The sequence below is a fragment of the Prosopis cineraria genome, unplaced genomic scaffold (assembly GCF_029017545.1).
Source record: "Prosopis cineraria cultivar Desert tree isolate PC_DT_omini unplaced genomic scaffold, ASM2901754v1 PC237, whole genome shotgun sequence".
Taxonomy (NCBI): domain Eukaryota; kingdom Viridiplantae; phylum Streptophyta; class Magnoliopsida; order Fabales; family Fabaceae; genus Prosopis; species Prosopis cineraria.
Genome location: NW_026555564.1, coordinates 1 through 59,957, shown reverse-complemented (window position 1 = coordinate 59,957; position 59,957 = coordinate 1). Strand labels below are relative to the sequence as shown.

Here is a 59,957-nt window from a genome sequence, read left to right as displayed (position 1 = left end):
TCTTGGAAGCCGCCAAATATTATTTTGAATAGTAATCCCAATATCAAGTCTTTATTAGGGTGTGACTCAACTCTCAGCAGAAATAACTCCTAACAAGTTCTCTCCTCCAATTAATTTGATTAAGTTCAGGACAACAAAAGACTATTTGAATATGAGCGAGAAGAAAAAGAAGATATTATGAATAATAAAGATCTTAGATATAAGATCTCCACTATCAGAGCCCAAGAAGTACATATAATTTTTTAAGAGCTCAATAGGACAACTACAAAAGCAGAAGAAGACAATGAACATATTTTACTAGCCCAACAACATGTATTTTCTCAGCGGGAAAAAATAGCAAGAATTCAAGAAGCTTCAATAATTGGTACCAAAGACTAAGAAATAATTCAATGGATAATAATGAAGGAACAAAGAAAAAAATATGTCAAGTATTGTCAGAATATGCTATCCATAAATGCAAATATTGTGGTGAAAAAAGAAAAGCAGACAAAGACTATAAAGACCCTTCTATCAACATAAATATTCTGGATTAGCTTGCCGACAAGTAAAAGAAGATTGAAGAAGATGGAAGAAGATGGAACAAGAGAAAGTCAAAAAGACTAAGAGCTAAAAAGAAAGCCTAAGCCCATTTTGTCAAAAAGTCTATAAAGTCTAAATCTAGCTTTTTTATTTTGTCAAAAGTAGTTTTATTTTCTTGTAATTATTAGAGTTAAAATTAATCAAGGTTATGTAACCAGAGTTGGAATGCCAACTCTATATAAAGCTATGTAATCTTTGAGGCAACACAACAGCTGAGAATCTTATAGCTTTCTTGAGCACTTAAGTTCTCTGCCTCCTTGTAACCTTGCCTTCTCACTATCAATAAAAGTATCCTGTTCATTTATTTCCCCCTTTGCAAGTATTGAAGATTAACAGGTATGACTAAGTAATTTTTATTTAGGGGTTAAGGGGGGATTATTATTTGATGCTTAACAAAAGTTTTGGATTTTTGCAACGATCCTGTAAGGGAAATTACTGGTTATGTGTTGTTATGGCTACAACCAACTGGCTATGTGTTGCTACAGGGTTTGATCGACACTGATCTGGGTCATAGCAGAACATGAAAGGTTCTTAGTCCTCTTTCATACTAAGATTAACAAGCCGACAGTCTCAAAAGCCTGGCTATAGACCTTTTACAGAATCACTTCCTTCAGACCAGCATAGCACAGCCTTCCTTCGTGTCCTACTAGAGGCGTAGCCATAACAACACATAACTAGTAATTCCCCTCACAGGATCATTATAGAAATCCAAAACTTTTGTTAAGCATTAGATAATAATCCCCCCTTAATCCCTTTCTGGTTCTAATGAACATAATTGTATTTCATGTAGTATTTTTATTGCTTCTTTTTGTTTACTCATTTCATTTATATCCATACTTAGTCCTCCAAATTCATTTAATAATATTTTTATATATTTATCTATTAACATAGCATAATATTCTCTTTTACTATATAAACTTTTATCTAATCTTCTAAATTTTTCTCTATATCTTGAGATTTTTTATTTCACCAGTTTTTTACATTTCCTAAAAATGTTGCTTCTATTAACATATTTACAGTGTTTACATCTACATTTTTTCACATATGTAAAAAGATATATATATAGTATCTTATATATATACATATATGGATATATATATATATATATACACATATAGATATATTACATATACATATATATATATATATATACTAATATATATATACATATATATTTTGAAATATATATATATATATATATTATCTATATTTAATTTATATATCATATACATATATCATATATATATATATATATATATCTTATATATACACATATATAGGTATATATATATTTTTTTTTTTGGAATATATATACATATATATAAAATTATATTTAAATTTTATATTTTATATAAATATATATATATATATATAAATATTTATCAAATAAATATTCAAATATATATATATATATATATAATTCATTCACCCAATATTATATTCATTGAATTTGGACATATTCTAGATTCAACGAACTTGGATATTATAGCTAGAGTTAGACCATTCTTGTGTGTGACCCTGTAGGTCCATATGAAATTGGCAATTGGCTAATTACGTTATTAGCCCACAAGTTACAAGTGACCTCTAGCAAGACATTTCAACTACCCAATTTACATGGGGATTGATGATCCAATATAACCTATCATGCAACCATATCACATCCCTTTTATCACGTAATATTTCAGTCAAATATGAGACATAGAATTGTCATTCTCCTTTACCTGACCATTATTTTCTCGATCTCTAAGTAGACTGACAATAGCAATAGAAAAACTCTTTCCATTGTAGTATGGCCAAATATTTTCTCAGTTTTACTCATCGAGGGGCCCAATAATATCTCTCACTTAATGTGAGGGACAAATTTCATCTTGACCACTCGTATTCCTCTACATGAATATCACTAAACTCAATCATAGCCTTTATGATCACCCAGTTAAAGGTGACTTTTGACTAGGTCAAAGTTCAGTGGTCATCATGTAGGAATCCATAATGATCTTAAGTCAAAGGGCTTAGTAATATAGTTACATATAAGATAAGCTTATGACTTGTATCATGTAGCTTTCTCATAGCAGGTCAGTCCAGCACCTTGTACTCTTTCAAGTGCCTATGACTTTAATTTATATCTCTATAATTAATCAAAGTCATACTAGTCTTGTTTTATCTATGATCCCTCAAAGATAATTGACCAAGGACATTTAGAACAATCACTATAGTTTGTCTAGAGATACAATTATCATATTGAACATGCAATTGTTATGATAACAAAAGAAAAATTCATTAAATAACAATGTGTATAGTACAATTATTAGCCCTAAGGCACAATTTCCAACAACATGAGTAGGCTTAAATGCGAATCAAATAAGTATATGTTATTTTGTAACTTGTTCCAGTTATTTATATGTGTTGATTTTGAATTGAATATGACTTATGATGTGATTTAAGAATTTGACACAAATAATGAGAACTTGACACAAATAGTGAGATGGAGCCCTATTTAAAAGAGTCGAGTATATTTATGATTCCCAACCATATCGTGAGACAGAGCCCTATATGTAAGAGCCAAAAGGTTGGATATGGAACAAGTCTAGTTGTATATGTGAATATGCGTTGTATGTATATTTTCCTCATATAAGACCACAATTGTGTAATGTGGCTTTGAGAGGCCAAAATAGGATATTGATGTGATATTTAATATATGTAGTGTTAATCAGGTGTATGTGGTCCTTTTGGACTTGGTTTGAGGCCCGAAGGGTTCTAATGGGATAATGAATAAGAATTGAGCACTTCGAGTGTAAGTTTTTGAAAGAAAAAGTGACTTTTTACACCCGAGTGTCTAATTTTAGATTGGACTATCAGATCAAGTCTAAACTTATTCTATTAGCTAGTATATATGGTAAGCTTCGTGTCGACACTTGAATCACTTCAATCAGACATAGGTTATGAAAATGGCACATGCTGAAAGTTCATCATTTTTGCTAATAAATAACAGTGGAAATTTTAAATTACATACCACAATGCATGAGTGCCCGTCGTGGTGCATGACATAATCAAAAATAGAGCATGTGGCTCTATGCCACATGCCTTGGCGCACGTATTACACGTCGCAACGCATGGCCCCTTTTCAGGATTGAGAAGTTATGGCTTTTTGAGTCATTTGATTGTGTTTACGCTTCCGTTAGCCCCTTTTATTTAAATATATGTTTTAAGAAGTCGAGATCCCACGATTTAAAAACAAATAAAGGCTATTACTCTGATTTTAATTTATTGATTGTGTGATATGGAATGGTAAAGCCCGAATTGAGTCAAATATGATCAAAAAAGTCAATTTACAACCTAGAGAGAGAAAAACTCACTTTTGCTCTCCTAGATGCCACCCGATTTGATCCAACTTTTATCCTAACTCAATTTAGAACTAAATATAATCAAAAAACTTAATTTACAACCTGAAAGCATAATTAAATTAATTAATTATTTTTTTAATTAATGTATCCCTTAATTAACAATTTATTTCAAATTTAAACTTTTGGATGTTACATCTAACAATTATTTTTTATTCATTTCATGTATTGTCACAAATAAGGTGATGAAAATTAATATATGAGCAGCCTCTTTTGAAAGATGAAACTTTTTAATTTGATCCTTTTTATGTGTGTAACAACATAATTTATTGCTCCTTAAGTGTAGGTGAATATAAGTCCTAAACAGAATGCACTTTTACCATTCTACTTTCTATTATATATATATATATATATATATATATCTTTAATTAGTTCAAGAAACCAAAAAATAGCATAAGTATTGTCTATTCAAAGACTCAACAAATGAACCAAGGCTTTGGTTACACATGAAAAGCATTAGATGATATGTTTTTATTGTGATACTAAATATGAAACACTAATATGGTAATTGAATGAAATAGTTGATGGCTTAAATGATATGAAACTTGAATTTGTTTCTATAAAAGGATTGAAAACATGTGTGTAGCCTAATGAGCTATTGCAATATCTAAGAATAAGGCCATTGTTAAATGTCAAAATTCACCATGTCAACCCCTTCTATATGTGGGTTGAAGCAATTGCAAAAGTAGTTGAGGACTAAATACTTTTTGCTTCAAGTAGGTAGATAAAAGAAAGTAATAATAACTTTATCTATAATGGCATGGACTTAACCAAACAAGGTAAATAGCCATCTACTTTACAAACCTTAATTTAGAAAGGTTGAGTTTGACTTCATTTATACTTTTACTTTAAGGTTCTCACAAGAAGGGCAACAAAAGGCAAGGGTGATACCAAGTTAGTCTAAAAGTGTTGATTACTAAAATCTATCATATTGGTTTCCTGCTTATCATAAGTTGAAGAGCCTATGAATGGAAAAAAAAAAAGGCAGTCCATCACAAAAATTTCATGAAAACAAAAAAAAATGATTTCATTAAATAATTATTGCGGATAACTTTATTTAAGGTTTTATAATTAGTGTGCTTTAAAATTGAGTATTGTGGTATTCTGTTAACATTCATAAGAGTAGAAAAATAATGTACTTTAAATGTTGAATACACATATTATAAAGCTTGGAAAAAAATTTTTATCATATATTGGTATCTTAATTTTTGTGGAATGTTATACTATATCGCAACCATTCATTTTCTAGGAAACACTTCTAATTGTGTAATTGACAACTAATTAAAAATTAGTATATCTTACATCATCTTTTAATGCATGATAATTATGAAGCTTATAATATATATTGATAATTAATATTAATTCATCAGGATATAATACTATCCATTTACTTGTTTATAATCCAAAAGAACATTATACATTGATGCCACTTCTAGAGTTCATATGAAATGCAGAACAATGAAGACTTGTTTGCATTAATAGACAAAATATATAAAACATAGTTATACAATATGCTAGTACCAAGTTGTAGAGAAACTCCTCCTTCATCATTGTAACATCTTAATTTTCTAATCCTATAATTAGCTACTAATTAGGGATGAATTAGTAATTAATCAGTGATTAGAAATTTGGATGACCATGTGATAGTTTGAGTCTTTGAGGTGTTGAATGGATGATACAAGTGGAAGAATTGCGTTTCAGGACGAAGTGTGTGCACGCTATAAGGATTCTCCTCACTATGCCATGTGCTGCAGCACAAGCTACCTATGTTGTGGCACATGGCACAAAAAATGACCTGATTTATGCTTGTCTAGGTTATGAGTTTAAGGAGGGAAGAGAGAAAAGCATGAAAGGGAGAGAAGAAGAAGGCTTTGGCTGCTAGGGCAAAGATTCTTAGGAGCTTGGAAGAGGTTTTCAATCGATAACTTATTGGGTAAGTATCATACAGCCTTTACCTTCAATTCTACTATAATTTCTCTTAATATGAATTCTAGAGAAATTGGATCGAGAAAATTTACTAGGTTAGTTTCTTACTCTATAGTAATAAAAAGATTCTCAAGAGTTAAATTAAAGCTTTATGACTAGTTTAGAGTTGAATGATAGAGCTTTAAAGCTGTAGGCTCAGGTTAGAGGGAAAATATGGTGGAAATCATATAAAAGTGAAATAGGATCGTTAAAAGTGTTAAAAAGTGGCAATTGTGTGGTGACGAACCTAAATTGGATAAGTAAAAGTGAGTAAATGATTAGATGTAGTTTATATTAATAATTATGTAGTTTTAATCAATTAGACCAGTTGACTAATTATGTCATTTCCATGTAGATTGGCATATTTTGCATGTGAATTGAGAAAAGAAGCTGGTAGTGAATCGTTAATGGTTATTAAATCCACGAGTAACATTTCTTATGACAGAAGGGTTAAGATAACTGAATAACTTTATCTATTTGATTATCTATCATAACTATTTAAAAGTATGAATATTATTACATGAAAATGTCTTAGAATGAGCATGTTTGTTAAATGAATGTTTAATGTATGAAAATGATTTCTAAAGAATCGAGTTTATGGAATTGCATATTTTGTGATTATATATTTTCTAATATATATGAAGAGATGATTTATATGAAAGCATGATCATAGAGGTTGGAGTTCACCTATAGAGAGAAGTAGAGAAAGACCATATGGCATTATTCTCATTGGTGCTCGATAGGGTACAGTGTTGGATAATTACATCTCCTTAGTATCTTTTGAGGTGCGGTGTTGAAGATTATCTTCTTAGTACCTATTGAAGTGCGATGTTATCTCCTTAGTACATATTAAGATGTGGTGTTAGGGATTTGAACTCCTTAATATCGATGCGATGCGATGTTAGAGTCAACAATACTCCATTGTATGTATTAGGAGAATCCATAGTCCAGAAGTGAGTTAGAATGCCTTTAGTCAGATGATTCTATCACTAAAGGTGAGCTTAAGGCCAATAAGAGTGTATGTTAGGTTGAGATAAGCCTATAATTTTAAGTTGGGGTGATTTGAAGGTTTAGTTGGTAATGATCATGCTATTGCTATAATAAGTGGTGAATTATAGTGAATATAAGTTGTGAAAGTGATGAAATTATATATTGATGTGAATTAAAATGAAATGTGTATTTTATGTTATATTTACTCATATATTATGTCATATTTTCTTATGGTTGCATATGATAATCAGTAGTAGAAAGTTATTCTATTACTGAGATTATTATCTCATCCCCATGGTTACATTTTTACATGTTATAATGGTGACCCAGGCAAAGGGAAAGAGTCAAGATCAATATAGTGGTGTCATTGCTGTGAAATCTCTGAATTTTGTGTAATGAACACCCTACTTATGTATATTTGTATATAAAGTTGCCATAAGATATGCATGCATATTTAAAGTTGTGATAGTTGAGAATTGTTGTGAATTTTGGTAAATCTTAGCCTATATGTGTATATATGTGGTGAAATGAGAAACAGAAGCTATGATTTAGTTGACAACTCAATGTGAATGTGCTAGTGGTGAAATTTTGATGAATGGATTGGGTTTTAGCCCAAATACCATGTTATGATGATATTTTTAAGGAAATTTATATATGTCAAAATGGGCTATTGAAAAGCCAAATCTTAAGTTGTGCATATGTATGTTATAAATTATTGTTAATCAAGTGTATAAGGCCTTTTTGGATTGGGTTCAATGCCTAGAATGGTCTTATGGGACAATGTGATCAATTTAAGTACTTAGGTGTGCTAAATTTTTTAGAAAAAATAACTTTTTATACCTCGAGTGTCCAAAATTTGTTCGGACCGTTAGATCATGTCCAAACCTATGTCATTAATTAGCTTATAAAATAAGCTTCGTGTAGACGCTTGAACCACTCCAATCAAATATTGTATGTGGAAACGATACACGTCGAAAGTTTACTTTGCGAACTGTCATATGACAATTGTAGAAACCAACATATACGTTATAGCACATGGCGTGCTTATGCCACAGCACATGACACAAAGAAAAGCTACTCGTGACTCTGTGCCATAAGTTGTGGTGCATGTAGCACATTTTGGAGCGCATGGCTCATTTTTTGACTTTATTTCTTTGTTTTGATTGCATGCATAGGCTCTATGAATGCATATAATATCTTCTACTATGCTATACTCTTTTTTTCATTACGTTGGTTGAGAATTATGATAATTTTGAAAATCGAGTCTTGGATCCAAGCTTTTTAAATATAGTATTTGAATACAGGTTGGTCTTGTGATTATGTTGATTAAGTTAATCCTCTCCTTATATCTTGTGGGTATAAGGGGAGGGTTACAATCATTACCCAAGATCAATTCTCTAAACACCAAGAGCATCCTAAGTGCTTTTCTAACCTTAAAGGCAATGCTCTCCCAAGTAGTTGTATCTCATAAAATGTAATGTTCCAAGAAACTCTAGTTGTAGAAGCATAGTTGGTAACAGAAGACATTCTTGTATCTAATAAAGATACTTCAGTTGAAATGAAGGTATGGAGGAGTGAAAATGAATGTCAAAGCTAAGGTTCATTATAAGTACAATATAACCCCATTCCCTTTGTAAGTCCACTTAAGAGGGAGTGAATTGAGCTTAATAAAAATTTAACTAATAATACAAATTAAAAAAGGGGATAAAGTTAGAAAAAAATTGCCAAACATAAAGACTTAGAGAAACAAAGACTATACTAGAATAGGGAGATAATCAAAAACTTAGAGAAGGCTCCGAGGTATAAGCTACTATACCAGTAAAAAGATAGTTGTACTGGTATAACCAAAGTTATATAGGAATAAGAAAGCTATATCGATATAATGCAAAAGGTAAGAGAATAAGAGGTACTTATACCAGTATAAAGATGCTTGTACTAGTATAAAGGACCACTTTAGCTATAAATGCAAAGAAACTTCATAATTTAATTTTTATATGAAACAAGGATTAATTTCTTTTGGAAGACTTCTCAAAGGATGAATTTGGTCTAATAGAAAATTCAAGATAATTCAAATACTTAAACTTGAAAAGAATCTCAAGAGAATTTAACTTAGAGAGACTGTGAAACTCTTGGCTATTTCGGAATAAGGTACTTTACACAAATTTTAAAGCAAATAAAGCCAGTTACCCTTAAAAGCCATTAATCCTTATTAATTTTCCCTATTACACAGAAACTTATCTCATTTTTTGATCATCAAAACTAGAGTTCAACACCCTCTTGACAAAAGCGTTGGCATAAAATTCAATATATGGGGCCACACATGTAAATATTAAAAATGTGTGGCTGTTATTTAATTAAGCCTAAATAAAGTGATATGTTTAAAATAAAGTTTTAAGGCTTAAGGGTATAATTGTTATGGAATTAATATGTAGAGATAAGAATATTGATATTTATAATTTGTTAAGGGACCAAATCATAAATATCACAAACTTAAGTTTGTAAATGAGGATCATGGTCACTGGTTTGGTTGGTTATTTGGAACATTCTCCATTCTCCTTCTTGAAAACATTCAAAAATTCCCTCCAATAATAATCTAGATAACATGCATGCACAAACATGAACATCGAATCAAGCCTATGGATTCAAGTATGCTTCTATGTTTTATCTTTATTTTTAAGAATTGATAGAGGATTGAGCATATGGGATTATATAGATTTAATTATTAGGTTTATATATTCTACTATTTCATCAAACCTAGCAAATAGCATAGTGGATAACTAAGACAAGTGTATGCATCTTACAACATGGCTTACATAGTTGATACCCCTCAAATCTATATAAAGGGGCCAGGTATCATTGTATTAAGCTGGAAAGGCATATTATGTGAAACCTCACCTCACCCCATGTAGGGATTAGTTCTTATTACCCTTTAGTTAAGGACAGATTCTTTGTTGATATTGATTTCCTGTTGAGATCACTTTTAGGCTTATTGTTTTCATTGTTCACCCATATGGTTTTGTTCAAGTTAACACGGTATCATTAAGCCAAGCTAGTTTGGGCCTAGAGAGCAGTCTGTCCTTTTTGTTCATCACATTAGTTCAATCAACAAGTGAGAAATGGGCCAAAAATAAAGATATAGTCAAGATATAATAAGCCTGTTCGAAAATACAACACAGCTCTTCTTGTTTCAATGCTGCATTTTGATGGAGTTTCTTGATATGCCACCTCCTTTATTAAATCAAGCCTTATCACATTTAAACCACTCTAAATGACAGTGATCCACAATTGAGTCTGAAAAGGGAGGAGCCACATGAAATTAATGAATCGATCCTTGACTCTAGATTATGATAATCTAGATTGAGTCTTCTCAATGCATCTTTGTCCTTGCCGAATCTAGCCATGGAACAAGAGAAAGAAGCAAGGAAGCTGTGAGAGAAGGGTAGTGATATAAAGTGCAAGAAAGACAAGAAGGGTTTCACATCTCATATTCCATCTCAAGTTAATTCTTACTCTTTGCCTCTTTCTTTCATCTTCATTGCACCATTTTGATCTCCATCCTACAAGATTCCTTTACCACTGTATTTCTCTTACTTCTATCCAATTTGCCACAACCTTGTTCTTTAAAGCAGATTACCAATGTTTTAAGAATTATGTATTTGACTTGTGTCTAGAATTTTAACACCTCCCTCTATTATAGGTCACATCCCTATAAGGGGTAACACAAGCACTAGAGAGATGGATTAAGACAACACAAATTGTGAGACTCACACAAGCAATGCAAAGTACAAGAAGGTAAATATATTATTGAGTTCTTTCGGTGATGGCGAAGCACTTGGCATCGATTTTAGAATGAAAAAGTATAGGATGAACTACCCCTTCTGCTTCAAGATCAGAGCTTGAAAGCATGGTGATTGCTGCACTTGGCATTGATTTTTGGAATGAAGAATGTATAGATCTTTGTAGGCTAAATTACATGCAACTCCTCTAAACTTTAAACCATGTACAAATAACAACCTTAACCTTTAAAACTTAATAATAAACCACTTTGAACTTTCAAGTTTATACAAATAATGCTTAGTCATTAATTATATACCTCCCAAACTTTGATTGATATACAGATAACCCCACTAAATTTTAAGTTACGTGTAGATAATTAATGTATAAAATTAATTACATAGAGTTATCTACATAAATAAATAAGTTGAGGGGGTTCATTGCAAAATTTCAAAGGTTTAGGAGGTTATGTATACATGTTTTAAAGTTTAGGAAAGTAATGTATAATTTAACTATTTTTTATATATCCAAATGAAAGATTTTATTCAAATTTAAATTCTTATTAATCCAAACACGATAATGATCAATTTTTTAAAATAATTATCTACTAAAATTCTTATTAATCCACACTAAATTTTGTTCATTTTTAGTGCCAACATTTCAGGTAATTTACCATCTTTGCACCTCAATTAATAGTATGTGCATTTCCAACTCTAGTTAATTAAATAGGTGGTAATCCATCCATTTTTATATATGAAAGAAAAAAACTATATCACACAGTTTAATAAAGTTAGTTAATCATAATAATTATGTTTAAAAATAAAAAAATTAGACTAAAATACCCCATGTTAATCAACATAAGCATGCATTAATTATTTCTCGTTAATGTAAATTATGAGGGGCAATTTAAAAAATGTATAATAAATACTTATTGAAATAGGTGATTTTGCTTATATAAAAAATAAGTAAAAAATAATAGTTTCTCTTATAAATAAAATTGGAGAGAGTATTCATTATACATAAATATTTAATGGTGTTAAATAGAATGAAATTTTGTATCCTTGGAACATTTATTCTCTATATCCTTGTCAATTCTTAATGTTTTCTTTCCCATCTTCTTCTCAACTTTTCTTTTTCTAATAAGCAGATCAACTTATTAAATGAATGGTACAAATTTAATCATTTATATAATATTTCTTATTATATTTTTATTATAATTTTGAAAAATCTTTCACTCGTGCCCATTATTATTTACAAAAATGACGTGGCCTTTATTTCTCTAACTGGTTCCACAGCAACCGGTCTAAAAAGTGGGGTTTAGATAACATTTTTTTCTACTAGTATTTAGTTGTTTGAATTTGATTTTTTTTATAATTTAATATTTTAATAATAAATTTATAAAAAAATAAATGTGAACCATTTAAATTTTGGTCTAATAGTTGTTTTTTTAAATAAAAAAAAAAGAGGAGGGAAAAGTGGGTGGGATTTGGGAAGGAAAGAGGAGAACAATCCTCTCATTTCTGCTATTGCGTTTATCAGATGATTCCCAATAACTTTCTCGCCCCAGGTGCGATGAATTTCACCGCATGAATATATATGTGGATTAGTTTGGATCAACGTTATCAAAATCCAACAGTATATTGAATTCATCATGATACTGGTTCACTAAATTATGGCCATTGAATTGGTCTCAGTTAAAATAATAAAATTTTAAAAAATATGTATGAAAAAATAAAAATATTTCAAGTCAAGACTTATGTATTTAACATTATATATATACTTAATATATTTTTGTCTAATTAAATTAAGATATGTAAACTTTAATATATTAATAATATTAATAACAAAAAATTATTATAAAATAAGTAATCAATAAAAGATACACATATCGTAATTTAATAAAAAAACAAACATCTTAAATATACAAGATTAAATATATAAGTTTTTATCAATATTTTAAACAATACATATCCATATCATTAACATACATATGAAATTTATTGTCATACCATTATAAAAAAAAAAACTATTTACTACTCATTACAAATCACTAAAATTATCAAATATGCCACAAGATTTCATTATTAACTTAAATCACCAATAAATTATATATCACGAATCAAATCATAGGCTAATTTATTATTAGACTAGCTGGTTAGGTCGTATCCTAACAATCATGGTTTGAATTACAAGCCTCTTCCATCTAATAACGTCTGTAGACTTATTCTTTATGTATTTTTTATTGATAACCGTTGTAGATATTGATGCTAAATATTTTATTTCATCTGAGCTTTCTAATAAAAAATAGAAATAGAAATAAAATAAGAAAAATTTAATAATAATAATTCAGTTTTGTTTTCATTTTCATATTTTAGTTAACTAAAAAAAAGTTGGATATTTAATTAATTTAAATTGATTGGTGCCTTGCATTTTAATTCTGAAAATAAGTAATAATAAATGCTAATAACAATTCAATGACGGATCAACCCAAAAAAAAAAAAAAATTAAAGATGATTCTTACCACTTTCTCTTTTATATAATTTTCAAATTTCTCATGATTCTATGCCATATAAAAACCTGACGATTAAAGATTTGATTTGAGTGAAACGACAATAGAGATGCGCATATCATAAACTATAACGATATAAAGTGACATGAAAAGAAAAATAATAAATGATTCTGATTCAATGAACATTAAAATTTGATTGGGTCATTAATGGAGAGATTTCTCCTTGTGTGTATATATAAAGGAGACAATAGAATGAGCCAAAGACAAAAAAAAAAAAAAAAGAAAAGAAAAGGATTGAGACAAGAATTGAGAAAGAGGGACATTGATGGAGGAGAAATTGAAATGCGAGGGAGGTAAAGTGTGATGTAAATTTTTTTTTTTCCTTTCTTGTTTTTTTTTTTATATTGTAACATGTCTTGACTCTTGTTGATGCTGACAAAGTCCCCATCTTAAATTTGAGTCCTAAGAATGCATTATTGATAAATCATTTAGTTGAATTGAGATAGTTCAATATATTAGATGCTTTACACAAATACACACACACACATATGAGATAGTCACAATTCCATTTTTTTTGCGACTTGCCTATTTTTCTCTCTCATTCTCTTCAATTTTCCACTCAACTACTTGTCACAACTCATTATAAAATTAATAAGGGATTTTAGATACAGCTTTGTTAGTGATTTTGGATTTGCCTTGCATCAAGAAAAACTCGCTCTTGGTTATTTTATTTGTTCCCTCAAGTTTTATGAGTATTAATTAATAATTCATGTTATTTTGGCCAAAAAAAATTAATAATTCATGTTATTGTTTATTCTTATTTATTTATTGTAGGGACATTGTCACATGTAAGCTTGTGAAGGCAATTATCCGAATTCATCTTGGAGTGAGACCTTGCACTCTTTTTCGCTCTGTTTGGTATTTTGAGAATAAAAGCCTGTTTAGTTGAGTTTTCCATTTTAAAATAAATTTGCAATATAATTTTAAAATTGCTTTTCAAATCAAGACAAAAAGGAAATCTATTTAAATATGTTAACTACAAAAAAATTTAATTTTTTTTCAAATAAAAAACATAATGTGTTTAAATATGTTAATTTCAAAATAATTTAAAATTTTAAAAGTTGGCCAATAATAATAGGCACCGGCAGATGATAGTGGTGGTTTATGATAATAATTTATTACAATTATTTTAGTGTTCAATAATTGAATGTATTATATTTTAAAAATAAGAAAAATAAAATAGAAACATGTTTAAAATATTTTTATTTTGTTTTTAAATAATAAAAATGATAATAGTTTTGGAAATAATTGAATTCCAAACACTTATTTAAATGAATTTTTATTTGTTGTTTTTAAAAATAAAAAGGTTTTTTTGAAAATAAAAACCAAATAAACCCTAAATCTCTTGATTTGTTTATATATGTGGAATTTAATCAAAATTTTGAATATAAATCTTTTTCATATATCATGTCTATTACTATAAAAACTAGCTAATGCAATAATATTTTTGTACAAACTATTGATAGAATTTTGTAAAACTTTCGGAGATTATAATTTTATGGTACAAATGCATAGATTTATGAACAGAATTATAAATTATTTAATAAAAATTTTCTAATTATTAAAAATAATTTAATATATCGAATTTTCTAAACTAATTTCGAAACAGATATGAGTGTATATTAATAAGTAAATCAAACTGATACGATTGGATGAATTATAAATAATTTTTTTGGTCAAAAAATTATAAATAGAATTAATGTAAATATTACTTTCAAATTTTAGTCTGAAGCCATACTAATTAAGGTCATTTGTTCTTACTAAAAGATTAATTTATTTAGAAAAATTCTTAGAAAGACGTTGTTGATGTAATGACCCCCAAAAAAAATACAATAGACATATTGTATTTATAATGAAAAAGAATCAAAACATATAAATAAGAGTTAGGTCTTGTGAAAGGAATTATTGTGATAAGTTTAAATTTAAATTTAAATTTCTATTAGGAGGGGTGCCTACATTTAATACTCGATGATGCCTTAGATAAAATTATCTTCAATAAGATGATACTTAATGAACAATCAAAACTTTATTATTTTTTTCATCATAAAAGGCAATAAGTTCAACAATTGCTTAGAAAATTTTGTCTGTTATAATCTCACACTTATATATTTATTGTAAAATTTATTTTACAAATCGATCTTAAATTTTGTACAATAATTTTTTATCATGTCTATTCAACGGCTTTGCTTTTTTTTTTTCTTTTTTGACTTCATCCTACTGTTGTTTTTCTCTCATCACATAAAAAATTTAAAAAAAATCAGACCTCATTGTCCTTTTTCTAGTAATAACTTGTACAACCCAAACAAAGAGACAATACAAAATAAAGTCATTAATTATTGTATTACTCATACATTGTGTGAACTCACTTGTTTGCTGAAATCATTTGATTCTCATATATTTTGTGTTGATAAGAACATGAATTTATGAGGTATTTATATAATTGGCATTATGTGATTTATTAATATTAATCCTACACATTTATTATGCCCTATAAATCTTCATTTTTCTCCGAGTTTGGTTTACAATTTTCTTTTGATGTTTCATTTGGTTAAAATTGTCGGGAAGAATGACAATTAAGGACCTCAAAACAAAATTAATACCAAATCAAGATTTTATTATAATTTAGTTTCCAAATTAATCTGGTACTCATTCTTCTATGTCTCAATATTAAAAATATTTTTAAAAAATCTTAATTTGAATTCATAGAAGGTCATTAATTGCCATTCTCCCAGAGTTAATAAATGGCATTGAATGCATTTAGTATTGTAAACATTTTCAAAATTCACTGTATTCTATCTATTAGTACATACATGGTTAATCTATTGTATAATGTCATTATTGATAAATGATAGGCACTTCATGCGTTGTATAACTCCCACATGTATGTGTGATGATAAAATTATTTTAATTTTGTATTGAGTCTTTGTTTGAGTCGTATAAGTTGTCCCTGGATAAATAGACTAATATAAAAGAGGTCTATTTTTTTTTTAATGACTGGATAGAAAAAATAACAATAGATGATGTTAAGAGGGAAAAAAAAAAAAAGAAAAAGCAAAGTCATGAAATAAGTATGATAATAGATACACTTTACTAATCTAAGACATGTTTGTAAAATAAATCCATTGCATTAAATAACTGAAAGATAATAATGAATTGCTTTGTAAAGAAAATTTTTAAGTGATTATTAAATTCATATAGTGGCAAAAAAAAGAACCAAAAATGCTGTGGCTTTCATTATAAACTGATCAGAGGGAAATTTTCAGTGGCTTATTTACCAAGTCACCTAATTTAAGTTTTTATTTTTTTGGCTGAACAAATAGTTTAAATTTATTCCATACCTTGGTGACAAACTTTTAACTACGTGAGGGATAGGGAGAAAAGTAGGGGAGAGAGAAAAATACCAAGAAAAATATCCTTTTCTTTATTGAGATAAAAAAAAAAAAAGTTGAAAGGAAAGAAAACTAAAGACTCTAACTAAATTTTTTTTCCCCAAAAATTAGAGAAAACTCTCCTTCAAAAATTACCTATAAATGTTTTTGTTACTCTTGAGCTTTCCTTCATTGTGTGCTTCCCACTTCATTTTTTACCTTGATTCATGGGGTAACTTTCTATGCTCCCTTTGGCCTGAAATCATTTTTTGGCAATATAGATTTGAAACTCTGTCCAAAAAAAAAAAGGTAATATAGATTTGAAACACTTTTCAGATTCCTTGCTCCATTTTCACCTTATAAAAATAATTTTAAAAATAATGAAACCACTACAAATTATCCTTTATCTTTTTCTTATGCTAAAGTATACATTTAGTCATTTAACTTTACATAACATTTTATTTTAATCCCTTAACTTTATAAAGTGTCTTTTTGATCTTTTAATCCTAATATCATTAATTTTATCCCAATAAATTTTTACATTAAACTTTTAAATATTGATAAAATATTCACGAATGTTTATATATTAAGTTTAATTTTTTTAAAAAATAACAATGATCGACATAAAAAAATTATTTGAAACTAATGAAGTTAGGGTTAAATGACTAAAAAGATACTTTATAAAATTAAAGGATCAAATTAAAATCTTATATAAAGTTAGAGCACTAAAAATATACTTTAACACCTTTTCTTATTATGAAAGTCACAAACATTTCTATTTTTATTTTATTTTTTGCCACTAAATGAGTTCAACAATTGCTTGAAAAATTTAATTTGTCTGCTATAATCTCACACTTTTAGATTTATTGTAGCATTTATTTTACAAATCTACCTTAATTAAATTTTTAAAATAATTTTTATCATGTCTATTCAATGGCTTTGCTTTAAAAAAAATTCATCCTACTGTAGTTTTTCTCTTATCCCATGAAAAAAAAAAAATCTGACCTCATTGCCTTATTCTAATTTTTCTAGAATACCTAGTACAACTTAGACAAAGACACAATACAAACTGAAATCATCAATTATTATATTACTCATACATTGTGTGGAGCTATCCTATATATAGAGTGCCAACTCACTTGTTTGCTGAAATCATTTGATTCTCATATATTTTGTCTTGGTGAGAATATGAACTTATGATGTATTTATATAATTGGCATTATGTGATTTACTAATATTCCACACACACACATATATGCGCCCATACATCTTCATTTTTCTTTAACAATTTGCATTTGATGTCTGATTTGGTTAAAGTTATTGGGGAGAATGACAATTAAGGATCTCAGAAAAAATTAATACTAAATCAAGATGTTGTTATAACTTAGTTGCCAAAATAATTCAGTACTCATTCTTTTATGTTTGAGTATTAAAAATTAAAAATATTTTAAAAAATCCAAATTTGATATTAACCTCCTTAGAAGGTCCTTAATTGCCATTCTCCCAAGTTGGTTAATGGCTTTGAATGCATTTAGTATTGTAAACATGTTCAAAATTCAATATATTCTATTTATTATTTATTATTATTAAGTACACGGTTAATATATTCATTTAATAGTGTAAACATGTCATCTATTGTAGTTTTTTTGTTTTTAACAAACGAGTTAGTTGGCATTTCAAGCATTGTATAAATCCTCACATGTATGTGTGATGATAAAAATGATTTAAATTTTGTATTGAGTCTTTGTTTGAGTCGTATAAGTTGTCTCTAGATAAATAGAATAATACAAAAGAGATTTTTTTTTTATGACATGATAGCAAAAAATAACAATAGACGAAGTTAACCAAAAAAAAAAAAAAGCAAAGTCATGGAATTGACATGATAAAAAGTACATTTTACTAATCTAAGATATGTTTGTAAAATAAATCCATTGCATTAAATAAGTGTAGGATAATAATGAGTTGCTTTGAAAAGAAAATTTTTAAGTAATTATTAAACTCATATAGTGACCCAAAAAGAAAAAAAAAATTGCTGTGGCTTTCATGATAAAATTATCAAAGGCAAATTTGCAGCGACTTATTTATCAAGTCATATAATTTAAGTTTTCTTTTTTTGGCCGAACACATAACTTAAGTTCATTCCATGCCTTAATGACAAACTTTTAATTATACAAGGGGCAGGGAGAAAAGTAGTGGGGAGAGAGAAATACCAAGATAAATAAAAAAAATCCTTTTTATTACTAAGATAATGAAAGAAAAGTTGAGAAGAAAAAAAAACCAAAGGCTCTGAGGGCTTGTTTGTTTTCAATTTTTAAAAATTTTTTTCATTTTTAAAAATAAAAAAATTTAAAAACTTATTTGAATAAGTGTTTTTAATTTAATTATTTCCAGAAACAACCTCAAGTTCTTTTCATTTTATTTTTTATTTGCAAAATATATTACATTTGATTATTAAAAATTACATTTACTTTGATCAATATCTATCATAAATCACCACCATTAATAATCTATAGCCATTACTATCAATTTATTTTTTAATTTTAAAAATATTTTTAAATTAATATAATCAAATGGATTTTCATTTTGTTTTGTTTTGAAAAATAATTCTAAAAACTGTATTACAAAATAGTTTTTAAAAATAAAAAGTGCGAACAAAAATTAAACAAGTCCTAACTTTACTTTTTCTTCAAAAATAGAACAATTTTGGAAAGAAAACTCTCCTTCCAAAATTACCTATCAAAGTTTAATTTTTTTTTTTTTTTGGGTACTCTTTCGTCCTTCTTCCTTGTGTGCTTCTCACTCTATCTTTGACCTTGATTCATGGGATAACTTCCCTCGCTCCATTTGGCCTGAAAGCCTTTTTTTGGTAATATGGAATGAAGCATTTTGAGACTCCCTGCTCCTTTTTTACCTTATAAAAATAATTTTAATAATAATGAAACTGCTACAAGTTACTCTTTATCTTTCTTTATTATGAAAGTCACAATAATTTTTTTCATTTTTTCCTTTATTTTCTTTCACTAAATGAGTTCGACAAAAATTACTTAGATACACTAAGTGCATCACATCATTTGTATTCTGTCCAATAAAAACACGATATTTATATGTCATTAAATATAAATTAATTTTGATATTAATGGTAGTAGAGAGAAAAAAGATAAAAAAAACAAATATGTATTTTGTTATGAAAATAAAATTAATTTAAAAAATGCCATAAAAGATTTTATTTAGATTGCTTGAAACATTATAATTGGATAGACTACAAATGATGTGGTGTACCTGATCTACCTAAGTATTTCTCTTATTCAACAATTGCTCAGAAAAATTTGTTTGTTATAATCTCACACTTATATATATTTAACCTAACATTTATTTTGCAAATCTATCTTAAATTTTTAAAACAGTTTTTATCATGTCTATTCAATGGGCTTTGTTTTTTTTTTTTTGGGTAACTTCATCCTACTGTTGTTTTTCTCTTATCCCATTAAAAAAAAAAAAAAGAATCAGACATCGTAATCGCCCTATTGTATTTTTTTTTCTAGTAATAACTTGTACAAACCAAACAAGGACACAATATAAAATGAAATCATCAATTATTATATCACTCATACATGATGTGGAGTTATGCTATACATAGAGCGCCAACTCACTTGTTTGCTGAAATCATTTGATTCTCATACATTTTGTGTTGGTGAGAATATTAACTTATTTGGTATTTATTAATTGGAATTATGTGATTTACTTATTTTCTAGATATTTATTTTCATTTTTCTCTGAGTTTGGAGAAAAATAGATGAAGTTAACAAAAGAAGCAAAGTCAAGGAGAATTAATAAGAAATATATCGATCAATATATATAATAAAGTGCATATATGGTATTGTTCATCTATAGTTGAATGAACATTCTCCATGTTTTTTTTTTAAATTTAATTTTTGTATAATAAGAGTTTTTATGGAACCTACAATAAAAATTTTAAAAATAAGTGTGGGACCCATAATAAAAAATGCTTGTTTTACTAATCTAAGATAGGTTTGGAAAATAAATCTATTGCATTAATAAGTGTAGGGTAATAATGGATTGCTTTGTAAAGAAAATTTTTAAGTAATTATTAAACTCATACTGTTGGGGAAAAAAAGAAAAACAAATTGCCGTGGCTTTCTTGATAAAATGTTCAAAGGTAAATTTGCAGTGGCTTTTTAATCAGGCTAAGTCACATAATTTATTTATTTTTACTGAACACGTCATTTAAATCTATTTTATACCTTAGTGTAGGGGTGTTTATAGGACAAGATGAGACTAGGATGTCCCCATCTCATGTCCCATCTCAAAAAAATAAGTGTGGGACCCATAATAAAAAATTCTTGTTCTACTAATCTAAGATATGTTTGGAAAATAAATCCATTACATTAGTAAGTGTAGAATAATAATGGATTGCTTTGTAAAGAAAATTTTTAAGTAATTATTAAACTCATATTGTGAGGAAAAAAAGAAAAAAATTGCTTGTGGCTTTCATGATAAAATGTTCAAAGGTAAATTTGCAGTGGCTTTTAACCAAGTCACATAATTTAAGTTTTTTTTTTACTAAACATGTCATTGAAGTTTATTTTATACCTTAGTGTAGGGGTATTTATAGGACAAGATGAGACCAGGATATCTCTATCTCGTGTTTCATCCTGAAAAATGATTGGGATTAAATTTTTATCACGTATTCAGTTCTGTCCTAAAAGTATCTCATCCCGTTAGAAATTGGGACGAGATCAAGATGTGCCATTCCAATAAAATGGATAATATGAGAGAAAGATTTAGATAACAACATTCATTAAAATTTTAAATCATATATCTTGTTATTGAATTACATCAATCACACCTACAAGCACATAATTTAAAGTCAAGTATATATGAGACATAACATATTATGATATCAATTACAAGTGATTTTTAGGTTATAAAAGCAACAATAACAGATAAGCCAATCACAACATTAAACTATTATTCTTCTTTTTTAATTAAGATATGTTAAGTCAGTGACTCTTGCATAAATAAAACAAGAAATATGATATAAATAAAAGTTATTAAATATATAAATATAAGAATGAATTATATTAATATAATTAATATATTGTAAAAATAAATTACCCTATATTGCTTATTTTGTGTCATTAAAATTATTAACATAAAAAAACTTTTATTTTTAAATAGAAATTGTATGTATTGAAATTATAATTAATATAATCAATGTATTTAATATATATTTTTAAAATAAAAATTATATATATATATATATATATATGATATTTGAAACGGGATGAGACATCTCAGTCATGTCCTGTCCTAAATTCTTTTTCATCCCGTTCCATAAAATCTTGTCCTAATTTTTTTAGAATGAGTCTTACTAAGATATAACCAAGCCAATCAAGATATGTATAAGGTTGAACACCCAAACCTTAGTGACAAGCTTTTAATTATATGAGGGGTCAGGAGGGGAAAAGAAAGATACTGAGAAAAGTTGGAATTAAAAAAATAAAAAGAAATGTGGTAGACACGTGTCCCCCTACCACTTTAAGTTCCTGAGAAGAAATCTTTAACCTCGTCTAAAATTACTTAGAAGATCATAGATATTCTCTTTAGTCACTGGTATGGAAGAAACCTCAGCTCAATCAGTGCCAAAGAAATAGGTTGGCCAGTAAAACAAAGTTGATATCATGAGTTTGAGCTTCATCATCCCTAGAAGATTTGGCTACAATCCAAAGTAAAGCAAAACGGAGACAATATGCGTCAAAGGATTCAAAATTCAGACTTACATTTTGACCAAGTAAGTAGGACAAGTTGTCGCCATTCATAGAAGATCGAGATATCTAGAACACTGTAATTTTCTCTTTCTTCCGATGAACAAGACTCATCAATGTTGAAGAAAAAAAAATGATAAAGAGGTCCTCAATTCAAGTGAGATTTTAAATATTAAATTTTAAAAATTTACAAGTCCATCACTCAATTTTATAACTGAGTTATGTGAATTTGTAATTTATTTTTTTATGTTTTAACATGATTGAAAAATAAAAAAATTATTTTTTCTATTAAAATTTAACGTACAAATTACAAATTCATTACAAAAAAATTAAAAAAAACTGAGTTATAAGTTTATAAAATTTAGCTTTTAAAACTTAACTTGAATTAATTAATTTTTTTTAAAATCTCGTTATCATTCTCTCAAGAAAAAACTAGAGACTTCAGCTCTACTTTTTCTTTAAAAATAAAACAATTTTGGAGGGAAAACTTTCCTTCCAAAATTACCCATCAATATTTTTTTACTCTTTTGTCCTTCTTTTTGTGACTCCTGCTCCATTTTTGACCTTGATTCATGGGGTAACTTTCTCCGGTCCATTTGGTTTGAAAACTTTTTTTGTTTTGGGGTAATGTGGATTGAAGCCTTTTTAAAACATCCCACTCCCTTTTCACTTTATAAAAAATAATTTTAAAAAAATAAAAATTAAATTATATATTTAATCCTCTAATGTTATATACAGTTTTATTTTAATCCTTTCATTTTAAAAAGTATATTTTTAGTCATTTATCTGTAACATTATTAGTTTTACTGTAAAAATTTTTTACATTAAACTTTTAAATATTGAAGTTAACATAAAAAGTAATCATTTGAAATTAACAGTATTGAAGTTAAAAGGACTAAAAATTTACTTTGTAAAATTGAGAAATTAAATTGAAATATTATATAAAAATAGAGGATGAAAAATATACTTTAGCCAAAAATAAATTATAATTGAATAAAATAATTATAAATTATGATTAAACTTAAAATTATATTTTACTTCTATTTAGAAATATAGCATGCAAACTGTAATGCAACAATGAATTTTATTAGATATAAATATTTCCTTAAAAATATTAAGGTTATTATTATTCATGTAAAATTAACCACTTTTCTTTCCATATTGTTTTCTCGATTTTATTTGATGAGAATTGCATGCCTTTGTGAATATTCTGATTCCGCTCAATCCATTTAACTTCACATTCGACAAGTAAATCGTCAAGGAGTAAAACCAACCAATCCTATTTTACTGAATAAAGGATCTTTGATGAATGAGACATGCGATAAGTATTCTTATTCCTCTACTTTTTTTCTTCTCTTCATTTTCTTTCTTTTATTTTCTCTCCCCTCATTTCCTCTACTCAAGTAAGCACAAGATAATTATTGATTTTTTCATTCCAAAATTTGACATCTGAGTTTAGGTTACTACACTATGTGAATACCTCAACCTCCTAAAAACAAAGATATATGCTTGAAATTTCTCACCTAACAAATCACGCAAGCCTAAAAAGTATTATATACATTACTACAGTCAAAAGCTGTTTCAACCTTCAAGAGATGAAAGTTTGCAATTGACACGCACTCAAAGAGTTTGAGACACAATGAGTCAAAAGTTATTGTTCTAGCTAGGGTTGATATGCAGCTTGAAAGCTTAGTATGCCTAAGCAATTGGGGCTCATAAGGTCGAGCAAGGGTCAAGCTTTGCCTTGCTCAACCTGGCTCGGACGTAAAATCATTTTTTATTTTTTTTATTAAAAATATTTATTTTATGATATTATTTTTATTAAGAGTTACTTTGCATTATATTAATTTCAGTATCTTTTTGGATATCTCTTATAATTTTAATTTTTAATGTCTTTCACATTTTAAATTTATTTTTAACACAATATTATGAAAAATAAATTGACAGTTTTAATCACTTGTAATTTTAAAAATAATTACTTTTAATCATAATATTAATTTTATAAAGAATACTTTCTTTGTTCAAAAATATAAGACATTTTTAATCGAATCTCACCCTTAATAAAGTAGTTATCTACTTCTAACTAATTCTATCTCTTTTTATTTACCCATATTAAACATCTTATAATAAATATAAAGTCATTATCAATAGGGGTACTTTTAAAAAAAGTATTAATTACACCTTAAAAAATTAAAAATGCCTTATATTTTTGAATATTCAACTCTTTAAAAAAACGCCTCATATTTTTAAACAGAGAAAGTATATTTTAAGTTATAATAATTATATTTCTTTTGTTCAAAGATAAATTTTTAAAAATATTTTTTAAAGAATTCTTTTTCAAGGCAGGCCAAACCCAACCTTAATAGTTAGGCATTGGATTGACTTGAACTACACATTGAGTCAGACACCGGACAAGAGTGATGCCCTACCCGACCTAGCCCATTTGCACTGCTATTTCCAAACTCCAGAAAAATCAAAGCTTGTTGTTGCCATGCGCAGGTGAAGTCATAGGGATTAGTTGGAGTTCTTAGCTCATGTTTCTGAAGCTATCACCAATTTTACTTCTTTCGGAATTCTTTCAAGCGAGAGAGAAAATATGGAGTCAAGAAAAGGAATAGGAAGAATATTTGAGGCTTGAAATTTTTTTTGTTATCTTTACCTTATTTCAGTATTATTTTTTAATAAATGTAATTTTTTTCAGAGTTTTTTATAAATATTTTTTTAAGCTTTTAATTCGAGGAGTTAGAAAGGCTTAAAGCTTTGTAAATATGTTTTAACACGTCCTTATTCTTGTGCCTTGTTTTGAATGGATTTGCATATTAAATTTGCCGCCCTTTAATATTCTTCTGTTCTTTCCAATCCTCTCTCCGTAAGCTCTCCCTCTCTTCTATCATGTCTCTTTCCTATAATGCCGTTTGAAATAAAACAACTAATTAACAAAAATCACAAAAGAATCCAGCCAAAGTGCCAAACAACACATAGAGACACTACAATTAAACTAAATCTTACAGATAAAAGTAAGCAAGGCCCGAACTCAATATCTTGTCTCAACCTATCCATTGCAATTTAAACTTAGAAGTCAACCCATAATCTATCCTTATAGCATGCTAGAGAAATTCTTATTTGGACCCAGCAGATCGTGTCATTCATGTTCCGTGAAATAAAATTACATAATTTAATCAAATAAAATTTTATATGTAATTATTTTTAATGATTTTATTTTTATAATGTAATGCTTATTTAATTTTTGTCTTTCTCTTTTTACTACATTAATGATAGAATGAATTTATATTTACAATCATATGAATGTCATATTTTTATTAGATGAAGCATGAATGATATAGTATACCTAGTTCATGCAATAATTTCTCAATATATAGCTGTTTGAATATAAATTTTTAAATTTTTTCTAAATTAGATATATTTTTTTTGTAAAATTCTTATGAATTTATTATTGCAAAAATTGTGTTTCATCATCCTTCTGCAGGATGTGTTATCACAAGAGTGGATTGGAGGTGCATAGGAAGTTTAGAATACAAATCTTTTTGAAGTAAAAAAAAAACGAAATTACTTTTTTTTATTATTTTTCTTTTTTGAAAATTTACAAATAGTAATAAAAAAAGAAATATTTTAAAAGGTACAATTTATTTTTTATGGAAAACACAACCTTTGCTCTTTATATGAGTTTTATTTTCAATCTTTATAGTTTTTATTGTGTTTTTAATACTTACAATTTCAGAAAGATTGAGTGACCTTTATTTTTCAAGTCTTTATAATTTTTATTTTTTAGTGATTTTAGTTCTTGTAGAGATTGAAAACATTGAATAAAATTACAAAGACTAAAAATAAAATTCAATGAAACTATAGGAATCAAAGATTTGTTTTTCCTTTTTTTCATTGGTACTTTTGTCTTATTATTGTTTAATTTTAGGAAAATTATAACAAAGGACATGAAAAAGAATATTTATCAAAGAATTAAAAATAGTAATTATTTAGAATGATCAAGTACTAAAATATAAATTTAAAAATACCATACTACCCCTAATCAAATCTCTTACATTTTTTTTCCTTCTAACTAGATCTCATACATATTTAACAATTACTAACAAAAACACATTATTTGTTATCAAGCTATTTCTTCTTCTTTTTGTTCTTTTAACAACTAGGATAACTAAAACAAAGTTAAGTAATGTCCAAAAATATATAAGAAGTTATATTTCATCTCCTTTGAAAATCTATAAGTTCATAGAGTGAGACAAGATGTTCTTAACAAAATATAATAATTATTCAAAAGAAATCTTTTAAAATTATATTGATTTAATTTTTTAGAAGTAAAGATTTTAAAATTGTATTGATTCAATTATTTAAAAGTAATTATTTTTTAAATTATATTAAGTTAACAAAATTTAATACTACTTTTATTTTTTTATGTGGAGTTACAAAATTGCACAACCTTATTTTTAAAAGAGCACTCTCTTAACTTGTGCAGTATTCAACATTAATTTTAGAGTAAAAGTGTATTTTTGCCTTTGAAGTATTATTTGAGGAACATCTATTATCTTAAACTATTGGTTGAAATAACTTTATCCTTAAAGTAATTAAACGGAGTATTTTGTCATTGTCTTCAAATTCCCAATTACATTGACAGTTGGAAAATGCTAATTGAGATTCCAACATTGACTGTTAGAGAATTTAACAATAAGGATAAAAATGCTCTATTTTAATTACTTTAATAGCAAAATTGTTCTGACCAATAGTTTGGTCTTAATTTTAATTTTGGAGAATACTTTAAGGAAAAAATATACTTTTACTCTTAATTTTAAGATATATAACTGGTAGATTTTATAGTAAGGGTTAATATAGTCAATTATATTAACTTTGATCTTTTATAGTAAATTTTAACAGTATTAGATCCCTCCCTCTAATTTTCCTATTATTTTAAAAGTTTCTAAAGTCTTGTTTTTTTAAACATTGGAGCCAAGCAAAATGCAAGATTTTCTAATTTGTTGTAAATCAAGCGTCATTGTGCGGCTCCATATCAACTATTTTTCCTGATTACAAATGAAATATTTTAAAAAAATAAAAGCCTTCTTTTGACCAACAAAAAAAAAGGAGCCTTGGCTCATGCAGATTATTATTTACGGCCTATGAATAATAAAATTAATTAAGTAATTATGAATTTTGTTGTTTGGACTAATTTTGGTGCTAGGGGCTGACAAAAGAATTGGCCAAAGCCCAAACCAATCATGTGAGATGAGAGCCATCAGCTAGCTAGCGTACTTCATTAGAGCTAAATGGAACACCATGTTTAAGGAACTCACAACCTGCTCTCATCAACTCATCTCACTACTCGAGAAACAAGGTGCACCTGTCCATGTTTCTCCACATGATGAGGCGCACCATCGGCTAACTAATGGTGTGAACAGTTATTTGCTCCCTTCAGGCGTTAAAATTCAAATTGAAGGAGTGTACTGCTACCCTTCTCTGTAAATAGGCGATGAGCCTATAACTTAAAATTTTTCTACACTTTACATAAACAATCTAATCAATTCAACTTGCCTAACACAAAATCTCAATATCCTAACCCAGTATCACCCAAGTTCACCTGGCATGACTCACTCTATTCATGCCAATCTTAGGCTTCTTAGGTTAGTTTTTACTTTGCTTTTCCCTCTATCAAAACACCAACTATACTTGTGATGCAATGAACCTTCATGTGTTATTCAACATAGTCCCATTTCTTATATTCTTTTGGCATTTTAAAAAAATTGTGGTAAAAAACTTTAAAAATTTAAAATCACTTAATCTAAATTACTCTTTTGAAGATTCATTTCTCTGGCACGCTTAACAAACCTTTAAAGGACGTGTTGTATTCAATTCTCAAAATTAAACTAATATTTATATTTTATAAATAATAATTCATGGATAGTTTTTTGAAGTAAGAAATGAATTTGCAGTATTATGGATCGTAAATAACATTTTTTATAATAAAATTTATACTTTATATTAATATTAATAATAATAATGATAATGAAGTATTTTAATTTTAATTGAGATTGTTTGATATCTAACGCTAATAGAGACATAGATAGTTGATTAATATCAAAATTTTTTAGTTATTAAGTTATAATTTACTAGTTGAATGAGGATACCAACTCAATTATTTTAAATATGTAAATATTATTTAACAATTATCATTAATTAATTAATATTGGCGTTTTTTTTTGGGCCAAATATATTGACGTTGATCAAGGCCGGCTTTTATAATCGGCTAATCGCCGATCAAATTCTTTGATTTTACCCAAATCACCGAACCAACAGCCCAACAGGCCGCGTTCTAACATTCCGGTGATTTTGGCCGCCGCAGCACTCCGTGGGTCTCGTCTGCTTTCTCTTTACCTCGCTTCTGTCGCCTTCACCACCTAAAGATTCTCGCAATATGGATCACGTTATGTAACCATCGGAGCTCGAAATGTCGCATCAACAAAGCACTACCAGTAGCAGCAACATTCCAGTAAGCGAAGTGTTCTGGACTCTAGTTGATAAAGCTGACAAGAAGTTCTCTAAGATCAGGGATTTGCCTTATTACCAGCGTACCAGGTATTGCTCAATGCCACTCTGTTGCCATTTCTGTTTCATGTGTGATCTTTCTTGTGCTTATTCTCAGTTCCGGGAAAATTTGCAGTTGGAAAAAATTTCCAATCTTGATTACCGAAGTACTTTTATCATAGGACTGAATTAATTTTCTGATTTCTTACTCGAATCGGATGCATAACCGAATTGTGTAGCTTGGATTTTAAAAAAACATTGCATTTTCAGTGCTTTCTCTCTGGATGACTACAATATTGTCTTGTTCTTGTTTACCATGTTTAACTGCCAACTTTTATTACTTGTTCTACTATTAAGAGTTTTGGCATAATCAATTTGAGAATTAAACCATAAGTTAACGATCTATTGGCATTCCGTTTTTGCTGCTGCTGCTATTATTATTGTTTTGAGTTGGAACAGAAATCACTGTTCATTGCCTGCCTATAGTTTGATGATTAAAAGCAAATTGCTATGATAATAAATAATGAGATGTCCTGTATGAAGTCTTCATGCTTGGTCATCTATGAAAGGCTTAACATATGTTAGTGGCTTTGTTTTTAGGTATGACACGTACTTTTATAAGGTCTTTAAGGTTTACACACAGTTGTGGAAGTTTCAACAGGAGAATCGGCAGAAGCTGGTTGAATCTGGGCTTAAGAGATGGGAGATTGGTGAAATTGCATCTCGCATTGGGCAACTATATTTTGGGCAGTACATGAGAACAAGTGATGGGAGTTATCTATCTGAGTCGTATATATTCTATGAAGCTATATTAACTCGGGAGTATTTTAAGGAGGGATTATTTCAGGATGTGAACATTGCAAACAAACAATTGAGGTTTCTTGCTCGGTTCCTGATGGTTTGTTTGGTTTCAAACCGGAGAGAAATGGTGCAGCAATTGGTTAATCAGATTAAATTATTAGCTGATGAATGTAAGCGAACATTCCAGGTTTGTAAAATTCTACTGTGCGCATACGTTTCTGTGTGATTTAATGGATCGTTGATATATGTTTCTCATCTTTGATTTGTCATCTCTCTTACGAAAGATTAGCTTCTTGATCTTAAATATATTTGTACATCACTACACTGTTGTTAACAGGATGTTTGCATCAAAAGTAGTTACCGTAAGTGATGATAAATTTGTGTGCAATATAAATTTGCATTAGCCCTTCTATCATATGCATTTCCTTTCTTACAAGTTCCTGTTAAGATCTGCTGATTTTTACTCTTCTCTTTAAATCTAAAGTGTTTCCATCTAAATTGATGTAATATTCTTCTAAGATGTATTTATATCTTAGAGGTAGATTGTTTGGATAGGGGCTGTTTATTAATTTGATGAGTCAAAGAACATCTAGTTTGGCTAAATACGATGAAATAATGTAGAAGATGCAGTTCTAAAGTAGGATTCTTTTGCTAAAGAGTTCATATCTGTCTTATACTGTATGGGTAACATTTGTTTACTAGAATGCTAAAAGCTGTGGCAAATTTGCCCTTGTTATTAACATGTAGATAAAAATACTATTAAAGGCATGATTTTACCTATATGCTATCATGTTATGTTGCTTCCTATATATATGTTAGGTTTTGCTGAGATGCTTCTTTCACGTTTGCTTCTGTTTATATTTGGGGTTAAGGGTCATTTTTTCTCTCAAACTTGCTGTGTAGGGTTGGCGGGTTTGTTGAACTTGATTTTGGGTCATTTTTGTCTTTGAACTTTTAAAATTTGACGCCTTGTTATTTTGTTGTGTTGTAATTAGGGTAGAATAACACTGATATTTTATTCATAAGAAGCGTTTACACATATAGAAGAGATGAGAGGAAGAGAATCTACACAAATCACTAATATCTCTCTTATAATCTTGGCAAATCAAATCAGATGCTGATAAGAGATAAAATCAGATATTAATAATAGTTAGCAGATCTTATTTAAATAAGGAAAAATAGGTCTAATCTTGATATGGGCCTACAGCACCTTATGCCCTTATCCAACACTCCCCCTCAAGTTGGCGAATAGATGTTAATCATTCCTAGCTTGCTTTTGAGTCCTTTAAATTTGTTTGGGGTTAAGGATTTGGTCATAATGTCTGCAATCTGGTTATGTAAGATAGATCTATCACCTTAGCTTCAATTTTTTCTTTGATGAAGTGTTTATCAATTTCCACACGCTTCATGCGGTCATGTTGAATAGGGTTGTTAGCGATCTTTATGGCTGACATATTATCACACCATACCTTAATCGGACCATTCAGATCAATCTTCAATTCCTTCAAGAGATGAATGATCCACATCCCTTCACGTATTCCTAATGATAAGGCTTGGTATTCAGATTCTGCTAAACTTCTTGACACTACCGGTTGCTTCTTACTCCTTTAGCTCACTAAATTTCCCCACACATAGGAACAATACCTAGTAGTTGATCTTCTATCACTCTTTGAGCCTCCCCAATGTACATCAGTGAATAATTCAATGTTTCTGATCACATTCTTTGCAAAAAAAATAGCCCTTGTCCAGGAGTCTTCTTCAAGTATCTAAGAATCTTGTCAATTGCTATCATGTGTTCCTTTTGAGGAGCACTGGAGAATTGACTCACAACACTAGCTTGAAAGCATATGTCAGGTCGTGTGTGGGACAAATAAATTGGTTTTCCCACTAACCTCTAGTATCTTTCTTTGTTTACTACTGTGCCATTTGGTTTAATTGTCAACTTCTGATTTACTTCCATTGGAGTGTGTGCAGGCCTTGCTCCCAACATCCCTGTTTCCTTTAATAAATTTAGAGTGTATTTTCATTGTGATACACTAATCCCCTTTTGTGTTCTTGCCACTTCCATTCCCAGGAAGTATCTTAATGTACCAAGATCTTTAATCTCAAATTCTGCTGCCAAATTTCCCTCTAGTTTAGTGATTTCTTCGACATCGTTCCCTGTCAACATGTTGTCATCCACATAAACAATAAGAACTGTTAATTTTTCTCCACAATGTTTGACAAACAACGTGTGATCTGCTTGGCATTGTTTGTATCCCCAAGACTTCATAGCTTGAGAGAATTGGTCAAACCAAGCTCTTGGAGATTGCTTTAATCCATACATCGATTTGTACAACCTATAAACTTTATGAGAGTTTTCAGAATTTCTTGAGCCAAGGGGAATCTCCATGTATACTTCCTCATCTAGATTACCATTTAGAAATACATTTTTAACATCCAATTGGTGAAGTGGTCAATCTAGATTAGCAGCAAGTGATAATAAGACCTTAATTGAGTTGAGTTTGGCTACAGGGGAGAAGGTCTCTTGGTAGTCCATGCCATAGGTTTGAGTGAAACCCCTTGGAACTAATTTGTCTTATATTTGTTTATACTTACATCAAGGTTAAATTTCATAGTGAAAACCCACTTACTGCTAACAATAGATTTTCCCTTTGACAAGTTGGTGATCTTCCAAGTTTTATTCTTATAAAGTGCCCTTAGTTCTTCATCTATAGCCTGCTTCCATTTATGATCAGTTATAGCTTCTTCAAAGCTATTAGGAATTTTCACCCGTTCAACATTCGCCACGAATGTCTTCATATGGGGAGAAAGTTTCTTATAGGAAACATACCTTGCAATGGGATGTTGGTACAACTCCTCTTTCCTTTTCTAAGAGTAATAGGCCATTGTAGGTCTTCAAGACTCACCTCAGGCATGGAGTCATGGCTTTGCATCAGAGCAGAAATGGGTTCAGCTCTTTCTCTGTTATGGTTCTGTTTGCTGGCATGATTAGGTTCCTCCACCCTAGTTTCAAGGTTATCAAGGAACAGCTAAGAGGTTCAAAAGGATTAATATCCTGAAAATCTGATCTGTTTTAGGAATTTCCAGAATTTTTAGAGTCTGTTTGGTGAGGATCTGAACTGATTCTTGATGAAACATCAGTATATTAAGGTAAGGCTGTATAATCAAAGGAGTCAGTATGTTCAAAGGTGTCATCTAGTGATATATGGGGAACATCCTGTTTTTGTCCAGATTTGGAATATTTATGATGATCATTACAAATCAGCCATTTATTCTCAAATTTATTCTCAGTAGTCTCCCCCTTAATGGGTGATTTGGAGTAATAGGGTTGTTTTTCAAGGAAGTGAACATTCATGGTCACAGATACTTTATTGGTGACAGGAGAAAAACATTTATACCCTTTTGACAGGAAGAATAACCCAAGAAAATGCATTTTATGGCTTTAGTATCCAATTTTCCTCCTCCCTCATTATAAACAAAAGCTGTACGCCCAAAAATCTTTTGAGGGATGTTAGTAGTAAGAGGAGAGTTAGGAAAACTTTTAGAAAACTTTTGAAAGGGTGTGGCAAAATTTAAAGTTTTGGAGGGTAAGCGATTTATAAGATAAGCAGATGTAAGAATAGTATACCCCCAAAATTTGATTGGAACATTACTTTCAAACATAATAGCTCTAGCCACTTCAAGTAAATGTCTGTTTTTTCTTTTAGACACCATTTTGTTGAGTTGAGTAAACAGAAAATGTTTGATGATGTTTGCCTTTTCTTTTTTCAAAAAATTTTGAAAATTTAGATTCACATATTCCCTCCCATTGTTACTTCAAAGAATTTTTATGGAGGTCTAAAATTGATTTTGAACAAAGGCATAGAAGTTTTTGAAGATATTGAAAACTTCTATGCCTTTGTTCAAAATACCCAAGCCAAGCGAGAATGATCATCAATAAATGTTACAAACCATCTTGTTTTAGAATTTGTTTCAAATTTGGATGGACCCCAAACATCACTGTGGATGAGAGCAAAAGGGTGACTTGGTGTATATTTGTGGGATGGATGAGAATTTTGAACTTTTTTAACAAAGTGGCAAGTGTCACAATGAAAGTCAGAAATTGACTTTTTATTTATATTTGGAAATAAAAGTTGCAAATAATGTGGACTAGGGTGGCCTGACCTAGAGTGCTCTAACATCAAGTCTTCACGAGACATAATAGAAAAAACACCATAACTTTTATTTGATGGAGATCCATGGATATGGTAGAGCCCATTCCTCTCCTTAGTATTGTCAATCATCCTCCCCAAGGCCAAGTCCTGAAAATCAGTTTACAGACAGTTTGAGATGCCACACATTTTACAGACAATAAGCTGTACTTAATCTTAGGTACATATAACACATGCTTCAACACAATATTTCAGAGATTATCACTGTGCTAGTTCCCAATACTTTAGCATATTGTCTGTTTGCAACTTCAACAATCTCATGCTTAGAAAATTCACTAAATTCAGAAAACAGATTCCCAGAGCCTGTTACATGATCAGATGCCCCAGAATCGACGATCGAAATATTGTTGGATTTTTTTCATACTATTAAGAGTTTGAGTTAAAGCTGTACCTGCTTGTGCCATAGTCATAGAAGCAGTATTATTCTCACATATTTTAGCAGATGCAAAATGTTTCTCCAAAACTTTCCTAAGACCAGCAGCTCTTCAGTGCTTCATCCCCCAGTTTTAGCTTCTGTTGAGGTTACTGACAGTCCCTTGCCTTTCTTTTTGAAATTCTGAGGCTTGCCATGTAGCTTCCAGCTGGTTTCTTGAGTGTGTCCGTTTTTATTGCAGCGATCACACCTTCTAGACTTCTTACCCTTCATATCTCCCTTTTCCTTTGACAGCAAGTGCAGAACCTTTGGGTGAAGTAGAAGGAGGCATAGAACAACCGTGAGTCAAAATCTTTCGACTTTCTTCACATTTGAGCATGTTAAAGGCATCTTCTAGTGATGGAAAAGGCCTCATGCCCATTATACGTCCTCGAACATCCTCAAAGGAGTGATTGAGTCCAAGTAAAAACTCATAGCACCTTTCTTGATCAACAATCTTTTGGTAGTACTTCCCATCTTTTTGACAAGTCCATTCATGGACCTCCTAAATATCAATTCGTTGCCATAGCCGCATGAGAGCACTGTAATATTGAGTGACAGATTGCTCTTCTTGCAAGAGATTTCGAAGCAATTGCTTCACTTGAAAAATGGTATCCATGTTCTCCTTGAGTGAATAGGTGTGCTTTGCAAATTCCCATATTTCTTTGGTTGTAGTTGCCAATAGGTAATTTTTGCCAATCTTGACAGTCATAGAATTCACGAGCTAGGCTATAACCATATTGTTTTCTGCCCACCAAGACTCGAACTTTGCATCTGTAATTGCTGGAGGACTCTTTGTGAGGTATTTCTTGCGATTCTTACATCAAAATATGTCGCAACCATTGGAGGTGTTGTTTCCATTGAGATGATGAACAATCACAGCTTGCGAGAACGAATCGTTCCCTGAACTCGACGTCCTAAAGGGAGAGTTCATGCTGTGTGCGTTCAAACCAGTACCTTGTGAGCCTTTGTTGGCCAACGATATTGTGCCGTCGCTTGTGGTGAAGACTCGTGGTTGGTTTTTTAGAGCTGCCTATATGCCATTGATCACAGACCAAAGCTCTAATGCCATGTTATAATTAGGGTAGAACAGTACTGATATTTTATTCATAAGAAGTGTTTACATATATAGAAGAGATGAGAGGAAGAGAATCTACACAAATCACTAATATCTCTCCTATAATCTTGGCAAATCAAATTAGATGCTGATAAGAGATAAAATCAGATATTAATAACAGATAGCAGATCTTATTTAAATAAGGAAAAATAGGTCTAATTTTGATATGGCCTATGGCAACTTAGGCTCTTATCCAACATGCTGTTTATGCGTTACTTGTTGACTATTATTTGCTTTGCTGGATGCATTTTGTTGACTTTTTTTGGGCCATTTGGCATCCAAGTTAGGACACTCGTGATTACGTTTTTTTTTTCAACATTTAAGGGGAAAATGCCCAAAAAATTGAGTTCAGGATACTATGTGTCCCTAAGAGAATACTTTGAGGCCAAAAGTGACCTTATTTAATTTTGATTGGACATCCACTTGGATGCCATGTGGCCTAAAAAAGTAAACAAAACAAGTCCAGCTAAGTAGAGAATAGTCAACAAGCGATGCGTGAATTGCGAGACAATGAGATGTGAAATTTTTAAAGTTCAAGAACAAAATTGACCAAAAATTGAATTTAGAACACTCTTAGACCCTAAGCGAAATGTTCAAAGGTAAAAGTGACTCTTAACCTTTTATATTTTACCAATTTAGATAATTGGGTTAATTTATTGTCAATAAACCTTATAACTAAGCTATGGAGCTGCACAAGCATTACATAAGAATGCATCTTTAGAGCATCCACAATGCAGAATTGTTGGGCAATCAATTAGAATGATAACCTGTTGCTTTATGGAACCTATTCTAATTAGCATACATTCGCAGATGTATTGGAAATAATCTTCAAACATTTTTGGTGGCAGGAAAGTGACTTTAAAGAATGGAAGCTGGTGGTTCAAGAAGCTGTCAGATTTTTGAAAGCTGACACAGCTTTTATGAATATCAGGCCTTTGAGATATAGTCTAGTTTTGGACACTCATCCAGATACTTTACTGCATGTTGCTCCAGCAATCACAAAGAGAAATCTAAAATTACAAGATGCTCTATTGAGCAGCTTCCATCATAATGAGGTAATATACTTTAGGATTTCTTTGCTTCTTCTAATAATTAGGAAGAATTTTTGTGAAAAATGTTACAATTAAAGATGTAATTTTTTTCCCCCACTGCCCATGAGACATTTTGTAAATTTTTTCCTTCATTCTCTACTTTTCTTTTGACATTTTATTTTTAAGCAGGTAAAATTTTCAGAGCTCACTATTGACACATTTAGAATGCTTCAATGTTTGGAGTGGGAACCTAGCGGCTCATTTTACCAATCTAGTTCAAAACTTAGTCAGAATGGGCCTCCTGGGGCCAGTCGCATTGGTTTTTCACAGGATATTGTTGATCCTACTTTACCAACTAACCCACGGAAAGCTGTGTTATATCGTCCGTCACTTACAAACTATATGGCAGTAAGTATGAAAAATATGTTGAAATTATGTTTCCTTTTCAATTGTTGTTTCATTTTAATATTTTGCCATGATATGTAATTGAGTAGTCACAAGTGAGGAGTGTGGAATGGATAATTTTGAGCCCTGTTAAAAGGGGTAGATGAAGGCCAAAGAGAGTACTTATAGAAATTGTTGACCGAGACCTCTTAATTAACAACATTTCTAAATGCTTGATATATGATAGAGCACAATAAAGTTGTACAATTCATACAGTCAACTCCACCAATTGAGATAAGACTTGTTGTTGTGTATAATTGAATAGTCACAAGTCTTTGTCCCTTTTATGGCCTTTTGAAGAAAAGCATTTTTATATGTTAAATTAACTTCATGTGATAAAATGATGGAGTTTGATAGGGATCTCCTCCTAATGAGAGCAAGTTTTACCATTTGGTCTCAAGCGTTATGGTTAACTGGTGATTTTATTTAGGAGAATTACAATGTAAGAATTCTTGGTAGATTATTTTTGCATTTAGAACTGTTAACAATACAAAGTGGTCAATTCATCACATGGTTAATCTCTTAAAGTAAACTACAAAAATTCTATCGCCAATTGCGAGATTGTTATTATTATTTGATTGAGAAATAAATCTTTTGGAACTTTGAGTTATAATTCTATTGAGGGGAAAATAGTAAAAAATCATTGGAGATGGTTTGGACGTGTACAGACTATGAAGAAGGCCGTGGGGGGATAAGGAGAGTGACATGGATAATCTTGAGTTTTGTAAAGAGGAGTAGAGGAAGATCAAAGAGAACGCTTATGGAAATTATTGAATGAGACTTTTTAGTTAACAATAATATTTTTAAAAGCTTGATTGATGATAGAATAAAATGGTGTTATGCAATTCATGTAGCGGACCCCACTTAATGGGATAAGACTTGTTGTTGTTGTTGTTGTTGTTTTTATGATCCTCCCTTTTTGATCTTTTTGTCTAGAGAATTACTATCAAGAGTAATCCCAGGAAGTTTTTCATCCTTGTCTTTGATCTGGAAGGTGGTTTCAAGTAAAGCACTGAACTTGAATGTGGATGTACGATTTAACTCAATTGGTAATTATAGCGGTAATTGGACAATGATCCTCTAAAAAGATTAATTCACTGCTACTTTGGCATCTCATATCTGCAAAACTGTCATGCTCCTGGAGAATTGATGACTTAAGCAGTTTTGATCAGTTTTATGTGCTAATAAACCACACCTTATTGTTAATTCCTTGGCACTCATGCCCCTAAATTTTTTTTCAAATAACAATGGCTTGGAGGGGAATAGTATGGGAAGATAGGGTTTTGGTTTATTTTATTATTTAATATTGGTTTAATTATTTATTTGGATTTATTGATCTATATTCTATAATTAGCTTACTGGGTATTGTGAAGATTAGTTGCTAGTTATTACTATGTCATATGTCAGGAGTTACAGGTTTTAATTTGGATAGAATTCTATTCATAATACAATTTTGCAACCTATAAGCCTATGTATAAGACTGTTGAACTTTTGGTTCATTTACCCCTTTCTTATCAATATAATGAGATTATTTACCCTGTAGCAGTTTTGATGTATTACCACATATTTCTTAAGGTTGGTGCATGATCTTCCTCACCAATCTCACATGAGGCGCCTTTAATCTGTTTTGAGTTGTTTGGGTTCTGGAAGCCTATATGGATCGTTACTACTCAAATAATCAGCAGCATTGCTGCCCAGATTATCAGTAATTGCAAAGATGTTATCTTGTTAGATGGGTGATTTGTTTTAGGCCTGAGTAGGAAGTCCTGGTGTTGGTAAATTGGCATTCAAAATTACTTTTAGAACTTAAAAAATTAGAAAATCTAATGTTGTTGTTAGAAAATATGGCACTAGAGATACTTGTCTTTCTTCTCTCTGGCCTTGATTGGTTGCAGGGAAAAGAAAGGAGGGAAAGGGTACGGTATTAAAAAAATGGTCCATTATGTGATTTACATTTTTTTTTTTTCAAGTAGGGACTCAGAGTGTCATGCGTCATCACACCCACCCACTCTTTATTTTCCACTACATTCTATTCCTTTCTACTCTGTCAAATATGCCTTTGGAGTTGTTGTAGGAAAGGATAGTGTTCATGTCCTCATTTCAGTATCCTACTCATCTTCTTTTTAAGAATGTGGCCTCGCCAAAGAGGATTGCTGCTTCTATGCAATTTGTTCTAGTCTTGATTGATTATTGTGCTTGTTTCTAAGATTTTATTCTCTCATTTTGTAACTCTGCTATTCCTTAGTAAATTTTCTTTTCTATTAAGAGAAAAATGTTATGGTTTTGACCATTCTTGCTTTGCAATTAACATAAGGAATGCTTTATACCGGTGTATTCATGATTAAATCTCCCATTTCCTTTGTTTCTCAAGTAATCACAATTTTAGACTGTTTTGCTTCTTATGGTCAGGTTCTAGCCACAATTTGTGAGGAGCTTCCTCCTGATGGTGTTCTCCTAATATATTTGTCAGCTTCAGGTATTTGCTCTTTTGTTGTTCTGCTGGTGCCTCTTATTGGGATCATGCATCATTTTTTGTAGTTTCAATTTTTGTCACACATTTCACGGGGTTCTGTGCAACTTTGTTTTTATACCTTTAATATCTCTGCACATATTTTCATGTGATTTAAATAATAAAAAGATGAGTACATTCTTCGACAAACTTTAAAGTTAAACATCTCTCCCATACAAGGATAGTATCTAATTTTGATATTATTCTAACAGCTAAAGCTTTTAAGATGGTTTGTTCCTTACATGATATTGGAATCTTTCTGAGCAGGAGTATACAAGTTTAGTCCAGTATTCTCTCACTGTAGTTAAGCTTTCAGCCCAAGATTTAGGTGGACTGTGCTCTGTACATACTTCAAGACTAATGGGTTTTTACATCTGGGTGCATCTGACATTATAAATCAAAATCATTCTTAGTTCTTTCTCTAAATAGCTTAATTAAATCAGAAAATAAGGGATTAGTGTTTAGTAGCTTGAAAATTTGGGTTTCTAGGGTGAAGCAAAGGTAGAAAAATTGTGAACTGAAGTTTCTTGACGGTCTGCTTTGATGCAGGGGCATAAGTGTGTTTGTGGTATCCAAAAATGGTGCAATACAGGGATACTGCAATTTTTTAAAAACTTAGGGTGAGCATGACAGAGCATCATGAGTTAAATTTATATTTATACCTATATAAAAAATGATATTCTATAATTAGTTTAAGATAATTACGTAGTACCCATTAATTATAAATTAAGTTCAAATGAAGCGTAGTGGAGTTAAAGGGAGGGTTTTGTTGGAAATTTCTCCTTGTTTGGGAGTTTCATATAAAGATTGAGGGGAAGTGGGAGTTTTCAAACCATCCTTCAAAGCCCTCTAACATTCATGGTTTGTAGTTCATCCACTTTGGATGGTTTATGATGAGAAAATAATTTATTGGCTATTATTCCCTACATTAACGATCCCACCTAGTGGGATAAGGCTTGTTGTTGTTGTTGCTGTATTCCTTATGTTAATCCTTTTTTATGTTAAGAAAAGTAATCATCACGTAAGAAAATCAACTAAATTTTATTTGTTTTATCTTTTGTTTTGGCGTCTGGGTTTCTCATATCATTATGGTTGGAAGTTGTGAAGGTAACAAAAGTGGGGAAAGAAAAGGGAAAGGAAGGGACAAGGAGTTAATGAATTTTCTTGCCTCTAATACTTTTCTTTGTCTATTTTAACAACCAAGCAAAGGGAAGGAAAAAGCATCATTTTTCCCTCTTATCTCTTTCCTTCACTTTTACTTTTACATTTGTTCCTTACCCCTTCCTCCCCCAGCTTCCAACCATTCCTGTATGGGAAACCAGGACTTTAAAGTGAACTGCAATATAGAAAAAGAAATTTCTTTGGGGGATGGTTGAAGTAATTTTATCAGAAAGAGGAGTACATCTTGTTGGATGATAAGCTAAAGCTACCAATAACCTACTATACAAGAAAAAGCTCAAAAATTGAACCAATTAACAAAATTTCTATCAAACTTGGTAGTGTAAAACTCATCCTGGTCCCTTTGCAGAGGAAATAGTGTTTTCCTTAAAATCCCATGTGCAAAGAACCAAAGAGAAACCGTGTCACATAATTATCTCATAACAGATTTAAAGGTGAGGATATGCCCTTGTAGATGTGGGCATTCCTCTGCAGTTAAGCAAACCATTGATTTCCTTAAACTGCAAATTCCCACAATATTGTTTCCTGGCTTATCGCTGAAGTCCATAAATCAGATTGGGAGAAACTTTTTCAAAATAGCAAGTCAGCTCTAGCTTTTGCCAAAATGCCAAAGAATTTATTTCAAAGGTAACATGCTACTAAACAGCGGACAAATAAATGGGCCAGAGGTTCTGAGCCTCATCTGGACATTTGATAAATTGCTGGTGAAGGACTAGGAAATATAAAATTGAAAGTTATTAAATTACCTATAGTACTGAAATATAAGATCAACTATATAACAGCCTTTTCCCCCTATAAAAAATAGATGTTAGGATATTTAAAATATTACTATCAGTGCCATCATGATTATACCATACTGTTGGGACAGCTTGATATTTTCTCTTTCTTAATGCTGGTGTGAGTCCATCACCAAGGGTTTTGGTGATTAATTATTTCGTAAACAAATGAGAGCCTGTGAAGCATAGGATTTCTTACCTCTTATGCTTTCAAATTGCTTGAGCAAAAGGTGGACACTATTTTATACTTTCGACGCAGGATCTTTTGGTGCTGTGGACAATGAATCTGGTTGCTTACAGTTTGGCCCGCGTGGAGATGGAGGTACATCTTAGAGAATATCTTGGTAGACTTCCGTTCTTGTACTGCCTGGTTCTGCTATGTATGCTCTACTTCATTGTTTTTTTTTTTTTTTGTCCTTGCATTTGTTATTGTGTATATATGTGCTCTTATGAGTTTTATGGGATAATATTTAGCTCAAATTTGTGATCAAGTTGTTAGATAAATTGTTTTATGTGACATTCCACTATAAACTCTAACATAGTTTAATCTGAAATTTTGATGTAAAGTGCCAAAAGGGCATTGTACTCTCAGTAGTCAGTGACAGTTGTTACTGTTCGATGGATATTTTCTCATTCAGCTATCCTCTACTTAAATCTTTGATAAACTATTTCTGCATCCTTCCTTTTTCTTTATTTTTATTTTCTTGTTTTCATAGAAAGTAATATTTGAAGATAATATGCAAGATCAAGGCATCTTTCTAAAACAGCTTTAAATGGAAGGTTCACTATCTCACACTCTTTCTAATACATGGAAATACGCTTGAATTATGTTTAAACGTATATGAGATGAAAGGGTTTTTATTTTCCCCCCTGATTGGGAACCACAGTTGCTTTCTAATTGTTGGTCATATAGGGTTAACCAAAAGAAAGAAAGAACCAAGAAATCTAAGGTTCAAGTCATGGAGATTGAATAATTTGGCTTTAGTTTGATGTTGATTTTAGTGTTTATTTCATTTGCGTTGAGTGCCAATAGATTGTTTAAGATTAGGCTGGCTTGTGCTTTGATTAGTTAGATATGATTATGTAATTGTCAGAGATGTTATTTTGTAGTTATAAGCACGTCTGGGCTAGTATCTTCCCCAAAAAGTAAGAAGCTGTTATGGAATTGTAAGGTGGGAAAGAGAGAGAAGGGAGAAAGAGAGGAGAGAGGAAGAGGAGAGATGGAAGAAGCAGGGAAAGAAAGAAGAGATGAGCGAAACAGAAATAAGACTGAATGATGCAATTGTATTAACAGTCAAACTACTGTGATACAACTCTTAATTCCTATTTATGGACCTAAATGTCCATGAACTAAAACTAACTCTCTCCCTTTTATTACAATTATATATCACTGCCCCCCTCCCAAGAGACCCTTGCCCCCAAGGTCAAGTACAATTAAGGTAGCAAACAAATCTGAAACTAAAAAGGGGAACTTTGGCTTTAAAATCTAGAAAAATTCTCTTGAATAGTGAAGAGATGACTGTCTGAGTTTTTTTAGACTTGGAACCATAAATTGATCCACTGCAAAATGACCTTGGGCCCATGCTACTACATCTTCATTTCTTTTTCTTCCTCCTCCTTACTTTAAGAAGCTAGTACCATTTCTGCTGATGCCACCATAAGAAAACCAGTTGTGCCATTGACTTTTCGACATGCACAACAGCTGGAACATCCAACCTAGATAGAGACCCACATGTTCAGTACTTCTTTTTCCTACCTGATACATGTCCATATGCCCCCATTTGCTGAAAACCCATGCTTGTGAAGAAATTTAGGACATGATAAGCAATCAATCCATTCTACCACACACCCACCACTCAATCATGCGTTTCAACTTCTGCAAATAGCAGCAGGGAAACAAAAACAAAGGGAATTGAAAAACATGGACCAAGTTTAACTCAAGGAGAGACAGATGACAATAAAAAAATTAGAGGAAGACATAGGTAGAAAAGCATGAGTAGATGGCGGCAAGAAAAGAAGGATACACAATGATAAAAATCCACTAACACAAGTGACCCACAACAACAGAGATTCTGTTACATGAAGACCATGCTTTGTTGAACCTTCCTAAGAAACTCGTCTCCTATTGCATCTGATGGAAGTAAGGCGTTGTTGCGTAAAGTTGAACAAAGATTGGCAAAGGGTTTGGGTCTTCAAATAAAGGTTGTGGTAGCCATAAACAAAGGCTTCTTGCACCGTTGACTTTTAACTCATGATTAACAGAAGTGATATAGTGCGCTGTGATGGTCCTCAGTGGGATTTCTTTGGTCATCTTCAAGAACACATTGACTCTTGGATTTTTTATTGACCCCCATACTCTTCTTGGCATGCCTGCTAGACTCTGGCATTCAGGGAATTATGCAAGGCATCGTGCATTGATGGTTTATTCCCTTTCTTCTTCAAGATGATTTTGATATGATATTATAATTATAATAATAAATAAAAGTTAAAGGTTGGTTAGTGGCTGTTAAGTAGCTGTAAAGGGAATGGGTAGGAATAGGAGATTCTAAATAAGACTACCTACTGTGTAAATCAGATTATGATTCCCTGGGATAAGAACACACAGCATAACATTTAGAATTTCTCTAAACCTCTCTACTCTTCTGTCTGATCCTATTTTCTATTTCTCTTCTTCCTCGCTCCCCTCTCTTTCTCGGTCTATCAGAATTATCAACATCCAACAATGATATCAGAGCAAGCTTCCCTTGGCATCATATACATGTAGCGACTTTATAATAGGCCATCTGCAAGAAACTCTATAAACTCTACCATCTGTGAGGGAAGACGTGGCAGAGTTACAAGAAATGTCACGAAAGGAAAAGTTCAGCGTGGAAGCTACTCAAGATGTTTCTGCCAATCAAGAAGGTGGGTTTCCTCTGCTGTCAATTCTAGAGCAGTGCGAAACAGTACACTGGGCATCAATAATTCAACAAGATGCCAAGAATGTTGTTGAAGATGGTGGATTTGGTTTGCTCACCTCTCCAACAGGCCCAATAACTTTCAATGATGAGAAAGAACCTTCTGCCCCTCAAAAAGATGAGGGGTCTTGTTCAGTCTCCTTCCAAGAAACGTGCAATCGAGTGCAATGACCTTTGTTCATGATGGCAATTATTTCAAGAAGGATCTTTGGTATGTTCTTGAAGCGAAGCAAGATGATTCCAAGAAGACCCAAAGAAAACCAACGTTGTGTGCTTCAAATGGAATAGTTGTTGCTGCCGTTCAGCCTTTGCACCTTGAAATTGTTATGGGTTGAGTTGCCCGGGGAGAATTGAAAAACAAGGCTGTCGTGTTGCAAAAACCCCGTCACTGTGGGTCCCTTATGATTTGATTCCATCAGCTTCATTGTTGTCTTCAGTTTTTCTGTCACCTTCTATCTCAATTTCTTCTTTGATGCTAGTTTCTATTTCTTTCTTGCCACTGGTTTATCTTTCTGCATCACTGGACTCTACTTATTCCTTGGTATTGGGTTCTGTTTCTCATCCATTGTTGGGTTCTGTTCATTTTGCCTATAGGAGGCCAAGGGTTGAGATGCATGGTCTCGATGCTTGTCATACTTCAGATTTCTTCACGAGCTGGGATTTCCAATGGGCAAGGACTTTTGGTCAGATGTTAGGAAGAAAGAGAAGGAATAATGACTGTTCCACATGTGAATATCTTGCTTGAGAGTGTGTTACAGCTGTTATGTGTATGAAAAAGTCAAGGGCATATATGATTGTCTTATGGTGGGACTTGCAAGAATGGTATTGGTTACTTAAAGTAAGAAAGAAGAAGAAAATGGACGAAAATGTAGTAGCATGGGCTAAGATTATTTTGCAGTGAATGGTTCAAGTCAAAAGGCTCAGATTGTCATCTTTTTATTGTTCAAGAAGATTTTTCCGGACATGAAAAACACAAGTTCTTTCTGGTTTTGAAATTTGTGCCTTAGGATTTTGCTGTACTTGAGCCTTGAGGGCCAGGGTCTCCTAGGAAGGGGTATTGATATGAAATTATAATATGAAATAAAAGTTAGTTAAAGGTTAGTTAGTGGCTGTTAAGTAGCCGTTAAAGGGAATGGGTAGGAATAGGAGATTATAAATAAGACTACCTACTATGTACATCAGATTATGATTCCCTGGAGCAAGAACATTCAGCATACTGTTTAAAATTTCTCTAAACCTCTCTGTTCCTGTTTCTTTCTCTCTTCTTCTCTTCGTCTTCCTCTCTCCCCTCCTCTCTCTCTTTCATCTCTTTCTCTTTCTACCAGAATTATAAACATCCAACAGATTTCTTGGAGCCAAGCAAGATTTGCTTCATTCAAGGACTAGCTTGAAGAGATGCATTGATTCTGCAATTTCTGGCTTGAGACTCATAACATAAATGACTGGTGTGGCTAAATTGGATTCTTTGACACTCCCACATCACCTAAGCCACCTTCAGCTATCATCAAAACTTTGAAATGAAATGGGCCCCATGGCTGAGGGTAACCTGGCTTTAATACCACTATATGGAAATGTAATTGAGGAGAGAGAGAGAGAGAGAGGAGGTAGGAAGGGACGGAGGGCAGAGATAGAAGAAGCAAAGAAAGAGAGATGAGTGAAATAGAGGGCAATTAGACTGAATAGTGCAATTGTTTTAAGTTTCAAGCTCTGCTGTAGTACAACTCTTAATTCCTATTTATAGACCTTAGTGCCAGTTAACTATAACTAACTATCTTAGTATCTCTCTTTTATTACCATTATATATCAGAAGCCTCATGGAAGTAGCAATTCGTTATCAGTCACCCTTCACATTTTTGTTCATTCTCCTACTCTAATGGCCGTATGTCATTCCAATCATTGTATGCCATCTTATAGCACACCCTTCACAAACCATCCTTGGTGATGTTGATGAGTTGAATCATTGGTGATAGAGGAAGAAGAGAAATATAGACGAAAAGAGAGGCTGATTTCATTCACACCCTCCACTGTACCCTAGATACTCTATTTATATAGAATATACCCAAATACCCAGATTACCCTTTTATCCCTAATTATCCCTTTTTATTGCTAACTCCCATATTCCCACGTATCAATATACTCCCCTCTAAAAGAGATCCTTGCCCTTAAGGATCAGTACAAAGATGAAAAGTTAAAGCCTATATCTAATATACGACTTGTTCTGGTGCCATCTCCTCTTGAGCATCTGCAAATATCTCTGCTCTGTCTTCAACAATTAAGGAAAAGACCTGTGAATCTTGGCAATGGTGTGCACTGCTGTATTTGTCGTCACACCAATAACACAAGCCCTTACGCCTTCGATCGTCCATGTCACTCTTTGAAAGTTGTTTTGAGGGCCTAGAGGATGCCGAACTAGAGGTGCTGAAGGATTGGGTCTGTTTAAACTTATCTGTTAATGGGCTCGTGGTGGATATGGGCTTAGTAACTGGGTCATTAATGGATATGGGTTTAGTAACCGAGTCAGGCCTAGAATCCGATAATAATGGAGAAGGAAAACGAGAAGACCCAGATGAGTAGAATGAAGGGAACCCGGAGGAAGGCTTGTGAATCGGTGGCGTAGAAGACGGAGCGTGGTCATGAATCGCTTTAATGGCAGCAAGTTGTCCTCTGGCCATCTTCATTGCACTGGCCAGTGTTGTTGGTTGGAGACTAAGGACGCCCTGTTGCACATCGTTGCGCAAGCCTCTAATGAAGCAATTCATGGCTGCTGCCTTTGATAAGTCAACTTCAATAAGCAACTCATCGAATTTCTCCTCATATTCTTCGACAGAGTCTTGCATCTGCAGTTTCTTTATTGCAATCATGGGGTTTTCATCTTTTATGTCCTTAAATTTGGTTTCCATTTCGCGGATGTATTCTTCCCAAGATATCTCGTCCAAATGCCTCTGTTTAGTGAAGGCCAAGTGCTAATGCAGGGCATGTTTCTCCAAGTGGATGCTAAGAAGACGAATATGCTGGTCAACGGGCATTCCATCCACGTCAAAAAATAGGTGATAGCGGTAAGCCCATCCTCGGAAATCAGTGCCATCAAATTTGGGGAACGCGACTCTGCTACTCTTGGTAGGAACAGAGTATGAGTTGGGTGGTGTGGGAAGGAGACCTTAGAAGGACCTGAATTGAGGTGGTGGTGTGAAAATGGGGGGAGCGGGTGCTGAGGCAGAAGGGGTCGCTGGTTGAGAGAAAGGGGGTAGTGGTGGGATTGCTATTAGGGGCGAAGGGACAGAGGTTGTAGGTCAAGGGAGAGCGACGGAGGGTGCTTGGGAAGGTGGGTTCACCGACTTGAAGTGGAGGGTAAGGCAATGGTTGATTGGCTAGCATAGTAAGCTTATTAGAAATCTCCTTCATAAACTGAGATAAGGTAGCTTTAATCTCAGATATATCGTTAGTGTGTTGGTCTAAAACCTGTTGAGTACTTTGAAGTAATGAGGATTGCATTTCCAATCGGTGTTTCAAGTCGCCAACGCGTTCAGTCAAGGACCGCATCTCTGGCGGAGACATGGCCAAAGAGATGGCTCTGATACCTTGATAGAGGAAGAAGAGAAATATAGACGAAAAGAGGGGCTGATTTCATTCACACCCTCCACTGTACCCTAGATACTCTATTTATATAGAATATACCCAAATACCCAGATTACCCTTTTATCCCTAATTTCCCTAATTATCCCTTTTTATTGCTAACTCCCATATTCCTACGTATCAATTGGCTATTGACCAGAGCTCTAAGAGACATCCCATACACCACCATGCATTGCAATAACACAATTTTCTTTCTTTATGCATTGGCACATGATGACATGCACATAGAGGAAAAGGCAGGGGAAACACTTACTGACTTTTGAGAGGTAAGGACTCTCTGTCACCTTACCAGTTGCTTGCATCACCTAGGGCACAGAACCCTAGATATTGGAATCCCTTATCCCACTCTTCTCCTTTTCGGGTGCTTGAACCCTTCCAATATGCCTGCTGTCCCTTTTACCTTCAGTAGCATTCCTGGCCCCAGGGCTTATTTCTTCTTTGAACTTGACCCATTTATTGACTGGGGCTCGTCATGGAGTAATTCTTTGCAATGAATTGCTAAATTGTTTCATGTAGTTTTTATGTTGTATCCATGCAGAAGCTCTTAACGGGTCTCATTGTGACCATGTGTTTGGCTTTTTGGAAACTGTTTTCTGGAATATATAGGATAGAGCATATGATCATTCTTCCTGATGTTGAAATAAGTTGAGGAAGGTTGGAGAGAAGACCCAAAACTCAAAGATCCAACAACTGTAACAACTAGAACTGGAAATTAGGAAATTGTTTGAGACAGAATGGATCAATTGATCATTGCCTTTTATTTAACCTTCATTCAGTTTAGCTGTCATTTTGTCACATCTTAATAGAATGTTATTTAACTTGATTGCTTTTCAGGATTAAACTCCATTTATCCATCTGACTTTCTACCATTTACAAGAAGACCGCTTCTATTAGTCATTGACAGTGAAAGCAGTGAGGCATTCAAGGCAAGAATTACCTCTATTTTAGTATGCATAATGAACTTTGGGACTATGACATGTGCTGGTGTAGAAACGCTAGCTTTACGCATAAATTAGGTGGGATGTAGGGGACATGGTGATTTTACACACTTACACTATCCATGTATTGATTAAAGCATTGTGCATAAAGGGGTGAGACATGATTTTAAAAACATAATTTATATATTCATTATAAGCTTGATGTGGAATACATGATGGCACTGGTTTAAACCCTGTAAAGAGTTATAAAATTAATTATGTCGACGTTAAATTGCAACACACTATCATCACTGATTTTGGGTCTGTTACCATGCGGATATTTTATTGCATACATGAAGTTTTGACGGTCTTCAATCAGAGGCAATGGGAAAGGTAAAATTGCTTGTCTAGGTGAAGTCTTAAGTACTTTTGAAAATAGTCTTGAATAGAAGAAACATCGAATTGGGGGCTAGGTATAGTGTTCATAAATCATAATTGTATGTTCTTTCTCATTCAAATAAGCTGGATTAATAGAAGAAACATTGCATTGGGGGCTAGGTCTCTACGTCAAGTGTTCATATATCATGATCGTTTCCTTCTCATCCTAATATCAAGTTGGATTCATTTAGAACATTTGAAAATTGATTGGTCAGAATCAAATGCAGGCCATAGCTGGAAAAGAGAAAGGAGAGTCAGTTGCTATGCTCCTTTCTCCTAGTTGTTTACCCCCAATTGCTTCTGCTGATTGGTCACGATATATACATGGGAGCCTGTTCACCATGTTTCTGACAGCTCCACTGCAAGCTTTCTGTCTGCTGCTTGGTCTTTCAGGCAATGATATTGATATGGTGCTTAAAAAATGACCTCATTTTTTTCATTTTACTATTTTCGGAGGTGGGAAATTTCTCCTCTTGGGGGGTCTCTTATGGAGTTGAATTTCCTTGTCAGGACACATACAACAAAGCTGAGAAGCTGCTTTCATCATTATTAAACGACTGGGGACTGGCTTTGGCAACAAGAGACATGCTTAATCCTGTTTGGGGACAGATTTTAGGTGATCCCTTCATAAGGCGACTTCTTTTAAGGTATGAAAGGCCTTCCTTATGTTTCCTCTTATTTTTATTTGTTTTGGGAATGAACGCTGTTGAACTGCATTATTTTTGACAAAGTATTGTTTATTGTTTGGAATAAATGCTTTGTTGAGCTCCTTTTTTTTTTTTTTTAACTATAAGCATAATCTTCTTATTATGCTGGTCACTATTCATTGTACTTCATGATTAATGTCAGTTGATTGATGATTGATTTGTGGTTTGGAGAGTGAAAGAGCTTACTGTTTTGCTAACTTCTCTTCATTCTCATGCCAAGCTACGTCTTTAGTCAGTTGGAAACCTCTTCTAACTGAAAATCCTACTTCTGGATCTGTTTACAAAACTTCTGGACATCATCGTTGATCACTTCGAGGGATAAAAGCCTCATCGTTGATCACTTCTGCACTTAGAGCTGCTTGACATTGATATTAAGCATCTCCAGATCCCTGGACAGCCATGCTCATCTATATCTTGAAGTATTTGGCTTCATCGCTTGGCCAAAAGATTTGCTTTCTCCTCTAAGATTTTTTGCTAGCAATTCAGGAAGTAGCACCTGAACTATCTAGTGTTTGAGATCAAGTAATAATGATTTGTGATAGAGGAAGAAGAGAAATATAGATGAAAAGAGAGGCTGATTTCATTCACACCCTCCACTGTACTCTAAGTACTCTATTTATATAGAATATACCCAAATACCCAGATTACCCTTTTATCCCTAATTTCTCTAATTATCCCTTTTTATTTCTAATTCCCATATTCCCACATATCAATATACTCCCCCCTAAAAGAGATACTTGTCCTCAAGGATTAGTACAAAGATGAAAAGTTAAAACCTATGTCTAATATACGACTTGTTCTAGTGCCATCTCCTCTTGAGTGTTTGCAAATATCTCTGCTCTGTCTTCAACAATTAAGGAAAAGACCTGTGAATCTTGGCAATGGTGTGCACTATTGTATTTGTCGCCACACTATTAACACAAGCCCTTATGCCTTCGATCGTCCATTTCACTTTTTGAAAGTTGTTTTGAGGGCCTAGAGGATGCCGAACTAGAGGTGCTGAAGGATGGGGTCTGTTTGAACTTATCTGCTAATGGGCTCGTGGTGGATATAGGCTTAGTAACTGGGTCATTAGTGGGACCTGGAACCTTATCATAATGGAGAAGGCAAACGAGAAGACCCAGATGAGTAGAACGAAGAGAACCCAGAGGAAGGCATGTGAGTTGGCGGCGTAGAAGACGGAGCGTGGTCATGAATCGCTTTAATGGCAGCAAGTTGTCATCTAGCCATCTTCATTGCACTGGCCAGTGTTGTTGGTTGGAGACTAAGGACGCCCTGTTGCACGTCATTGCACAAGCCTCCGATGAAGCAATTCATGGCTGTTGCCTCTGACAAGTCAACTTTAGTAAGCAACTCATCAAATTTCTCCTCATATTATTCAACAGAGTCTTGCATCTGCAGTTACTTTATCGCAATCATGGGGTCTTCATCTTTTATATCCCCAAATTTGGTTTCCATTTCGTGAAAGTATTCTTTCCAAGATATCTCATCCAAATGCCTCTATTTAGTGAAGGCCAAGTGCTAATGCAGGGCATGTTTCTCCAAGTGGATGCTAAGAAGACGAATACGTTGGTCAACCGGTGTTCTATCCGTGTCAAAAAAATAGGCGACAGCGGTAAGCCCATCCTCAGAAATCATTGCTATCAAATTTGGGGAATGCAACTCTGTTACTCTTGGTAGGAACAGAGTATGAGTTGGGTGGTGTGGGAAGGAGACCTTGGAAGGACCCAAATTGAGGTGGTGGTGTGAAAATGGGGGAGCGGGTGTTGAGGCAGAAGGGGTTGCTGGTCGAGAGATAGGGGGTGGTGGTGGGATTGCTATTGGGGGTGGAGGGACAGAGGTTGTAGGTCGAGGGAGAGCGACAGAGGGTGCTTGGGAAGGTGGCTAGGAGGGTTCACCGACTTGAAGTGGAAGGGAATGCAATGGTTGATTTGCTAGCATAGTAAGCTTATTAGAAATCTCCTTCATAAACTGAGATAAGGTTGTTTTAATCTCAGATATATCGTTAGTGTGTTAGTCTAGAACCTGTTGAGTACTTTGAAGTAATGAGGATTGCATTTCCAAGTGGTGTTCCAAGTTGCCAACGCGTTCAATCGAGGACCGCGTCTCCAACGGAGACATGGCTGGAGAGATGGCTTTGATACCTTGATAGAGGAAGAAGAGAAATATAGACGAAAAGAGAGGCTGATTTCATTCACACCCTCCACTGTACCCTAGATACTCTATTTATATAGAATATACCCAAATACTCGGATTACCCTTTTATCCCTAATTTCCCTAATTACCCCTTTTTATTTCTAATTCCCATATTCCCACATATCAATTTGTAATTTGAAATCCTATTTGGTTTTAAGCTATATGAATCACTAGAGGAATCAGAAGGTAAACAGAATCGCAGATAAATTGCTGGAATACATTCCATAAATAGCAAATTGTATGATTTTCAATTTTTCATATTTTCAAGCAGCAAATAACTAATTACTGGAATCTCAAGTTTGCTCATGAATGACCCAATGTTGCAATTCTGACGGAAAACTTATTTGGCTCCTTACTTGCTAATCTATTTTTTAATTTCAAGACTAAAATGCTGTGTTTCGTAACATGAAGTTTAAACACTTCAAATCCTGCTAGAAGATTTAGGACCAGTTTGTTGAAAATTAAAGAAAAAAGTTATTTTGGTTAAGTTTAACCCTACCTGGCGCGTAGTCCCAGCAGAGACAAGAGAAGAGGTTAATTGCAAACTTGAGTTATGGAGGAGGACATTGGAGTCGAAAGGTTTTCGTCTGAGTAGAAGTAAGACGGAATATTTATATTGTAAATTTGGTAAAGGACTATTCGACAATAATTTGGAAGTGAAATTGGGAGATCAAATTATACCTCAAGTGAAAAAGTTTAGATATTTGGGAGCCATTATTCAAAATGATGGCGAAATCAATGGAGATATTTCACATAGAATTCAAGCTGGGTGGTTTAATTAGAGAAAAGTTAAAGGAATTATTTGTGACCGTAAGGTGCCTAATAAACTCAAAGGAAAGTTTTATCGCACTGCTATCAGACCGGCAATGTTATATAGTAGTGAATGTTGGGCTCTAACGGGACAGCAAGAGCATAAAGTTAGAGTAGCAGAGATGAGAATGTTACGATGGATGTGCGGACATACACGTAAAGATAAAATTCGAAATGAGCACGTACGTGAAAAAGTGAGGGTGGCACCTATTGAGGAAAAAATGGTAGAAAATCGGTTAAGATGGTTTGGGCATGTACAAAGAAGACCAAGGGAGGCACCAATGAGAAGAGTGGAACATATAACTTTGAGTCCAATTAAGAGAGGTAGAGGAAGGCCTAAGAGAACACTCTTGGAAGTTGTTGAACGCGATCTCTTAATTAATAATATTCCTAAAAGCTTGATAAATGATAGAGCACAATGGCGTCTTGCAATCCATATAGCCGACTCCACCTAGTGGGATAAAGGCTTGTTGTTGTTGTTGTTGTTGTTGGTTAAGTTTAACGCTCGAGTTGTTCGGAGCAATTAAACTAATCATGAAGGTTTTGTTGGAAAAAAAATTATCCATTTTTAGTTCTTTTGATAAGTTATTACAAATAGCTTATCAAAATAATATTTTTTTCCCCCAACACATCCCTCATGTGTTTAGTTTAAATTCGCATAACAACTTTCTCATGTTTAGTCCAATTAAATCACTTTTTAAAAAAAAAAAAAATCTTAAAACAAACTGGCTATTAGTTTACCCTTGAGAGAGATTATATGAATTTTTGTCAAGTGTCTTAGTTAATTTTTTATTTCACTTTCTATTTGGAGCAGATTCCTCTTTTGCCAGAGAGTGCTAACACTATATGCCCCGATCAACAATAAGAAGGAATTCCTTCCATTATGTGTCCCATCTCTTCCAACACCTGTCCTGCCTTCAGATTCTTCGTCACAGAGTGTAATTATGCAGTTGGCCAAGTTGTTTGGTGCCACTGAGAGATTCATATTCTCAGAGGAAACTGTTCTTCCTAAAAATGAGATGCCAACTCAATGAGGATCAGTTCTATGCAGATGCTTCAGATGTGTAATCTTATACAGCTTCGTTGTGTAGCTGCATCCATCATTATGGACTCTTATATTTGATCATGGGCGTTTGCTGGGAAAATAGTATTTAAGGTACAGGCTTGTTTGTGTTCCGAGTTTGAACAAGTATGTTTGGAATTTGTATTGGGTGTTTGTAAAACCATGAAGGTCCTCTTAAACACACTATACCCTAGAGAAGTGGCTTCTTTCCACTGCAGTGGGGAGAACACTACAAATTCGGACTGTCAAATTTAGATTTGATAGGTTTCTAAAGCACAGATTAATTTGTACTGTTAAAATTTGATCTGAATTGTTCAAATTTTTAGCGAAGGTGTAATGGAGAAACTGTAGTGGAGGGAAACGAGGTCTATTTGGGGAAAATGATTTTTTTTTTTTTTGGACCAGCGGGGAAGATGGATGTTGCATGGATCTCCTAAGAATATTAGAAACCTACATGATCACTCGTAATTTTGAAGCGTACAAAATCCTCCCTTGTTAATAGAATTACGAGTCAATGGTCGTGAAATTGAACTAGTTTTTGGATTTGTAAAAGCAATGATTCATAGTTCAATGGCTTAGATGGAGTTGAATTAGTGATGACTTTTACTTTTGGTTTGTATATTACAAATCACTTGCATCAACACACACACACACACGTGTTTGTATTGATGTATGGATGTATGGAAGATAAATTTTGTAGTAATATTTACAATTAAAGTGAATAATTTCAGATTTTGAATTAATGCACGGGAAAATGTATCATAATGTATCATTTAATATGTTAAGTAATGAAAGGTATCTTGCTAATTTTTGAAATTCGTCATCATCAAGTTATACATAAAACTGGCGTGACATAATATTGAAATTCAGACTATTTAAGCTTCAAATTGATCAATTATTGGTAATTAGCTTGAATAAACTAGTAAAGAAGTTAATTAGCTGATAGAAAATATGAGAAATATTATTTTAGAAAAAAAATATGTTGCTTTCGTGTTATTTAATACTTTTGGAAGTTTTTTTCTTGAGAAGGAAATCTTTATCTTTTTACTTTATTGATTTTATATTGGTAAGTTGTTAGGGTTTCTTTAACGGAAAAGAAAAACAGACTAAACTTGCACTTGTATTGCATACTTGATGAATGAAAGAATATTTGATGGCGTTCAAATAGCTCTACCTCCCCCCCACCCCCCATCTCTTTCATTCTGTCTCTCCCTCCTTTCCTCCGCTCTCCCTCTCTGTTTCTATTTCTCTCCCTCCATTTGAATTTGTGCATCAATTTGATATCACAGCTTGCTTCCGAGCATTCTTAGACTGTTTGACTTTGTGCAAATGCTTGTCATATCCCCAGTTTAATCAGAGGTTTCAAAAATGCTTTCAAAGAGGATCACATTACCGATCGAATCAATCTAAATCAAAACCTAAAATAACACACGGGAAAAAACAAATCAACAATTTAAATTGTCAACAACTCCAACCGAACACTTTGTAATTTCATTAGAACAAATTGCAACCATGACGAATGCCTGACCAGAAGAATCACTCTTCCAGCCAAACAAATGTTTCACAGCAATATTAATCAGATACCAACAAATCAATTGCCTCTTCACTAAAAATAGATCAAATATTTTATTCGGGTCGCAAACGCAATCGCAATGATACAAGTTGGTAACATATATGGACAGCTCCTGCAGAACAAATGGCACAACAGAGGACTGAACAAAATTGTAGAATCTTGCACATCTAAATAAATCCCAGAATGTGAATTCTTAGTTTCAAACCGATGCCGTCTCTTTCAGAGACTGATCTTTTGATAGTGTTTCCCAGTTAATCTGTCGGAGCATTTTAAATCTTTCATCCAGTGTAACGAATCCAACTTCTGGAGCCACAATACCAGTCACTCCTGCTTTATGGAGCAATATTATGCTAGCCCCCATGTCTGGTCCATGAAGTTTTCCGGTTAATAAGAGTCGGAGAGGCATGAAAAGAGATTTTCCCTGAAAATTGCAAATGAACATAATTTCATTTATACTTGCTCGTGACCTCCCTTGTATTTCTCTCACACTTTCTACTGTTGTAATTAAACATGGTAATTACTGTAACGGTAACTAGGATTATAAAATTATAAAATGCAATAGTTACTAGTTAATAGTTAATACTACCTCCATCCCACTTAAGACAATTTTGAAGGTGATTTGGTGTCCCAAAATACAAGACAATTTGACAAAAATAAGATTTCATTAAATATCCTTTTCCAATATTACCCTTCAACCATATACTCTCCCTCTAATGTTTCATTAGATGAAGGGTATTTTTGGACTTTATATTTTTGTTTTGGGAAAAATAAAGTTACAGAATGTATTTAATAAGCTTTATTGGTACGTATAATTTTGCCTAAAATCGTCTTATAAAGTGGGATGGAGAGAGCACTTAGCAGTAACCTTTTAAAAGTTACTCCATCTAATCCTTAATATAAGATTTGCTTGGTCTTTAATATAAGACACCTTATAAAACTTGATGAAGAAGCATTAATGAGTTGTTTTCAAAAATTCCCACATATCCAATAGGTTCATTTAGATGGCATGTTTGACTTTAATATTTAAAGGTAAGGTTATTAAATTTAATCAAGGGTAATTTGGGATTTCTATAATTTTTTTTTTAAAAAATGGGGACTCTAAACTAATTTTAACCAACTTTCTCAATCAGAATGATTTGATTAAAAATGTCTTCTAAATAGGACTAAAAAGAGCATTAGCAAAGGTTGGTAGATGTTAGAAGTGCACATATCATGTTTCCAAAGAAGCTTAAGTAGATAATGAAATGAGGGGCATTGAAAAAGATGTTTTTGTAGGCTTTTTGGATCAGAATAGTCGAGTATCTCATAGCAATATGTGTAATATATACAGTGTACATGCATCAGTTATGAAGGAAAAAAAAATAAAATCAGATCAAATCCCTTATTTACCCCCCATATTCCTGGCTAATTACATCCCTATGAATCAGGAGTAATAAATAATAATTAATCTCTAATTTATCCTATTTCACACTCCCCCTCAAGTTGAATCATAGATGCTAATCATGTTCAACTTACTCATACAATTCTCAAATGTGGGTTTATGTAACCCCTTGGTCAACATATCTACTGTTTGAAAGTTTGTTAGGAGGAAAGTCAAACAAATAATCCCATGTACCTTCTCCTTGATAAAATGTCTATCAATCTTTACATGTTTTGAACTCTCATGCTATACTGAGTTTAAAGCCATACTTATGGCAGCCTTGTTGTCACAGTACAATTTCAGTGGTAGGTCTAACCTGACATGGATTTCTTCTAGCACCCTCTTTAATCATATTTCTTCCATTATACCTTGAGCTAAAGCCCTTAACTCAGATTTAGCACTACTTTTGGAGACAACTCTTCGCTTCTGACTCTTCCAAGTAACTAGATTTCCCCACACAAATGAATAATAACCAAAAGTAGATCTTCTATCTGAATGATGTCCAACCCAAGTAGCATTAGTGCATACTTCTATGGTTCTCCATTCTTGTTTTTGCAACAACAAGCCCTTACCAAGGGTGCCCTTTAAATAACTTAGGATCCTATATGTCATGTCCATGTGTTTGTCCTTTGGCTCACACATATACTGACTAGCTAAACTGACTACGAAAGCTATATCAGGTTGTGTGGGAGAGGTAGATAAGTTTTCCTACCAGCCTCTGATATATCTCTTCATCAACTGGTTTCTCTTTCTCCTCATCTTCAACTAGTTCAGTTTCTTCATCGGAGTGTTATTCTGTTATTCTAGATGCGTGCCTCTTCTTTGGAATAAAATAGGTCTTTCAACAAGTTTACACCCTAACATTCTTGTCTCCTTTAAGAAATCAAGTATGTATTTTCTTTGAGATACATGTATACCCTTCTTTGATTTTGCAACTTTCATTCCTAAGACGTATTTTAACTGAGGTCCTTGACCTTGAATTCTTTACTTAGTCCAATCTTGATTTTCATTATTTCCTCACTGTGATCACCAGAGATAATTATATCATCAACATACATAATGAGAATACATCTCTTACCTCTTTCCAATTTCACAAACATGGTGTGATCTGATAGTGCTTGTTTGTAGCCCTGAGACTTTAGGACTTGTGAGAACCTATCAAACCACGCTTTAGGCCACTGTTTGAACCCATACAAGGATTTCTTTAGCCTACATACTTTATCACCTTTTCCTTTATCAAAGCTAAGTGACAAGGTCATATAAACTTCCTCTTTCAAATCTCCATTTAAAAAGCATTCTTAATGTCCAGTTGGTGTAATGGCCAATTAAGAGTTGCTGCTATAGATAACAGCACCCTAATGGCCATAGGTGCAAAGGTTTCCTGATAGTTGATACCATATATCTGTGTGAATCCCCTAGCCACCAATCAAGCCTTCAATTTTTTGAGATTCCCATCTGCATTGTACTTTAAGGTGAACACCCACTTGCAACTCACAAGCTTCTTGTTCGTTGGTTTATTCACAACTTCCCATGTCCCATTTTCTTCCAGTGCTTTCATTTCCTCCAAGACAGCTTCTCTCCATCCTGTGGATTTCAAGGCTTCTTGAATGTTATTCGAGATACCAACCTTACCAATATTTGTAATGAAGGCTTAATACTCAAGTGATAAGGATCCAAGTCAGTTGAGGAGACCTCTAATAACTTATCATCGTAGAAAGAAGAGGAAGATAGTTGAAACTGATGCTGTCATCCATGCTTTAAGGGATTTATCTGATTTAAATTAATTATTGCTGTTATTTTAATTGTTATTTGAATTGTTATTCTGTTTTAAGAATTAGTTGCTAAATAATAGGACCTCAAGGTTGTCAGGGAGGTTCTTACATAGTAGTTCCTGATTTTTAGGCTAGTATCTTACATTATTTGAATCACTTAGTTGCACTCTTTTTTTTTAAATATCCTAGCTCCCATACACAATATGATAAGAATGAAGAATAAACCCGTGACTCCTCTGGTGATTCTTCTACTTGGCTGTTAAGTTATTTAGAGTGAGATCCTTGCTCTAGCTAACTTAGTAGAGTACTCTTCCTAATCCCTACTATTCTAAGTTCTTATCACCAGGAGATAAAGCTTCATATGACACATGTTTCTGAATTGCGTGTTGTGTACAAACTCGGGGTTTCTTCTTCTTAGGGTAATGGGCATGTTCAAATCACTTTCTAATGCAATTGAATTCTCCCCTACATCATCATCTACAATTTTCGTGATATTCTCATTTCCCTTTGCAAAATCTTTCACCGAGTCTAAATAAGGGCCTGCCTTCAATATGAGAGGTTAGTCCCTTACATCGCCCTCTGTTTGTATACTTTGAGCTCTTTCTCTAGGGCACTTATGTCCTCGTCCTCTACACCTGCATTTTCTTTTGTTTTTGGAATAAACGAAATAGACACAGGTTTAAGGGAAGATGAAAGAATGGGAACAAGAGAGTGAAATTCATTCTAGTTCTCCCCCTGAATTGAAGGAGTAGTATAGAAGGACTCATTTTTTAGAAAAGGTGACATCATGACTAACAAAGAGACGTTTGGAAAAGGGTCAAAACATTTATAACCTTTTTGAGAGAAAGAGTATCTAATAAACATACATTTAACAGCCCTAGGTTCAAGTTTGGATGTGGATTTAAGATGAACAAAGGCTAAACACCCAAATATTCATAATGGGAGGGGTTATGTAGGATAAGACCTTGCTTGGCATATGGTTGATAAGATAGGTGGCAATTAGAATAGCA

At 32.4% G+C, this 59,957-nt stretch overlaps 1 protein-coding gene across 6 annotated transcripts; it reads left to right on the top strand.

Moving 5' to 3' along the window:
* Positions 1-28,711: 28,711 nt before the first annotated feature.
* LOC129296019 (uncharacterized) lies at positions 28,712-54,775 on the top strand. 6 transcript variants are annotated; one of them, XM_054934618.1, is made up of 10 exons: positions 28,712-29,029; positions 29,579-29,966; positions 36,371-36,577; positions 36,743-36,961; positions 39,407-39,473; positions 41,721-41,783; positions 48,886-48,977; positions 49,634-49,816; positions 49,917-50,053; positions 53,934-54,775. In XM_054934618.1, the coding sequence occupies exons 1-10, from the start codon at positions 28,902-28,904 to the stop codon at positions 54,151-54,153; spliced, it is 1,704 nt and encodes a 567-aa protein (XP_054790593.1). In that variant the 5' UTR covers positions 28,712-28,901; the 3' UTR covers positions 54,154-54,775. The 6 variants fall into 6 exon arrangements, with proteins under 6 accessions (XP_054790593.1, XP_054790592.1, XP_054790591.1 ...); XM_054934617.1 differs by having other exon boundaries at positions 49,622-49,816; XM_054934616.1 differs by having other exon boundaries at positions 29,564-29,966.
* The last annotated feature ends 5,182 nt before the right edge of the window (positions 54,776-59,957 follow it).

Bases quoted from the DNA above. Each gene is read 5' to 3' on its own strand.
- LOC129296019 (XM_054934615.1), top strand. From the start codon at position 28,902: ATGTCGCATCAACAAAGCACTACCAGTAGCAGCAACATTCCAGTAAGC. The intron at 29,030-29,563 runs GTATTGCTCAAT...AACATATGTTAG, and splicing joins CCTTATTACCAGCGTACCAG to TGGCTTTGTTTTTAGGTATG. The intron at 41,784-48,885 runs GTACATCTTAGA...ATTGCTTTTCAG, and splicing joins TGGCCCGCGTGGAGATGGAG to GATTAAACTCCATTTATCCA.